This window comes from Thunnus maccoyii, chromosome 13 (genome assembly GCF_910596095.1).
Source record: "Thunnus maccoyii chromosome 13, fThuMac1.1, whole genome shotgun sequence".
NCBI lineage: Eukaryota > Metazoa > Chordata > Actinopteri > Scombriformes > Scombridae > Thunnus > Thunnus maccoyii.
Window position 1 is genome coordinate 17,798,079 of NC_056545.1, and position 56,897 is coordinate 17,854,975.

At 39.7% G+C, this 56,897-nt stretch overlaps 4 protein-coding genes across 4 annotated transcripts; 2 read left to right on the forward strand and 2 right to left on the reverse strand.

The window, feature by feature from the left end:
- The first annotated feature begins 358 nt into the window (after positions 1–358).
- On the forward strand, positions 359–13,880 carry map3k7cl (map3k7 C-terminal like). Its single transcript, XM_042431427.1, has 5 exons — positions 359–924; positions 2,289–2,370; positions 6,167–6,225; positions 8,815–8,930; positions 12,962–13,880. The coding sequence occupies exons 2-5, from the start codon at positions 2,295–2,297 to the stop codon at positions 13,140–13,142; spliced, it is 432 nt and encodes a 143-aa protein (XP_042287361.1). The 5' UTR covers positions 359–924; positions 2,289–2,294; the 3' UTR covers positions 13,143–13,880.
- A 1,225-nt stretch (positions 13,881–15,105) lies between these two features.
- Positions 15,106–19,949, forward strand: bach1b (BTB and CNC homology 1, basic leucine zipper transcription factor 1 b). Its single transcript, XM_042431296.1, has 5 exons — positions 15,106–15,279; positions 15,419–15,667; positions 16,474–17,949; positions 19,114–19,320; positions 19,418–19,949. Exons 2-5 carry the CDS (start codon positions 15,419–15,421, stop codon positions 19,748–19,750), a joined length of 2,265 nt encoding a protein of 754 aa, XP_042287230.1. The 5' UTR covers positions 15,106–15,279; the 3' UTR covers positions 19,751–19,949.
- A 3,962-nt stretch (positions 19,950–23,911) lies between these two features.
- rab38b (RAB38b, member of RAS oncogene family) lies at positions 23,912–30,719 on the reverse strand. The gene is made up of 3 exons (XM_042431354.1): positions 30,293–30,719; positions 28,311–28,588; positions 23,912–26,404 (listed from the first exon to the last, which is right to left on the reverse strand). The coding sequence occupies exons 1-3, from the start codon at positions 30,519–30,521 to the stop codon at positions 26,255–26,257; spliced, it is 657 nt and encodes a 218-aa protein (XP_042287288.1). The 5' UTR covers positions 30,522–30,719; the 3' UTR covers positions 23,912–26,254.
- Positions 30,720–34,647: 3,928 nt separating this feature from the next.
- grm5a (glutamate receptor, metabotropic 5a) lies at positions 34,648–56,527 on the reverse strand. Its single transcript, XM_042431356.1, has 18 exons — positions 55,899–56,527; positions 55,207–55,515; positions 54,984–55,117; positions 53,212–53,473; positions 52,534–52,648; positions 49,752–50,001; positions 44,904–45,139; positions 44,626–44,747; positions 44,420–44,544; positions 44,134–44,302; positions 42,935–43,061; positions 42,149–42,266; positions 41,018–41,204; positions 39,961–40,119; positions 39,702–39,827; positions 39,341–39,523; positions 39,076–39,245; positions 34,648–37,741 (listed from the first exon to the last, which is right to left on the reverse strand). The coding sequence occupies exons 2-18, from the start codon at positions 55,429–55,431 to the stop codon at positions 36,829–36,831; spliced, it is 3,621 nt and encodes a 1,206-aa protein (XP_042287290.1). The 5' UTR covers positions 55,432–55,515; positions 55,899–56,527; the 3' UTR covers positions 34,648–36,828.
- Between the last annotated feature and the right edge of the window lie 370 nt (positions 56,528–56,897).

The window sequence follows — 56,897 nt, forward strand, 5'->3', positions numbered from 1 at the left end:
ACTGCACACTCCTACATTTCCCATAATGCAACTCCATTGTGTGTTTTCATTACTCCCTGCTGATAATTTTAAAGAAAGCTCAGAAATCATAGTTTTCACAGGCTCAGTAGCACTCCCCCTAAATGTGTAATCTGACCCTCATACGTAAAATCGGTGTTTTTAAAAATCCACCTTTAAGTGCCCCTGTCACACTATTTACCATTACTTAGATATACGACCATACTCTTCCAAGCATAAAAAGTTTACCATCTGAAATAGGTGGCATTGCCCACTACATCCCCCAAACTACCCCCAGAGAGATAAACAGACATGGGGATGCTCTATTTTCTTCCGCAAGAGCTATTATAGCACGAGATATTCATTCTGAGCAACTGCCTCATTGCACAGCTATTGCAAAGCCAAAGACCATCCCAGCGGCATGACCATGTCACTCAAAACAGTGCTGCAGCTATGGGCATTTTTGCGGGCTAAAGTCATGTCATCTGAGACATTTAATTGGGCCCGGGCCGCCACAGGGGGACAGCGGACGGCATTCCTCTACAGCCTGCGCCCTGTTGTGTTGCTCTTTGCCGCGTGGCTACAGTACGTGGATAACATGCCCATGCCCACGCAAACTTGAGCTGCCGGAGACCCCTCTGACTGTAGTGAGAGAGTGTAGTGGACGCCTCGGGTAAATGGTGGAAAACGTCTGAATACAAAATCATACAGCTGGGAGTCTCAAGAGGGAAAACGGAGGTCAACTCTTTGGAGAGGTAGTTGTGCCATCTTTGCTGGATCGCGCAGGAGCGCAACGGCTGAAACGACATCAACAGTGGTCCGGCAGGGGAACAGAAAACAATCAGCATTGAGGACGTACACTGCTACCTGATTTTAAACTTTATTATAGCCTACGGCATTTCCTGGGTCGGGTTCGTGCTGCTTCAGGTAACGATGAGCTGTTGGATCCTTTTCAGCTACCCAGTGCATGCTGGAAGTTGTCCATATGTTTATGGCATATAGTCAGTATCATAATGTGGTTTAAATACATTATGCGCAAGGGACAATTGAGCTGTCATATTTCACTTACAGATACAGTCATATTGTCAATGTTTTCATCACTGATTGCAACCTCAAACTTTGAATATTTGAACTTTCAACCTTTTTTTCCAACAATTTGGAGAGACATTACTTTTATTATTCAAAGAAGTGTAGAAGGTCATTAGCTGTGTGAGACAGAGGGTTTACCAGGGTTAAAGCAGGCAAATGCCCTGATATAAAAAGCCTGTATCTTCACTGGCAGGGGGGCATGTGAAATCCAGACCTCAGAGCTAGTCTGTCAAACCTCCCTAATTATTTAATCCCACTGCAACTCTAAATGCATGATGAAACTGGTGGCTGTGTTTGTGTGTTCACAAGGCTCCATACTTTCCTAGTTGTGGTTTAATCATGGTCTTAATCAAAGGGTCTGCAGGCGATAATTCCAATTGAACACTGCACCTGCTGAGTCCAGTGTTTAGTTTCTCTGTCTGGTTAAAATTGCAGTCAGAGCTGCAACTAACGATTATTTTCCCAATCGATTATTCTGTCGATTATTTTCTTGATTAATTGATTAATTGTTTAGTTAATGAAATGTAAAAAAAAAGTGATAAAATTACATGCATTCTGAGAATTTTTCTTAGAATCCACAGTGATGCCTTCAATCTGCCTGTTTTGTCCGACAAACAGTCTAAAACCTTAAGATATTCAATTTATTGTCATACATGATAAAGAAAAACAGCAAATCATCACATCTGAGAAGCTGGAACCAGAGCATGGTTGGCATTTTTACTTGAAAAATGACTGAAATGATCAAATAATCAATTGTTGCAGTATTGTATTTCAAACCTGTAATTTTTGCCCTCCATGTCAGATTGGACACCACATACACATCGAATTAGGGTTTTTACTAGTCTGCTGATTATTTTTTTATTAATTGATGGATTGTTTGTCCATAAAATGTCATAAAATAATGAAAAATGCCTTTCACAGAGTCCTAGATCCATCCTCAATTTGCTGTCTGCCAACAGTTCAAAACCCAAAGATGTTAAATTTAGTCAATAAGCATAGAAAGAACCACAAGACATCAAATTTAAGAAGCTGGAAACAGTTAATATTTGACATTTTCTTGATAAATTACATAAAGTATTAATTGATTATTTTAATAAATTCTCACTTGTTCAAATCATTTCAGTATCACATCATCGTTCATCTTTCGTGAGATTCTTTTGATTGTGTTAACGGCTCTGTTTTGTACCTGTTGCCTCATGAAGGGATAAATGATCACCTCAACCAGAAGAGTGTCTCCTGATAAATCTGAAGTTAGAATCGCCTTCAGCCTCGACAACACATCAGGTAAACACAGACGCTACACAGTACACACACACACACACACACACACACACACACAGCCATCTACACACACCTGTCTTCCTGTGTCTCAAAATCATGGTAACAACTTATTTTGAGTTTAGTTACACCAATTACTCAATTTATCATTTAACACCAGATGAAGCCTCGAGCTCTACTCTCACTACATTTCCAGTATGCGTGGAACACATGCGCGACATTCCTCCCACCAAAACAGACCAGGCACAATCTGCCCCGAGCAGCCCGCCATCCCCCACCCCCCTCCACCTCCCTCACACCCTATCACTTTAACTGTGTTCATTCTTCTACTCTGTAGCTGGGACAGGTGTTCCATCTATTTCTGTAGGACCACAGCATATTAAAAACTGCACTTACAAAATGCACCCTCTCAAACAATTGCACCACCTGAATTGTGACTATCACAATACAAACATGCATACTTCTCTTCATCTCTCCCAAACTGTCCCCCTCACTCCCTCCCTCCCTCCTCTCTCTCTCTCTCTCTCTCTCTCTCTCTCTCTCTCTCTCTCTCACACACACACACACACACTCTCAAAGGTTTATCCTACCTATGGTTCTAGGTGCTGTCTGTCAGGATGTTTTACTGCAGTGGGGCCAGGCACTGGGACAGCAGCTGCAGCTATGCAATGGCAGAGTCAGGTTTCCAATCTAATACTAACAGTGTCCTGTTGCCTGATTCACTGTTCAGCTTTTAGAACACTGGCCTATATTTATAAGCAGTTAACACTTCCAGTCCTACTCCACCCATCTCTGATCCTCCTTGTCTTACTCTCAGGAAGTGAGATGAAGGGCTACAGTAGGAGCCACACACTCAAAGCCGACTCTGAGCAGTGATACATTCAACTCCACGACATCCTGCTTGTGCCATTTTTCATTTAGCTTTGTTCTTTAGCTTTTTGCTTGCTTTTTCTACCCTTCTTAACAGCTTCATTCACACAATTTATATGTATTTCTAATGAGTTTTTGTGTAGTTATGGGCTATCTGTACAGGGCCTGTTTTTCTTCTAGATGGTAGTATGCCCTCTTTTAGTTTTAGTTGTGGCTCCAGAGCTGTTAAGGCACAATCTGACCCAAACCTCCAAAATCAAACTCCGGATATTCCCCAGACGCTGATGTTGTTTTCTCTTTGAACTCGTGTTTCTCAGCAGGGGGGACTGAGAACTGTGCTCCATCTGTGGATCATCCTCTAGGCCCTTCGTGACTTCATGCCAGGCATAGTTATAACCCCACACTGTGTCAATCCTAAGCATGAGAACTGTATTTATTCCACATCATAATTGGCCCCATGGCTGCTGACTGGCCTGCTAATACTCCTGCTTTTAGAAGGTTGCATCATCCCAGGATTCTCCACATGTGTTCCACAACTCCAGGGGGACATTACTGGCGAGGCAGAGGCTGGTGCAGACAACCTGTCTGTTTTTGTCTGGCCTGTCTGTCTGGCTGGCTGCTTGTCTGTCTGAATCCCTATCTGTCCATACATCTGGCCTGTCTGTCCTGCAGTATCTGCTCACTGTGTTTGTCTGCTCACACGGTTGTCCCTTTGTATTCTTATCTTGCACGTCTTTCAGTCTGACAGCTCATTACTGCTGTTCAGTAAGAGGACGTGGCTCATTTATAAGTGTAGCACTGTGTTGCTATGTTGTGGTGTCATGTAAGAGGCTGCTATAGTGTTTCATTCTGGGCCATTTCATGAGACGGAGAAAGGCATTAAAGCAACTGCCTGTAGGACAAGTCACCTGGCTGTACGTGAAGAGCATACAGCAAACAATATTAATTGTGAAAATATTCTAATTCAGAATACATTATACACTATATGTTGATTTGTCAAATGAAGTTGAGATCATCCAGAAGGGTTAAATCAAGAGTAAAAGTGACTCTTTAGGTGTAAATGACCCTCCAGCGGTTAAATACCTGGGGCTGCCCACCAGTCAGTCAGACCTGAAGAAGCCTTTTGGATGAGGGGTGAAATGTCTAAGAATCTAAACCAAGTCCAGCTGACTTACACTTCCGGATATACAATGACCTGGATGACTGAGAATCTTTACTTTTTAAATGCACAACGTGTAATTTCTGCTGCTAGGGGTCTCTCAATCAAAACAATAACAAAAGACAGAGTGTGATGATGGTGTAAAGTAGCGTGGGATCATGGGAGTTGTTGTCTTCATTGTTAAACAACCAGCTTCTCCGGGTTAGGATTTCTTCAGTGTTCATCATTCAGGATGTTTTTACTGGGAGCCGAATTATTCGTAGAGGTCTCCTCTTCTCAAAATAAACAGATCCAGTGATTAAAACAAGTAAAAACACTGAATAAAGCAGTTTCACGTTATAAATCAGTGTTTCTCCGACGCTGTTCGGTGGACACAGGACCTCCGGAATGTGAGCCGAGCCGCTGTTAATAGTTGCTTAGCTTGTTTCTCTGATAACTTAAGATACAGAAGTTCAGCAGGTTTTTACCGGGAGCTGAATTACCCTCCTCCTCTCCAAAACAAACGTACATGGGGAATAAAACAGGTAAAAACACTGAATAAAGCAGTTTCACGTTAAAAGCCAATGTTTCTCCGACACTTTGGTGGAAAGAGGACATCCAGGAGGGGCTGCTAGCCGAGTTGATGCTAATGTTTGCTCAGCTTGCTTCTCTGATAACTTACGATCCAGACGTTCAGTGACTAAAATCCTGCATTCAGTTAAAAAAATACAATTAAAAACAACCAAGATCTAAAAAAAGTTATCATAAAAATATGGCTTTAAACTGAATAAAAGTCGATTCATGACAGTTTCTGTTAGGCAACCACAACACCTAGGTATTATTTTGTATGTATGTACTCTTTGGTAGAAGGCTTTGTAGCAGACAACCACAATGCTGATGCATGTATCTTGTGTGCGTATACTCTTTGGTAAAGGGAGTATGACGCCATTGACAGGCGACCAAATGAAACGGACCATTACCTTGATTAAGATGACTGATTTCTCTGGGTTTTAAAATTGTTGGAAACATTTGGGATAATGTAAGTGCAAAATATATAACATAGGTCTACTTGTTTTTAGACATTTTGATGCAGAATAGTTACATGATATAGCTTTAAATGGTATAGTAATGGTTTCCTACATTTTAGGCAGAGATTCATTCAGCATGTAATGAAAATCTTTTTTGAGAGTTAAAGCTTGTTGGTAATCCATCACAATACAAGTTTTGATGTTTTTAATGCTGAAGGGCAATCTTATTAAATAAAGAAACCACAGAATTCACATTGTCCTTCAACAGAAGCAGTTAAATAATAAATTGTTGCTTGTTCATTCTCCTAGTTTAATTTTTTTAAACAAGGTCAACAAACAAGAAACTTTTTGCATTCAATTCCCAAATGCTTTCTGCAATGTCTCTAATATGTCTAAAGCAATCCCTGTCTGCAACGTGATCTCCATGTGATTATAACCTAAGTTTGACAAAGAAAAATTCACAGTGATCGATTACCTGTCTAATGCAGGTTTTAAATTTGCCGGAGGATTGTCATAGAGCTCTAAAATGAATGGAAATTATGACTTTATGGAAGGCAGGAATCCAATCTAAAAACACATGATATGCAATTAGTCGTAATACAAAACTATCAGAATAGTAAGTTAAACTGTTGTATCATTAACCAATAAACAATATTATGTTTTAATATGTCATAATTGTATTGATTCATTTGTAGCTCAGCATTTAATGTTATCATTTTTATAATTGTCAGTTGTGTTAACTGTATGATGTGTCCTGGTTTGATAGATGTAAAAGATGTGGAGGACCTCTCTCAGACTTTCCCGGATCTTGAACAGCGATTACAGGTATGCACACTGTAGCATCACATTACATTAAATAGACACCTTGTATCATTGGCAGAGCAGCAGAAGGGAGGAGAGACAGAATATAGAGGAGAGGAGAAGGCAATGACGTTCAATTCACAGAGTTTTGCATTTCATGTCTGGTTTCATGTGTCTGTTTTTCTCTGATGTCAACAGATAGTCAGACAAGGCAATATCAAATTAATTCCACCTTTTTTAAAATATTTTGAAATATTTTTGTCCTTACTATTGCTGTCACTATTGAGCTTTCCATCTTCTGTATAACTAAATCACCGATGAATTCCAGACCAGTTCTCTCAGAGAAATCATTCTGGGAATCATTAACTGTAAAAAAAAACAAGACTGGGTCATAACCCACTATATGGCTGGACCGTGTATAAAATGTTTGAAGATGTATGCTTAGATCTGTTTGTTTAAAGATGGTAACTTATTTCATTTTATTAATGTAAAATTTTGCTAAAAAATAAAGAGGAAATTAATGACATATTGCTCATTGCTCCAACTGAAAATCAGCCCAAAACACTGTCACATGTACACACCGAATAAACACATGTTCTAGCTTTTCCACCATATAGTTACAAAAAAGGTCTTCTATATTAGGAATACACGTGATAAGCAATGTGATAAGCATATAATGCCAGTTGACAGTGCATTGATTACAGTACTATGCTCACTTTGGGAGACAGGAACACTATATTTCTCTATAAAACCGTTCGTATGAATACAGAAGCCCTTCACGGTTAAATAGCTGTTTTACAAGTAAAATGTTGTTAAACCAATTTTCAAAAAATAATGATTTGTTTCTGTGCGTGATATTGTCATTATTCCATAAGAAACATTTGTGAGGAGAATAGTTGTGCTTATATAGAAAGGACCAACACATAAAAGCTTATGAAAGTTGGAGAGTTTGATAGGAAGTTTACAGACAGCATAAATGCACATTATTAGGGCACATTAGGCACAGTAACTTTGATAATATGGTTGAATGAGGAAAAATCCAAAACGTTAAGACCTCTTTTTGTTAAAGACATAGACATTTTCTTCTTGCTCCTTGTGTGGCTTATTTTTCCAAATAAATCTAAAGCCTGTTTAAACAAGAGCTTTTATGTTTGGTGACTTCAAGGGAGGAAAAGACATAAGAGACTCTTGTTTTTGTGTAATGAGCTTCTCAAGCGGCCCACATAGCCATCAGCCCACTGGGATTTCTCCTGTACTCCTGATGGCCAGTCCAACTCTGCCCCAGGATGACGACGGATGCTGACCGGCCGGTCATCTCAGGAGTTGGCAGCTGGCTGCTAGCAGCTGAGATGACCAGCTGGCACCCGACCAGTGGCTCCTCACATCTCTGAAAATGTTAGAGTAAATTTCCGAATAAGCATTATTCGGATAAACTGACCACATTTTGGGAATCTAAATGGTTACTTTCTTGCTGAAAAAATATTAAAACTTAAAGTGACATAACAGTCCTACAGCAAAATTTACAACAGCTTTTGGCCTGGCTCATAATCTCCACCATCACCGCCATTTGGTGCAAAATGTATTCTGGGATACTTGGCTGTGCCAAGCTTTGGCGGCCTTCGGCCAACCAATGGTGTAGCTTCATTACTCAGTCAGTCAGTCAGTCAGTCAGTGAGGGACAGACATTTGGGTTGGTAAGGCTGGCCCCACTGTTGTGGTCCAGCCAAAAAATAGCTGGGCAAATTGAGAGAAAAAGGAGATCAAAAATTAACCTCAATATAAAATAAACCTATTTTTCTTTAAAGCTCCATTATATTTTGGGTGGAAGCTGAATCTCAAGATTCAAGATTCAAAGCTTAGTTTTAGTTTATCAATTTAGTGTTTTTACTCATTGTGTGCTCACTCTGCTATTAGTGTTGTCATTGAATTATCCTTCAGTGTGTGCCAGTTCCAGGGTTATGTAAACCACATGTTGTTTTAGAGTATCACATGAAAATAGTAGTAGCAGGCCAATGAATGAACAAGCATACACTGTACTATTATATTATATAAAAAGAAAAAGCTAACAGGTTTAGTCCAGCAGGTTATTGTGATATGATTTGATTTGATTCAACCTCCTGATCTGGAGTCATACGTGCTATCATTGCACCACAAGGATTCCTACTTTGTGAAATAAAGCATTTATAGTTGTAGAGTAATATGGAGATAAGTCACTTAAGGTCTCACTTGCCATCCTTAAGCACAGTGATGTCATGGTGTACTATTAGTAATATTTGCAGCACATTTCATGGACATTCAGACATTACTTTAGGAGATACTTTGTCATGGATCAAAGCACCTGGCAATGTTGGTGCACTATGAGCAAAGTCAGAGGGTTACCAAAGTCATCAGGGATTAGCCTTTTTCCAGTCTTTTAGCACAAGCTGTGATTAGAAAAATTATCAGGGAAAGGGGAATTTACTGATTACTAATTTTTTTTAGATTGCCATTCCAAACAACTGGTCCAGGTGTGCACATAGATATAGCTTGTGTGATATAACCCTCTTATTGTTTTGCTTAATATCTTCTATCTATCTATCCTCATCTAATACAGCATCTCTCTGACCTTTCCAGCCTGTGCCCCCCTGTGTGTCTCTGAGGGAGAGCGTTCAGGTGTACAAGGATCACTGCAGGATGGCGAGAGAGTTCCACCAAGTCAAACATGAGATTGCTGTGCTTGAGGACCGCAAGTGAGGCCCAAATAAATTATCTCCATATTATTAATACTTGCACTATAAATTGTTTTGTTAAAAAAACACATGGAAGATGTTGTGGTGCAATGGTCTGACTCCAGATCAAGAGGTTGCATGTTTAAATGACATCAGGATTACATGCTGAAAGCATGTTTTAACTTATGCACTGGCAGCTTTGTCTGTAGTCTTTTTTCCAGAGGTGGCATAGAAGGCAAAAGGAAAAAGGCTTTTTGACACTATCAGTAAAATAGCCTTTTAGATATGAAATTACTTTCTAGATGGAATACTATTAAATAATACTAATTCAAGAAAAAAACAAATTAACAAATTATAATGAAAATAGATTTTTTTTTTTTACATTCACTAGGTGTGTTTAACATGTAAACTTAAGAGGTTTAAGGCCACCCTTGCTAAAAATTTAAGCACTTATAGGACTGCAAGGCATTTTGGTTCAAAACGTCCACTAGATGGCACATGTTAAAAGCTTCCATACAGCATTTAGCGCATATTCCAGTGAGAGGATTACCCCAAAGATAATATTTGAACAGCTGGTGTGACATTGATTTCAGATCAGTTTTTTATTGTTATTGTTTTTAAATTAGAGACAAGATCAAGCATGTGTGACAAGTCAATGTAAACAGGGATGAGTGTGTTTATGAAGGCCGGATGTACTGTACACTGGGTTTCTCTGGTTGATTCTGGATCATATCAGGAGAAAGTAGCACCACTGCTAAGATGAAAATTACACCAACTGCAACCCTAATTAATAGAGTGACACCTGCTGTATGCTTTAATGCGCATATGTACTGTATAAGCTTGCACATAAGCAGGGGTGTATAACACACACACTGTCCCCTGTGTCCTCAGCAGCTGTGGGTAGTCTTAGCAGAGGGATTTTCAAGGCCCTCACTGTTACCCCACCACCACACCTACGCACACAAACAGACACGCACACACACAACCCACACCACTTGGCAGTTCCTAAATAGAGAACAGGAGGCAGACTCTGGTGGGATGAGTGCAGCTTTGAGTTTCGATAAGGAACGTGATGAGTCAGTACTGTAGAAACTCTTAGTTCTCTCTCTTTACGCTTTCGCTGATGCCCCCATCCAATGACACATACACACAGTAAATCGGACACACGCATTTACAGTAAATTGGTGATGGGCAAAACCATACAGGCTTTTACCCCGATACTAGAAATATATTGTAAGGTATTGATACAGATAAATATATTTCCATGGAAGAGAAGATGTTTTCATATTTTATGCCTTTTGTCACCGTTCTTTAACAGACGGGCATTACGCAATCAAATTTTTGTTACTTCCCATATGGGGAGGATTACACAGAGAGAGAGAGTGTTGTGTTTTGCCTCATACAGTGAAGTGTTGACAACAGGAACAACAGATTGAGTAGGGATTTTCCAAAATGCACTCAGTCTTCTTTTGGCCAGAAAAAAACAAGCTCATAGCTCTCATCTGTATCATGAATATGAACTCATATAACTATCTATTGGAGTTTTTACAAACTCCAATAAGTCCTCTAGTGCTCATGACCTGAATTTTATGCCATAACATAACATTAACAAAAATGTTGATTTTCTCAAATTAAATAAGTGAGTTCAAAAAAGTCTTACTCAGACACTGAAATTACTCTGAAAACACTTGATGGAGTCAACCCTATGACTGCTTCCATCATGATACAAAGAGATTGCGCAATAAATACTCCCATTGTGACATCACTTTCTTTTAAATCATTAACTTCCCTAGTGGAAGCTATTTGAGATGGTTTCAAATCTTTTGAGTTGTGGTCTCACAGGTGGTGTGAGAAATGTAGAATTAAAATGTATAATTTTTTTTGGGATTCTCAGGTTTCTGGATGGATTCCTTTGAACTGAAAAAGCTCTCTTCCCCTTTTCCGTTCTCTTTCTGTCACACAAACATACATGCTTCAACTTGCATCTAACAAAGGAAAAAAAAAATCTGTGCAAAAGTAATGCATCAGCACTAGTAAGCTTTTACTGTAAATCTGCCATCAAATTGTGAGAAGCTGTGCTCTGAATGCAGACTAATTACGTAACACCACAAAACACTTAAATCATGACTGGGAAATTGTAGATACAATAACTATACTCCCATCCCTTTGTGTTTGAATATGTGTGTGTGTTGTTAATTACTAAATTCATGACTAAAGTTAGATTTATTGTGTCAGTTCAGATGCAATTACCATTCCTGGAATAGTAGGGAAATGTGTGAGAACTGGAAATGGATTGAGATACACATATCGTAGTTTCTAGTTCAAGTTTTTTTTAAAGATCATTTCAAATGAATAGTCCATTGTGACCAACAGTTTGATTACACAGAAAAGACCAAAAGTTCATGACATGTCAATCTGAACTCAACAAGTTGATCCTTTCCATATGAATATAAGATTGTGGTTACTGTATTAAATGAGAAATGTGATTTTTACTAAAAGTTCATTCATTAACTACTATATTAAAACATGAGAAAATGAAATCTTGTCAGAAATTTGATTTCATAAATGAACACTTATTCACCATCAAACAGAATGACTTCTATGGTCATTTTTCTTAATATATGATTTTTATCTTTTAGTCAAGAATTAAAGGTACAACCCAAGATCCAAATCTAAACAAAAGATAAGCTCCATTACCAAAATTTAAAACACTTGCAACCTGTTATCACTGGCATCGTATTACAAACTACAGAATAGTATAGAGCCAGTATAGTCATCGTCTTTCATAGTTATGTCATTAAAGCTTCACACAGCCTTTATTGTAGAATAGAGACTCAATTTCATGTTTGTTGATGCTGCTGTTATGTGACTTGGCACTTACCAGCTGTAATACAACACTGACATTCACACACTCTCGAGCATGAGGACATGACACACACGTTGTACACATACATGTGCTTACGCTGCTTTCCAAAGTCCAAAGGCTGATATCTACCCAGAGTGCAAACTCATTGTTAGGGGAAGCCAGGTCATACCAGCCTGGTCTACTTGCCAGCCAGGTCATACCAGCCAGGAGAAGGATGGGACGGTAAAAGTTATAGTTAGTTATTTCATACACAGATAAACGCCCAACCCACATTGGACTTACAAGAACCCAAAGTTGCAGTGGTGAAACATGTACAGGACACCCAACACTTAAATCATCATATAATGAGAAATAAAACATGAAATGGACTTTATCCTCAGTCTCACCTACATCAAAAAATAACAAACAAAGCCATTCCTCTTCATGTAGACCAGTAAACCTGCTTCTTTAGATAGCTAATGGTCATGTATCTGAGCACTGTACTTACAAAGATCTTTGAGATTTGGTTAAATTCGGCTTCAAATAAGGTTCTACACTGTAAAAAGGTTCTACACTGTAATAGTTATTCATGAGGGTTCATGTATACTACATTATGGTAGTAATTTAGGTTTTAGGATCAAACTTTCCTTATACACAAGGTACATTTTTGTGCTGTAATATTCATGATGCTGGCCCCAAAATGTCATTACCTACTTATTTCAGAGCTTTGTTGCTTTGTTTCTCATCAGCTAATAGTATTAAGTAGCAGTAGTAGTAGTAGTACTACTGCTATTAAGTAGGAGTTTCTGTTTTTCCCTGGTCAGCCACTCCTGTAAGTTTACATTGTTTCAATGCTTGGTTTCTCTGCTTTCTTCCCAAATTCCAGAGACAGCTGGAGATTCTAAATTGCTCATAGTACTCATGTATGTGAAAGATTGCCTGGAAAAACACCGGTGAACTGGGAAGCTGTTAGGGGTGTTTCCCCTCCTCCAGTCAAGTGTATGCTGGGATGGTGTCCAGCTTTTTACAACATCTGAAAAGGATTAAACAGGAAGAGATGACAAAATAATCAATGCCACAGTCAATTAGTTGTAGATTTTGGAGAAGTACTATAATGTTTTATGCATTCTCCTGTGAAATTTATTTGAAGATAAATTTAAAGGTTTGGCCCTGCTGCTAAAATCTTGATCTCACTTGTTCCTTGCAGACGTAAACTGCTGGCAGAGCTGGTGGAGGATGAAAAGGTGGCTGTGGAGATCGCCCGTCTAGAAGAGGAGTTCCGGCGTCTCACAGAGGAGAACCGCAACTTGGTGACTGTCCACAACGAGCGTGCTCAGCAGCTGGAGAGGCTCTGCCTGACCAATCAAACGAGGCAGGACTCCTCGTGACCTCTGACCTCCGCAGAACCTGAGACCTCCAGACATCCAGCTGACATCAGGCCAGAAAACCAACCGGAAATCAAGTCTCAGCTAGAGCTCATTCTACACAACTACAGTCTGTGAATCAGTTAGTTACACAGAAAGGCGCTATGTTTTTTTCATATGTCACTTGTATGAACCACAGACATAATGTCATCATCAGTGTGAAGCTGTTATAGACCACCTTTCTGGGTACTGTTATGTTATTATGTGATGTTGCAGAACTTTCCTGGTCGCTACTGCAATACCTCACAGTATATATTCATACAAATGTCAGCTGCTGTGAATGTGACCAGATATTCTGATATCTGTCTCAGGTCCTGTGGAGACTCAGATTTTTTACCTGAGGTCTGTGGAGGGAGCCAAAGGTGGTATGATGTGGTCCAAATGTTGTATTTTAAGGAGTGTTTCCCCTCCCTCTCCCTCTCAGCCGTGCACCCAACAACACACTTGCCCGTCAAGTTCCTGTTATGGTAAAAAAGGAAATGAGATGAGTGTTTGACACAGTGTCAGGGATTGGTAAATTGTAGCCATTTGTGAGGAACAGCATTTCGCAATAAGTATCTGCTGCGACACAACACTGTAAGAGTTGTACATTTTTTTGATGTAGCATGTCTCACACACCTGTAGAAGGAGAAGTATACAACAAGATAAACTGTTGCTTACAGCGTCCGCGTCTATTAATAAAATGCGTTTTATTTAACACCAGCTTCAGTTCCTTAGTTTCATTTCTCCAAGATGGTGCTCATGTATTTGTTGTGTGTTTTATGATCATGTTGCAGCACTTACGTGGAAAAGGGAAGTAGATTGTTTTTTTTGTTTGTTTTTTTCCATGAACAGATTAGCTCACTCTGGAATTATGAAACAGTCATCTGATTGGCCGGTTCAACTCTGGCAGGCTTCCCTCTTCCTTCTCAAATCATGTGACATTGGCAACAGTGCTCTGTAATGATGATCATTCCACAGTTGTACAGTGCTTACAACCCGGTAACTCCATTTTGAACACGTGATTTTTCTTCATACACAACTTTAAAGTTCAAAGTTTCATTTCACTGTTTTTCTAGTTGTATTAATGTACCTCTATAGCCATCCTATCACAGTTATTTTATACATATTTAGACTGCCAATATAACAGTTGGTGGTACCTCAAAAGCCTAAAAAAAATCTAAAATTTAAAGATCACTTGAGGACAAATGTTGAATTATATTAGTCGTGTTGGTACTCCTTTTCAGCTGTTGACTTACTGTACCTCTGTGAGCAAGATATGCTCTCTCTCTCTCTCTCTCTCTCTCTCTCTCTCTCTCTCTCTATCTCTCTCTCTCTCTCTGACACATTAACAAACAACACACAACAAAGACTTAGACTTGAACAGAGTTCACAGAAAGATTTGCTGATACCTGGAAAAACAACAAGAAGATATGTGACAACAAGGGCTGATTCACAAATATTCATCATTAGAAAAAAACACAATAGTCTCTTTCTTCTTTTAGGCAGTTTCATTTGTCTTAATGCTCAACTTCTTGTGAAAATTCTGTGTCTAACTTTAGTCAAGTAAATCCAAAAGACAAAAGACAATATCCTGTTTAAACACTGGGCTTATATACCCAACCTTCACCTTAATCTCTGAACTGCGTTCAGGGTAATTCTATAAAGAGATTTCCTGGGAAAAGCTTGTTAGTTTACCAGACACATCCAAGGGTGGGATTGGTATGGACGGGAAAACTGCTTGCTCATCCTTTATCAGCAAGAGTGCATGAGTCAGCGCTTGCTCTGTTACACCCAGAGTTGTTGCAACACACACACACCCACACACAGACACACACACACACACACTCACACACACACACTCCCTCTCTCTCTCTCTCTCTCTCTCACTCAGTCTCTCTCTCTCTCTGTTTCTCTCTCTCTCCCTCCCTCTTACATACTCACACACAGGCCATATGACTGAGTCAAGTTCAGTTTTTAGTTTGTAGCCGAGTTGAGATAAGGCTTTCTGGGAAGTGTAGCCTGGTTGGACAGCATTCCATTTAGAAATAACCATGTGTGAACAGCTGGGACTCTCTTTAACACTGTAAGAAACCTGGATATATAAAGTCAGCTTTGTAAGGTAGGCAACTTTTCTGTTGTTATTTAAATGTATATCTAATAAAAGTGATGTTACTTTTTTGGAACTGTCAAAGTCTGTCTAAGTGTGTATCCTGGTAGAGGAAAAGAAGTTGATTATTTGTGTTTATGTGTACATACAGATGTCCCTGATGGCCATGTCTGCCCCCCGGTCATCTGTGTTTACATTTGAGTCTACAGCACATTCCTCCCATGTGCTGCGTTGCCTGGACGAGCAGCGTTGCCGGGACACGCTGTGTGATATTACAGTAGTGGTGGAGGGTCAGAGTTTCAGAGCCCACCGCTCAGTGCTCGCTTCCTGTAGTGAGTACTTCACGCACAGGATCTCCTCCCAGACACAACATGGAGCAGTGATCACTCTGCCACAAGAGGTGAGATGTCACCTCATGATGCCATAAAAGTAGTCACACATAAGACTCACATGAATAGTGTGAGCAGTGTGTGAAAGTAAAGTGAGAAAAGTCACCAGAAGGATTATTTCCTCATGGTTGTACTCTTGACTGCATAAAATGTATTTCATTAATTTGTTTATTTTTATGCTATTTAATCTAATATTTAGTAAAGACACAATTACTGACTACAGTTTGCAGAGTCGAAAAACCTTAAAGCGTAATGCTTATCCACATTAAAATCTCAGTGTTTCTGATTGGTTTCTAGTCCACAGAAAAACAAAACAAAACATTATTCTGAAAGGGGACTCCAGTGGGGATTAGGTATAAAAATTAAAAGGTCATGCAGTTTAGCCTTTTTTATGGGGGAAATGTATTTCCTGTTATTTTAGCAATGCTAATTGGGCTTTTAAAATGACCAAATGGACCCCAATTTTAAAACTTAGTTTTCCTATTATTCCACAAGTACTGTATTTCTTTTACAAAACTCATTTGCCACTTAATCAAATGACATATTCATGTATTTCCTCCATTTTCTATGAAACTGCAAAAGCCACAGAAACTAGATTTTCATGGTTACATGTACTGGTTTCTGAGCCAGAACTTTATTTCCTTAAACATTTGTAGTCAAAGCAGATTTATTTTCACATCTGGGCCTTTAGTATTTTATGCATGCTTATGATATATTAAATTTAATGAAGATCAATCCTATTACCATTGCTATCCCTGAGTACATACAAGAAGATATGAAGTGTTCATGTATGTCATTTGTCCTCTTTGCCTCACAGGTGACAGTTGCTGGATTTGAACCTTTGCTGAAGTTTGCCTACACTTCCAAACTACTCTTTGGGAAAGACAATGTCTTAGAAATACAGAACTCAGCCTCTATTCTTGGTTTCAGAGACCTAGACGAGGCGTGCTTTGATTTCCTCCTCCCTAAATTCTTCTCTGCTAGCCAGGGCTCTGCCCCTTTTCCAAGAAAGACCTGCTGTAAGAAGAAATGCAAGAGGCGATTATCAAAGGAATACTGTGCTATAAACTCTGATGATGTGCTGTTGGATGAGAAAGAAGTAAAACCAGTTGCTGACTCATCATCTCAGCAGGAAGTGGCCGGGCTCGGTAACAAATCAGTGAACAGAAAAATGGGAAGTCAGAACAGTACGGGCACTCCTACACCTGTAGCTGAAGGGACAAAGGATTTTATGCAGTGCCCAAAGTATCGCAAGTTCCAGCTAGCTTGTGGGAAGGAAACCTTTGTCACAGAGAAAAGCCTGAGCAATCCAGTAACAGTAACCAAGAATGACTGTGACCTACCTTGCTCAACCTACTGCAGCACGGCAAACAGTAAGAATGAAACAGAAAGGAATGAGGTAGAATTCCCTAGAGAGAGTCTCTCAAATCCGTCCAGGGAGAGCAAAGGGGAGGGCAATGGGTCATGGAAAGCTGAAATACATGACATGAGCACAGAGGGACACAGGGGCAGATGGGCGGTTGTGGTTAAGAAAGACACACATGAAAGAGTGGAAAAGGAGGAAAGAGAGGTGGATATTGTGAAGATGGAGAAGGAGATGGAGCATACCACTGCACTCACCTTTTCAGAAAGATCCAATGGCAAGGCAGTCTCCTCAGGGCCAAGCACAGTGCCAGGTGAGAGGTCACCAGGGTTAATATTACACCATTGCCCCCTGGAGGCCACTGGTGAGGACCCTGCAATCAGTGGGTCACTGGGGGAAAAGAGGCTTGCCATAGACATTGCAGAGGGAAAGAAAACAAGGGATTCTGTTGTACTAGAGCCAGTATCCATTCATCGACAGGCAGAGCAACAGGTAGAAACTGAGGGGAAAAGGGCAGATGATGAGATAGAGACTGCCTGGCAAGAAAAAGGACAAGGCAGCATGGAGCGAGCGGCCCTGAAAGTGAATAATGGCAGAAAGGTGGCTGAGCACCTGGCTCAGTGGCTGGGGTCCAATCCGCCCTCTTCTCATCTGAACTTCCAGGACCCTGATGCAAGAAGTTCCTCTGATACAGGGTGCAGACAGTTGCAGAGCACATCTTTAGAATGGCTGCAGATGAATCTCAGCTCCACAAGCACCGGTTGCCCATTTCTCCAGGATTTGGACCAAAGCAAATGTTTATGGAAGGGAGCTGGGTCTGAGTGCGAGGTGGCATCTCAGTCAGGTGTGTCATCCCTCAACTCAGGGGAGGATGGAGACTCAGAGACAGAGGGAGACAGTGAGTCCTACACAAGGGAGAGGGCCAGGCAGGTGAGCACCATGACTCAGTATAAAATCTGCTGAGACTCTGCAGCTCTGCTCTGTCCTACTAAATATCAGCCCTGCTGCCACGTAACTGTGAAGTTCACATTGTGCTGTATCAATAAGCACCATTGAGCTCACCCTTCCTGTAGATTAAATTGCTATGTTTGTTTTAGATAAGAGTTTAAGTACATTGTATCAAATGAGCGCTTGCAATCGTGCAACAGAAAGCAGAATCGTTATGGTGATAAAGTTAATTATTCACCCAAGTAGAGATGATGTGTGCATATGTGTGTTTTGTGCCAATGTGTATGCATCTTGCTAATTGGCTCAGAGTCCAACTCAGCAGAACTTGGCAGCTCAGCCTGTTGAGTTAGCAACACAAACAACAGGTTGTTTGTACCACCAGTAGTCATTGTGGAATCTCTCATGTTACTGTACAAATTTCTCACTTGGATTTGACTGAAAGTATGAACAGAGCAGTGAGTGTCCAGACAAAGCTAAGGTCATCTCAGAGCTTTTATTTACTCTAGATAAAACTCTTCCAGATTTATACTGCTCCAATAAACTAGTGAGTGTACATTTCCTGTCACACATTAGCAGCTGCAATAACCCACTGCCTGACCTCTGCTTTTGAATGTTAACTCCTCATTTTTAAAGTTAATAATTGATAGCTTAGTAAAAACGCAACTTACTATCTGAACTCCATATCCATTTTTACTTTTGCCTCACTTTACTTTCTTTTTCCTTATACAGAGCAAGCTATATATATGTATATATGTATGTATATATACTTTTGAATTCCATTCATTCTGTTATGATCTATTAAATTATGTCCAAAGATAAGTTTACATTTCTTCAGATTAACCAAATAAAACCTGCCTCCACAAGACTGCTGCTTTAAAGCAGGTGTATGAGCATTATACTACAGGTTATCTGAGTGCCTTCAAACTAATTTATGTAATTCAACAAAACATTTTCACTTTTCAAATTCTGTCACAAACAATTTAGCTTTTAATGCATTTTAATTCATCTAGACTAGTCACGTACAGCATTATGTTACAGAAAAAAAGCAGTGGTTTTGGCTCCCGTCTGTCCTTCCTTGATGTAGAGACTCTCAGCTGTGATGTAATGTGTTTGTGCAAACTTTATTCCCTTTTCGGGTGTCTTCAGGTTCAATTACCCTTCTCTGTGGACTGGATTGTGGATCTGAGTAGAAATGACTTCCAACAGTTGCTGAAACAACAGGTCTTTACACGTGAACAGCTGGAGTTTGTCCATGATATGAGACGGCGCAGCAAAAACCGCCTTGCAGCCCAGCGCTGCCGCAAGAGGAAATTAGACTGCATATACAATCTACAGTGTGAAATCAACAAACTGGTAAAAAACCCCATGTAAATCAGAACATTTTCATGAATTCACCTCTTGTTTACAGACATGTTAATCTGATTGTGTGTATTGCATGTGTATGTCACAGAAGACGGAGAGGGAGAAACTGATGACGGAGAAGAGCAATCTGAGCCAGATGAAGTTGAGAGCACGTCACAGTGTTTCTGACTTGTGCCAGAGGGTCTGCAGTGAAGCCAACCTGCAGCCCGAGCAGCTCCAGGTGTTGGCCAAATACACATCTCCAGACTGCCCTTTGTCCTCTTTCTTTCCTCACATAGACTCTCTCCTTTTACGTCACCCCCAGGCTGCATTCTCAGCTTCTGCCATGGGTCATGACAAATATATGGCATCTGAGGAGGCTTCGTCCAGCTCGAGCAGGGACACAGGCACAGGGGATAGTCAAGACTCAGGGGCAAATTAGATACACATCCAAGGACACCCACTGTACATCAACTTTGTATGAAACCCATAGGATAGTGAAAGTTTGGTTATTAAACCAAAGGTTCCCACCCTGTGTCATTTAAAGACGTTACCATGGACAGGCTGCAAGATAAAGCAGTGCATCACTTATGTCATCCTAATAGGACGATGCAATTATAATAAAAAGGCCATAATTACAACATGTTTTAATTAACTCATGCTACCTTATTGATTTAAAAGACTTATTGCAAGGTCACTAAAGCATTCCACATATCCAAACCCATCGGACCATGTCCTTCAGTAGCAATTTGTGTCCAGCTTTGCAAATTGCTTATTAGTGTTTGTGTACTGGTTAGAGGCAGAAAGTAACTGTCTACAAATCAACACGGCCAGGGTGCATGTTGAGATTTTAGCAGAGACAATCACTACTTTAATCATGAATCAAATGGAACAATGATATATAAATTTGTAATGTGCTTTACTGCTTGATTACCTCAGGATGATTAACAGTAAATTAGCTGCATTTTGATACGGTTAGATAGAAGAAGATTCTCAGGCATTAATGAGAAAATTCGGCAAATACCTCCTGGTAACAGTATTGCTTCTGCCTTCTCTATGTAGAGAACAACGTGCCATAACATTTTGCATCAAACTGGACAACTTACCAAATAGACTTGACATAGTGTGCCATGTTTACCTTGTGGCTGTAAGTCTGGCTTTTGTATTTCAGGCTGTCATTGTGGTTGCCACTCCTCAGCTGACCACGGTGACACAGCTGTTCTAGGTTGCACACACCTCTCAGATCTTTGTTTTCCCTCACGAAGACAGACCTCACAAACGTGCCTAAATATGTTTAAAGTGCAGTCTAAAAAAAAACTGCACCTTATACATGAGCACAGTACACTTTTAGGAGAGAAACTGCCTCACACTGTATAATGAAAAATCAAGTTCTACATTATGTGTCTGTCCTGTAATGGGTGCAGGCTTTATAACTTAATAATCTTTGGTACTTTGTGATAGTCAAAAGGGTGTAAGAAGTATTAATCGAAATTACTGTCAAGGGTCAAGTGAACAATGCAGCAGTAACTCATTGATAGGTGCAGTGTAAGTATGTCTCCTATCAACAGTATCACTGTATTACTATTTCTATTTGTTTTGTACATCACATTCATTACACCCTTTTTTGTGGCTTTTCTGTAGTCCCTCACCTATGAACTTTAGTAGATCTTTTACACTCAGGATTCTTCACAGAAAAGCTGCTTTGCAACTTCATCATGATTAGGTTTCTCTGTATATATATGTGCAAATATTTATAGATTTATTTTTACTCACGATGGTTGTCACAGTGCAGCTGTTATGACAATGATTTGTGTAAAATACTAAATTAATCACATAGTAAATCCAGGAATCAGGTATGCATTGATTTTATGAGGAAATGCTGAGTAACCACATTGTGTTTTTTGAGGACAGGTGATGGTTAATGACATGAGAATTGTTTCCTTTCTCGCAACCAGCCAACTGCAGGCACACACAGCCAAAGAAAGGGATGATACCACTGGTGCTTATTGCCCCCTAGTGGCAGTGTATTCACAGTCAATAGACTCAGAGCTGTATAGATGTTTACTACTGTACAGTATATGCTACACAAATGGCTTTTCTACTGTGTTCCTTTATTTTCATCACACACAAAAAATGACATTATCTTTCTATGACGATGTCCAAATGAATTCCTGCATTTTTTTTTAGCAAAAGTGGAACAAAACAAATAAACATTAAAACAGAAAAAATGCTTCAAACTGTAAAAATATGTCTGCTTTAATCACCTGCACTTGAACTATGATTGTTAGTGTAACGCAGTGTTATTGGAAAACCATCAGTAAGGCTAATGAGATGTAAAGTCTATCAGTGTATCTATGAGAGTGATGAATGGCCAGGTTCATGAGGTCTCACTTCTTCTTTCAGCCTTAACAGATACATAAATGACTGAATACTGCACTTAGTCCTTAATGTTTCTCCCTCCCCTGAATCTCCCTGGTCACTTAGTCTCCCTTCTGTTACTTTTAAATTAATATGAGTTTCTCTTTCTCTTCACTCTTTCTTCTCTCCTCCCCTTTGATCTATCTCCCTCTTTTCTTTCTGAAGGCTATTTTAATTTGCAGAGACTCTGATTTCATCTCTTAATTTTCTTTTATGTGAGCAAATGTAGCGTAATACTCAGATTATTACAAAACTGTACTAAAATCTGTAAATCGCATCTCGCTGGCTATACATGCTCTTATCATAAAGCATTAAAGGAAGTTCTAGGGGAGCAAAGGTCAAGCAGGTTAATGTGGCCTAGATTTTGGCACCAAGGGGTGGGAACTGAGATTCGCTGAGGTCCAAGGGATCAAAGATGAGAGAGTCGCCCTAATAGAGTCCTAATTTGCCTGGGAAAGCATGTGTTGGTGTTCACACGCTGTGATTAAGTTACAAATCCTGTCATTCTCAAGTGGCTGCACTTCTCTGTAACATCTGTGTGTGTGTGTGTGTACATCCAACATACAAACATTTTTTGCCTTTTTATTAGACAGTATAAAGTATAAAGGAGAGAAGAATAAGGAATTAAACAGGATGCTGCAGTCATATCGCAGGTAGCCTAACCATTCGGCTGTCAGGACATCCAACAATGTTTTACGTTTGTCATTTTTCTTTAGAAATGAGACATGTTCCCATCTGGGGAAACATTATATGAGTCAGTCCCAGTAATGTCTCTTCATTAGGCCATAAAAGTTTAGTTCGTATATTTCGAAATTTAGGATTGTTTAGCAAATTAACACCAACATAAATGAAAAAAAGTGGGTTGTTTCCAATCAATCAGTTTACCTGATAGTGGATAAAATGCCTGCAGTGTGACTAATTTGACAACAGATGGCACCACATGATCAATTACTGTTGGAGAGAGCAGTAAGAAATAGATCAAATCAGATCAAGTGTCCTCTATCATCTGAGCTCTTGTGGCTGAATTATGTAACTTGCCAAAAGACTCTGTTGATCTGTTGACCATGTGATTAAACTGGCCGACTACATTCTGATTGAATAGACAGTTATCACTCATAATCTGTGTGAATTCTGTCTGAAAAAAAGGTTTCAGAGGCAGTCGAATCCTGGATGTTACCTTTTTAATGGCTTTCTGTTTACCTGCATGCACTGTTGACGAGCTGTCTATAACATTTTCTTGCTATCAGATTTAAATATTACTTCTTCCCCATCTGATTTTCTTCTCTTACTATCTGCTCCTCTTCTCTCTCTCTTTCGCTCTCTCTCTTTCGCTCCGAAAGAATATGTGGGTGTTTTGTGTAGGTGGTTCTCTGGCAGAGCCTGAGAACTATAGAGAACACAATACATTGAGCTCATAATTCCAGTAATGAATGGTTAAATCTGTGCCAGGTGTTGTCATTGGAAGAGTTCACTTCCAAAACTAAATGAAAGTTGAATATTTTTGTTTTATTTTTAATTACATTTTTTGAAATATAATTAAGACACCCACTCTCACAACTTTTTCAACATTAAGGAGATTACCGAAGTTCAGCGTGAGCGTCTGTTTTCAACCATGTGCTTCATTTTTGTTTTGAACCATTTGCTTCATTTTTTGACAACAAGTCATTTATGTCTGTCATATATTACTTGATCAACTTCAGATGACAAAATTCCTCCAAAGTGGTTATATTTAGTGTTTTTGGATCATTTGATGGGTTGTTGGTGGTGATATCTTAACGTGAGCCAAGAGCAGACGACCAAATCTAATCCCTCAGGCAGAGAATAATCCACTCAGTCATGCGACTTTCTAATGAGAACCTGAGAGTCCTGGATCAGCCTAAGGACACACACACACACACACACACACACACACGCACAGACACACATACATCTCTCAGTCCAGTCTAAACTACTAACATTTGGAAGCACTGACTCTTACAGTGATTTGTGAAGCTCTATAAAGAACGGCTGTGATCACGAGGCTGTAAAATGGTTTGTCCCAGGTTAAAGGTGAAATGGCATGAGTGAACTTCAGTATCACATTATGCTAATGTGTTACAAAAACAGCATGACACATGCTGTGTGTGAAATTAGTTCATTTATTTGCATTACTTTACAATAAATAATGAACAAGAACAATCCACAGATGAATAGTCTTGTTTCACCAAGACCAAACATTAAAACATTCTCACAACATATTGTCCTACACAGACAGTCGTGTGTGTACGTGAGCATGCAGTTCTTTCTCAGCCCTAATCAGCTTAAAAATCTGTAGTGTGACACCATGGTGAAATCACATGATGCACGATGCATGCATTGCCTCATGATGAGCAAAAATGAGAAACTGCAGTCCTGTGGAGAAGGCATTGTTTTAAGTCTATTATGCCCTAATATTCATGCTGTAAATCCACAACAAGAACTCACACAATAACATATGACGCCGTTGTTATCAGGCTTGTAAACACTGCTGACAACCATCAGCTGAAGGAAACAATGTCACATGTGTCATTATACACTTATAATATACATTTGCGTAAATGTCAACAAAAAACATAATGCACTTGATTTTATCCATTTTCAGCACATTTGACACTCCAGCTACTGATCTGGAGTTTATATAAGGTCATAAATCTTCTCTGTCTTAAGATACAGTTAGAAAAAAGGCACAGCATTGACAATGGTGGGTTCAAATGCCTTGGCTTTGAAGATATACTACTGTTTTACCAAATAATACAGGGGTGCAGAGTCACCAAAAAGAAGAAAACAACTTCATGCAACCAGAGTCTACTTGTTGGAACGTCAATAAAGGCACTGTATCTCCCGGTGTACAATAAAGACTGTGCAGCTTTATATACAGTAGTGTGCTGTACAGACTGTATGTGAAACAGAGAATTAGAGAAAGTAGGGAAAAGAGGGGCAGAGGAGGTTTAAAAGAAAGACACTGTGAGCAACCACCCTGCAAGGACAGAGAGTTTTTTTCAGGAGAAGAAAAATAATGGAGGATGGAGTGGGTGAGGAGAGGAGAAAAGCAGATAAAAATCTGTGTGTCTATGTGTGTGTGCATACATTTGTGTCTATATGGTTGTGTGTACAGTGAGAATTAGCTTCACACAGATGTTAGAAGATACCCATGAAAAAGGACTTGATTTAGTTGCCATGGATACAGAGGGTTAGGCTTTGGCAAGTGAACTCATGAGAATGTCCAGTTTACAAGCAGACGGTCAACATGCATAAATATATTAATTCTGAGAAAAAAAAGAAAAAAAAAGCAGACATCAGTCTGGTCAGATGTTGTAGCCAAATAGTTCTAAAAGCAAAATTTAGACAGATGACAAGTTCTCTCTTCCATAAACAAACAAACATGTTGGACAAGTCTTTAATTCACTTAAACCTGAACTGCTCCCGTGAAACTGCCCACTGGCTATAAAAGAGCTCCCGGATGTTTGTGTGTCCAAGTGTTTAACTTTCCCTTTCTCTGCAGCAGTTCGCCCCAACCAAGTTTTTGCTATAAATAGGAATGTGTTGTTATTTAAATTGCCTGATCAAATAATGCTTACACAATAGTCAGTTGAAGGAAGGATTTTAAGCAGAATAATATAATACATCAACCAGCATTACACTCATAAAAGCATACATATAAATAACTTAAAATCATAATAAAAAAACATGTGTGTGCAAAATTCACAGAATTACATAATAGCAAATCTGAGATCCACTGAAAGTGGTTGATACTACTTTCTTTGGCTCTGCCAGTATAAAAAAAAATATATAGGAAGCCTGCATGTCTCCCACAATGTTTTTTTTTTCACCAGCGTCATGTGGAGGGAAGGTAAATGGAGGGAGAACAGCAATACAATCGTATTTGCTTGACACAGTTAAGAACAGATGTAAGTTGAACAGCATTTTCATACTTTTGATGATCAGTTACACAGGTAGGTCTCCTTGTTATATGACGGATGTCTTGCATCATGCATGTTAGGGGCATTTACTCCTTTTGTTCAGTTTGGTCAGGTAGGTGAGGATCCTTTTCCGAGTGAACGTGTTATTAGAAGTGACAATGTAATGTTCACCAGTTAAAAGGGACTACCCCAAAAATAACAAGGTTGACAGTTCGATACTTTAAATCAACTATCACCTCACGGAAAAGAGCATAGCGTGTTATGCCCACCTGAAGTTATACTCGTCTTTCTGTCAAAAGCTTTAAACTCAAGGCACGATGAGTTACCGAAAATACTATTAAGTTAATGTGCAACCTCTGAGTCCATGTGACTTTAGTTTGCAAGCTCTGGTTTGCTTGTAACTATACACTGAACACAAACATACTACAAACATGCAGCAAACTAACATTTTCAACTGTGGTTTGGACCAAAGAAGCCAAATTGTACCGTAGGTACGTAAGATTTCCTTGGAGGGCCGTGTGGTGAACCTGTCCCTCTTGGTCCTACTGTGTCTTCACTCTGTTCTGTCCTGCCATTGCTCCCCCCTTTCATTATTTGAAGCAGCCGGAGCAGCTCATCTGCCTGCTGGAGTCGAGCTGCGGTGAGATGGTGTCTGGTACCACGGATTTTAGGATGTCATTTTCCGTGGCCATGATGTGCTTGACCAGGAAGTTTGCAGCTTCACTGATGTTGAGATTGTCCTAAAGAAGAGAGATAAACCAAAATTAGGTATACCTCAATAATTTGTTTTTACTTGTCTTTTTTTTCAATTTGTACTGTATAATAATTAATAATAATTAATAATAATTAATAAAAACAGCATATAACCTCCAAGAAAAGATGTGAAATGTGTGAAATGAAGTAAACTATGTGTGGACCAATTGAGAAGCTCTTATAACACAGACAATGAGATGTTTTATTGATTCGCTGAGGTATAGTTTACTCATTGAAAACTGTTATCTCAACTAAGCCTGTAAAGCACAGAATGTCCCAGCTTCATTTTCCCTGCTGTCATGCTGTACTTTGACAGTAGTTGACCTACAGCATGTACAGTACAAGATGTGGATAACTAGCATGCTGTCACCTTTGTGTTAACAACACCATGCGTGCACTTTATATATCTGAAACTAATTCAAATGAATGCTGTAGACATTTTTTTAATTGCAACAGAAGAAGGATGTGCATGGTTGTTTGTACAGTCCACCTCTATCACTACTGGCTGAACCTGCGCCTTATAACCTTTGACTTTTCAGAATGTTGAGTCTTGATGTCAAGAATTGCAGCACATTAGTGTAAAGAGAGGATGTGTAGAACTTAAAGCTATGTGCAAGTACTGCGGAGTGTTTGAAATAGTATGTGATAATTCAAATTGTTATGCATTACATAATTTCTATGGCAGGTCAATCTTGTTCATAAATATTTCAAATTCTAGTCAATATCTCAGGGTTTCTGAACACACCGTCAAAGTCATAACTAGGTATGCAATGTAATGCTACTGCCATATGAAAAGATAACATCTTGGATTTTAATATTTCAATCAATAAAAGTGTTGTAGTCATATAGTTTTGTATAACTTTTCATCTATTTAAGGGAAGAATTGAGAACATTTTGGTTCAAATGATTAATCTTATTTTCTTTGATTAGAAGCAGAACTCTGCACAGGTCCAACCCTGAAAGATTGAGTTTTTGAACACCAAGGAGAACAGTTAACAATCCTCCAATACTTTAAACTTTTCACTTCAGTAACCTGACCCTGCTTTGTACATTTATCTCACGGAGCCACTTTCCAAGAGGATATGAAATTCCAGTTGGCTCTGTGGGGATGTTTTTCACTGACTGAAGTGACCTGAGTGGGAGAGGGTTTCCACTGAGCGAGTCGGATCCTCACTGTAAAGGCCTACAATCTGGCCCATTCATTGTATTGTTGATGATTAAAACAATACTTATAATGCTTTCAAGGGGACATATGCTTTTTGTGATTTTCTGTTATTTTTATACTGTTACAATGTCAAATGTCTTTGTCAAACGTGGTCAAAGTTCCAAAACTTGAGGTGAACGCATGTAAAAATGCTCCCACCAAGCCAGAGGCCCGGGCTTCAACCTGCCCTGAATGCTTAGTTTGGAATGTTACCTCTACTTCCTTTTCAAGATGACATCAGATTGTTCACGCATACCCATAAACGGCCATCTGTTCAGTAGCCTTTGTTGCTAGGTTGTAACTAAGGTTGTTCCATGGGTTGTTCACATTGTCCACTCACATACTTCGGATCGGATTCAGGCTCAAACATGTGTGGATGTATTTGAGAAATTTATATTTCGAGTAAAGAATGAGAAAAGCTGGCCAATCAGAACAGAGTGGGCTCATCAGAGACTGAACTGAGGGGCTGCATAAAGAGCCAGTATAAATTGAATAAGGAGTTGTTATTAACTGTAAATCATGGAAAGATATTCCAGTAGAGCTTCAGAATAAAAATATAGACCTAGAAATGTGCGTGATACCTGCCCTGTAATAACAAATATGCCATCAAATGCAGGAATAATAAATTTCACTTCACACATAGAAAATGATTGCTAAGTAAGAAAACTTTTACTATACTCTGGTCTCACCTTAGCAGAGGTCTCAAACCACCCAACAAAGCCATGGTCCTTGCAGAACTGGTCCATTTTGATGCCGTTGTTGGTCAACTCCCTGCCCTGGTCACACTTGTTAGCTAGCAGCACAGTGGCAATGCTCTGTCCATTAGCCAGCATTAGTTTGGAGTCCAGGTCTTCTTTCCACTTGATAACAGCCTCAAAGGTTGTGGGCCGTGTCACATCGAATACTATGAAGGCTCCCATGGCTTCACGGTAGTACACTCGTGTCATGTTACCAAAACGTTCCTGTCCTGTGATGAAAACACACACACACACACACACATAGAGGAAGATTCATTCGCTTGCATGGCAACATTGTTGTTCCTAGCATGAGTGATTCCTGTTGTTTTCCTGCATTTTTGCAGCAAAACAACAAATGCAGCTGGGATTAAGAATGCAGTTAGCAGTGCCTGTATTTTCATGAAACAGCACATTCCTCTGGATTTACTGTCGCGTTGCACTTAACCAGACAGTCACTGCTTGTTCCTGTTGACAATAGGCCTACTTAAATTAAACCTGTATTTTGCCCGACCTGCAATGCAAGTAAACTTTGACCTAGACTATAATGGTATTTGTACAATGACAGATAATATAACCATTTAAATGTCTGTAAGCAAATATGCATGTATTTGTGTTCATCCATGCATTGTGTATTGAGCGGGGAATGGAAATTAGGTGCTTGAGGAGCCGGTTAGAACGGCTGTCAACGTGACATTTCCCGGGGGTGTGTGTTCTGCTATCCAGTGTGAGTACTTGTTAGTCCAAAACTGAGTTCGTAGGTGTGTGCATCCTGCTTATTTTACATGCCATGCCCTGTCAGCAGAAAAGTTTATATGCTTAATTAATACATGAGAGTCCACCTTTGGCTTGGCTACAGTATAAATACTCTGAGAAGGACAGATTACTGCTGTTTGCTCCTTGTTTAAATTGAGGAAATGGAAAATTGGACGGGATATGGATTGAGAACTTCCTCATTTTGCGGAAGAGAATGTATGAATGATTTTCATTACTCACAAGGAACCCTCATATGCAGAGGAAGTGTGACAGGAGTCTCAGGCGGACACCCACGTCACACATCACTTGACACGCTGTCATTCATTCAGATGATGGCGCAATTTACATGAGTTCAAAGCACAGTACTGTATGTGTGATTTACCACTCCATAAATTATATATATATATATATATATATATATATAAAAAATGAATTTCTCAATCATCACTTAGTCTGTTCCTGCTCCCCAGGATGAATGTCAAGCAGGCATATAAAATAAATCAGAGAGTGACTTATAATTTCATTGAATCGTTCCAAATTAACCATTTAAGGCATGTGCCTGCACGTGTGAGTGATGAGTGAGTCATGATGTTTTGTTTTTTCATTTAGGCTACAATGACACTCCTGTGACTGGCCTTTAAATCTCCCTCACATGGGCCTAATCACATAATGTAGCACCATACCTTGAGTGAATGACTGAATGACAGTGCGCTGGTCTTCCCTAAGCAACAATTGTAGTGTAAGTGTGTCTGAGTGTGTGTGTGCTTGTGCGTGCGTAAGAGAGAATACTGTTTGTGCTAGATACCACATCTCCACAATGACACTGCATCTTTGTGTTTGAGTGTATAATTTCACAACACTCATGCCTCACTGTTTATTTGAAGATAAGTCTTATCTGCCCAAATTACAAACTTATCAGGAACTATGACAAACAGCATTGCTACACAACATTTTGACTTTTTTCAGAGAGTTTGAAAAGGTTCCTTAGTTCTTGCACATGTTTAACAATAAATTTAAGCTATGGGTGTGCTATACACAGCCTACATACTTCTCCACATAATCGATGAGTTGTATTGGACCCTGCAAGACGTCAGGAGACTACTTTAACGTTTACAGCAGAGGATGATAGATGCCGAGCAGATAAAAGACATTAAATATATTCAACTTATTCACTGTCTCACCTGCAATGTCCCACAGCTGGAGCCGGACAGTCTCAGAGTCCCAGTTCAACACCTTCAGGGCGAAATCCACCCCGATAGTGGCCCGATAGTTGGTGGAGTAGGTCTGGTGGACGTACCGCCTAATGATGGAAGTCTTCCCGACCCCCAGGTCTCCGATGACCAGCACCTTGTACAGGTGCTCCGTTCGGTGGCTCTGCATACCGTTAGAGTGTGGTGGATGGTTGGTCATGCCACCTGTTGGATCTCAGACCCACCAGCTCGGTAACTTTGACTCGGTATGAGTGCGCTTTGAGACTCCCCCTGTCCCCGTGTGTTTTTTTCTGCGTACGGGTTTAGGAACCGCCTTGCCCGTGGGGAAGTGTCTGTATGATCTGCTCAGGGGTTGTGCTTGGGAACTTGTGACCTAGCCTCGCCACCCAGTGCGCACGGTAAGCGCTTACAGTTCCTGTTAGAAGACTTAGTGTGAGTCTCTAGTGCAACATACTGTCATTTTTTAACCCCCTGTGTGCTCGGTCGCCTTGCTTTTGTGAAGCGAAAAAAAGAAACTAAAAGTGTTCAGGAGAGGGTGGTACTGCCCCTATATATTGTGCTGTAAAAAGTGCTCCATTCAAATACTAAATTTCAACTACTCTGGTTGCCTGCATCATCAGACAAAAGGGGGAATGTCCCTTAAATGGCTGTTTACATGCAGCTCAATAATGCTGTAAAAATATAATTAAGACAGTAATGTTAGTAAGTAAAGTACATATAAAAACTATATTCTTTTAATAAATATGCAGTAATTGTAGTAAGATCGACTGATCCCATTTTAGGTTATTACTGAAAGGTATTTTAGTTATGTAAGTCTTGATCCAATATATGTTTACACCACATTTTGCAACACAAAACAAAATAACAACAGCAACAACAACAAAAACTCAAACTATCAGTGCTTCAAGTACAGGTCTTCATTTACAGATTGGTGTGCCTTTCTCTAGTAACGTATCATTGCACAGGCTCTACAATGTTAGGCCACAAGGCTTAAAACGCAGTAGCATTTACAAAAACAGGAAGACAGAGTAGCTATTATTCAGCTTTATGCTTCATATTAAAGGGAACTTCAGCCTTACTCTGGCTGTTGGCCATAATTGGATTATTATGTGTATGTACACATATTAAATTAAACCAATATTACCAAAAAAACACATACAGATGACAGTTTCTGTATGATGCTGTTTGTATACCTTAGCTATGGGAGTCTAAATAAGCCCAGATGCCTGTTCCAAGAAGCACCTTTGTAGCTCTCTCTGTAGCTTCAAGTACATGAGGTGGACACAGCTTTTGTTTTCCTATCCTGCCTCTGAGGATGATGTGTGTGTGCATATAGAGGACAGTAGTAGAGGAAATATTGATGAATATATGCACCGATCAGCCAAAACATTAAAACACTGACAGGCGAAGTGAATAACATTGATTATCTCTTTAAAATGGCACCTGTCAAGGGGTGGGATATATTAGGCAGCAAGTGACAGTCAGTTATTGAAGTTGATGTGTTGGAAGCAGGAAAAATGGGCAAGCGTAAAGATCTGAACGTCTCTGACAAGGGCCAAATTATGATGGCTAGATGACTGGGTCAGAGCATCTCCAAAACGGCAGGTCTTTTGGTGTCTTCAGTGTATACAGTGGTCAGTACCTACCAAAAGTGGTCCAAGGAAAGGCAACTGGTGAACCAGTTACAGGGTCATGGGTGCCCACGGCTCACTGATGCACATGGGAAGCAAAGGCTAGCCCTTCTGGTCCGATCCCTCAGAAGAGCTACTGTAACACGAATTGCTGAAAAAATTAATGCTGGCTATGATAGACAGGTGTCAGAACACAGTGCATCACAGCTTGCTGCGTATGGGGCTGCATAGCTGCAGACCAGTCAGAGTGCCTGTGCTGACTACTGTCCACCACTAAAAGCGCCTACATTGGGCATGTGAGTGTCAGAACTGAACGATGGACTAATGAAAGAAGGTGGCCTGATCTGATGAATCATGTTTTCCTTTACATCATATGGACATCTGGGTGTGTGTGCATCATTTACCTGGGGAGGAGATGGCACCAGGATGCACTATGGGAAGAAGGCAAGCCGGCGGAGGCAGTGTGATGCTCTGAGAAATGTTCTTCTGGGTAACCTTGGGTCTTGGCATTCATGTGGATGTTACTTAGACATGTACCACGTACTTAAACATTGTTGAAGACCAAGTACACCCCTTCATGGCAACAGTATTCCCTGATGGCAGTGGCCTCTTTCAGCAGGATAATGCACCCTGCCACAATGCAAAAAAATGTTCAGGAATGGTTTGAGGAACATGACAAAGAGTTCAAGGTGTTGCCTTGGCCCCAAATTCCCCAGATCTCAATCAGAGCAGACAGATCCATGGAGGTCCGACCTCACAACTTACAGGACGTAAAGGATCCACTGCTAATGTCTTGGTGCCAGATACCAGAGGACACTTTCAGAAGTCTTTTGGAGTCCATGTGTCGACAGGTCAGAGCTGTTTGGGTGGCATGAGGGGGACCTACACAATATTAGGCAGGTGGTTTTAATGTTATGGCTGATTGGTGTATAAATATATAGAGTTTATCTATATACATACTATGATCTGTAGTGATCTGTAAAGAAGGATTTACACTCACTTACCACTTTATTACAATATTATCCAGCTAAACCTAATGTAATCTATACATAAACCATGCAATTACAGAGGTTGTAATGTTCCGTTTCATGGTAGTTTTGAGGCTGTAGTTTGTGGTGCTTTTGAATAGTTTGACATTTGAAATATTATTAATCTATTTGTTATTTAGTCAGTGAGGATAGACTATGTAACAGCATGTATCACCATCTGAGTTCAAGGATAAACAATGAGTTGGTCCATCGAGGCATTGCTCCCTCCCTAAGCTCATCAAAGCTATTATGTTCTAACTATGAATAAACTTTGCCCACCATCTTGTGAATATTAATTTTGCTGAAATAGAATTTTGGCTCTACATTTTATGGCATGTAGGAAATTATATCACATCTTATTTAATAAAGACTGCCCTAGAAACCCTATTTCCAGTTAGGTTTATTAATTATTGCGCGGTGATTTGACACAGTTATCTTCTTATTTAGAAAAGGTCCATAGGTAACATCAATTTAGGAAGTGCTGAAATAACACTGCACACGATCCAGATCTTACATAGCATTAAAAGGACCCATGACTCTTTAAAACATAATAAACATTTTGATAAGGACATTGGACTTTGAAAACAGAACAGATCTAAATGTATTCTATATGGTAGTGTGGTTGTCGTGATGTCATTTCACAGTCTGGCTCTGTGTTCCTCGGTTGCCATTATCCACCAGTCCACCAGATGCCCTCAGACTATTTCCGTGTTTGGTGAACTGGACTTAGTAGGAGAAAGCCTTTGTACAGAAAATTGAAGTTTGCTTTCACACTAGTTGTTTTCTTAAGGAAATGTGACTGAGGACTGTTTGCTTGCTACACACTGACCCTTGTATAAACTAAGAGCAAAAGTGAACTGAAACGCAGAGCAACAGTTGTCTTTCAGTCCTATATTTGTTGTTACATGCAGGCCAGTCCACTTGACAAACTTATTGTTAAGTATTATTGTTTATGTCAACAGCAATGTATGTTTGAGTTCTGTAAAGACCCTAAGGTTGTCAATGTTATGTTGAGGTGTGTTTGCTGTTCCTGATCAGTGTGACTTGTGTATTTTAGTAATATTCATGTGTATGCTGGGTTTTTGGTTTTCAGTTTGCCCTGTTTTTCCCCCTGTGTTCCCAGCCGGCTTTCCCCTCCACTCTTCCCTCCACACTGCTCTGCGTCAGTCTCGTTAGCCCTGCCCTGCTCCCTGTGTCTTCCCCAGGCAATTAGCTCCCATCCTGCCCTTGTGTCTTGCCACCTGTGCCTTGTTGTTTCATCAGTTCAGTTTGTATTTAAGTCCTCGTTTTCAGTTCTGTCTTGTTGGATCCTTTGTTCTGTGTTGTTCAGTATTGTTTAGTTCAGTTTTGCTTTGCCTGCACTCCTAAGCTCTGTTCCCAAATTGAGTAAATATATATTGATTCTTCACTTCCAACTGCCGGCTGTCTCCTGCATTTGGGTCCACCTGCTCCGCTCCACCGAACAATGGTAAGTAAGGTAAGTGTGGTATACCACTACAATTACGATTAATTCTGAGACCTTTTCTTCCAGTTACAGTTCTAATTTTGAATGGGTTGAACTGCATTTTGTTTTTTTAAATATTGTGATGAAGTATTCCAATAATTGCAATGAAAGGAGCATTTACAATAAATTACCAGTGTAAAGGGTATAGCATTTTGGGTGGAAACCTTTAATGTAGTACATGTCTAAATTGTAAATTCAGGCTTTTTGAAAGGCAGAGTAAGAGATAAGACCAAGACAAAAGTCTTCCAAAGATTATATCCATGAATTACTGGCATAAAGTGTAGTACAGTATGCGCCTGCAAACTTTCAATTGGCACACACCTGCATGCAAATATGGCAACTATCTATTGATTGATTTTTACACTGTACACCAGTAAAAATGTTGCACAGTTCAACAAACATTAACACATTCCTGTCCGTGTAAACATACTGAAAAAAATAAGGGCTGAAGGACCGAAGTCAGACTCAAAACCCAACTGATAAACAGACATAAGTTACTTCACACATGATCATCATCAATTAGAAATCGAAAAGCTGCTAGCCTGTGAGTCACAGACAGGCCAAAATGCAGGTACAAATGAAAAGAATTGAATAAATAATCTAATAATGTCCAAGCATAAGGAATAACACAGTCAACATGTTATAAAACATTATAGAAAATAATATCATCCTTCTAAAGGCTAGAAAGATTAGAATCTTAATGGGCTCACAGTAGGATTTCCAATGTGAGCCCATTTAGAAACACAATCTAATTCACTTCAGGGAGATATTGGCACATATCTAAGGTAAAATCCAGGCTGTAAACAAGCTGTTTTGCAATAGATGTCTAAAAAATCTGGCACATTTTCAGTTCACTTCTCTCTTCTCCTTAGTAACATTTGTTGTTAAACTTCAATTAATCTTAAAAACACATCAATATCACTAATAGTATCATTACTTTGCTACGGTAGCTATTTATCTTAACTAGTTTGTACAATATTAAATGAGTATAAAAGTAATTATAAATATAACTCAAAGAGTGAAAACAAATCCTGACATCATGCAAACTGGAAACATTTTGAGCCAACAGATGACAGCACTCATTCAACAGGTAGGAGTTGAAGTCTTTTGGTTCGGACACATCCTGAGGTGGAAGATCATTTTGGTCCACTTCAAAATGATAACTGGTTATTTTACATTCAACTGAGTCACTTCTAGAGAAGAATTAATGAAGATTAGTAGTCTTCATAAGCTCTTTGTGGGGTAGACACTTGATAATGCTGCATCCATGGAGACAATGTCTTACATTCCCTTGACACATAAAAAGCTCCTGTCCTCTCTCAGTTGGAGGGTTTTTATTCTCTATAAATGTTTTCTTTCCAAGAAAAGGCAAGGTCAATGAGAACTCCCCACACAGAAAATCCTGCTTCCTGATTTACAAAAATGCAGCATCTGTACACTTTCTCCTTTTTAGAGTCGGGATACAAAATGCCAGCAGTGCATGCTTGACATCCTCCTGGATTGACAACAAATTAGAAAACGGGAACAGTGTATCACGTTTGACCTTTTTAGATTTCAATTATTTGAGCTATTTTCTTTTGGACAGATGCCTCCATGCTGATACAAACGGCATCCAACTAAGTCTGAAAATACTAAACATTAGGACATTTTGTCAGTAAGAAAAACATCACTTGTACAGAATGTCAACAGCAATAGTATAAGCAAATATACATATATACTTGAAAAAAACAATTAAGATTTTTTTAATACCTGTGCTTACCTAAAATAATCAAATGTCGTTTTGAGATTTAATACATAAGTCTAAAAAAAAAGAGAAATAAAGAGAGAAAAAAAACACAGAACATAAATATTTGGTCATTTCCCCCCACTTATGACTGATAACTATTTTATAATGAAATAAAAATGTATTGGCAATTTTTCATTTGTTTTCTGAGCTTATCAATATTTTCTTTGGAATTTCTTAGTCAGTAAGAAACTGGTGTCAATGTAGCATCAAAAATTATTTTAAAATGCCCGTATTTTGGTTCCAGTTTTTCAAGTTTTTTTTTTTTTTTTTACTCACTTGGTGACCAAAAATGTAGCACTGACATTGCTCAGCTTAATTTCTGCATTTAGTATTTGCAGTCTTGCCACAGGTTAATAAATCCTCTGGCTGGTATTCTTCTCCTCTCAATGGAGGTATATGTGGGTGCATTCAATCCTATCAGAAAATTAAAACATATCTTAAAAAAAAACTGCTTAAACATTCATAATATCCACATGTTGAAAGGCATCAAAGAGTTTGGTCCAGTCTGAAGTCTTTTGGATTTTAAACAAGGAGCAAATGTATAGACAGAGCAATTTTTAGAGAGAGGAGGAGCTCTGGCTGTAGTGTCTCAGCAGCAGCTGGTCGTACTCGGCCTCAGAGGCCGGGGACAGTGAGGCAGGTGAGCTGCTGTTGGAGCTCAGAGATGAGTCTCTAAATGGGGAAGGAGGCGTCAGAGCCACCAGCTCCTCCATATCCTTTGCTCGTCTGCTACTCACGCAAGTCCCCGCCAGGTGCTCATAAATCTTACCTGCTGGACGATTCTCGCAGAAGTTGGAGACGGCTGCTACCTCAGCATATGTGGTAACAGTGGAGGGAGCCTGTCTGCCCCTGGATGTAAGGTACTGCGGTGGGCAGGCGGCGGCATCTACGGCTGCAGGCAGGGCAGTGGTGGAGGTGGGGCTGATGGTGGCTCCTCCTGGCAGCATCATGGTGTTAAGCTCACTGATGTTGGCAGTGAAACGGTTCACCACACAGCTGATTTGGTCCATAATGGTGGTGCCCTGAGCTTGGCCGCCAATCATCCCCATGCCGATGTCACCCACACTTATGACACTAATGTCCCCACCATCCACTAGACCAACACCTGGGCTGTTGTCCCCACCTCTCCTTCTGACCCCAGCAGGGTGATCAGGTATGTAGGTGGGTACCTCCTCTCCATCTTCTCCTCCCTGGAAACCCATTGCCTTCACTGCATGCTGGCTGATGGTGGGCAGGGGTGATTGAGAGGGGGAGCAAGTAAAGGGCTGAGCCACCGGTGGCTCTTCATACTGCTCTTTGACACCAGTGTCCACAGGTGTGTCTCCTCCTTTAGAGAAAGGCTTGATGATGGCTGTCTGGTTCACTTCTACTGGTTCCTTTTTTTTCTTGACATGGAATGACATCCTCTTCCATAGGTTTGGTCTGTAGGCGCGCTCATTCTGCGCCCATGTGACTGATTTCCCATTGGAGCTGTAAAACATATGACAGTCACAAGTAAGTTGTTCTCAGTTGACTTAAATGTAAGGGATTAAAAATGATAATGAATATGACAAATCCACAGTGCAAGTACTGCATGTCTTATATATATATGTACTGTATATACATTTGATCGCTGCCAAACAATGACAGATATCAGGATCATATTAAGATAAGAACATCATCCATCTACCCCATGGTCCATGTTCTGTTTCTTCATGCCAGTATTCTACCATCCCCCGCTGTATCTTTTGCTTTCTGTGTAATTTTACATCTCCCTCCATTTTCCTTTTTCTTCCCTAGAAAGAGAAATCCTTAAAGGCGGGGGGTCTCCCCTGGGAGTACTTAACCCAAATGAGGTAGCCTTTTCTCAGCTCAGGGAGCAGTTTTTCTTGGCTTCTTATCCAGCCTGTTGCAGTGGATTCAGCTCTGATTTTCCAAGGACAGTTTAAGAAGGGACAGGGATAGTTGTGTTCCTGGATGTATCTCAGCAGCTTTCATCTCTATACATGGACTTGTGGACAGAAACGACTAAAATGTGAGGCTGTAAGGAAAGTAGCTTAGATTACATAATAATAATAATAATAATAATAATAATAATAATAATAATAATAACCCCAGCAGGTAGTTGCTCTTCTGTTAGACTTAACCATATCTGCTATTTGCCTCTCAGTCACTTCTTGGACTTTATCCTTTTGTCTCCAACACCATTTCTAATATGGTCCGACGGTAAAATACAGAGTGATTGCAGCACAAACCATGATTTTATTGGTAAAAAGAAGGAAAAGAGGTGTGTGCAGTCTCTACCATAAACACATTGTTTATTTTTTCTGATTACATGATTATGCAGGTATTTTTATAGAGTGATTTATTAACCTTATCTAACAAAAATCAACAAAATGAGGGGGAGAAGTTTGTGTTGTTAGATGAGTTTGCCAAAAAAGAACATACTCGCTACAAAGTAAACATGATCTGAATGGATCATCCAATCTGAAGGAATTAATATTGTAAGAACTACTGAGATAAAGTCTCCACTGGGTTTTGACTGTCTCAAAACACTCAATGGATGTTTGGCATTTTCAGGCTGACATTATGGCACCTTAAGTATCTTCCCTTACTGTTAATGTGTAGGAGAAAACATAATTTAAGAGTTTCCAAATGCAGTTATTTAAAAAATATCTTTTGAATTAAGTGAATTAAATGTGTGCTTTTTCCTATAGAAACTTAACGAGAGCTACACTAAAACTAAATGTTTTCTTAAGCAGCTCACAGGTGTTTAGATACTGAGGAGTTAATTCATTTATTACCCACTTAGGTTGTCCATGTACCTGATGGTGTCCTGCGCAGAGCCACGACGTCGAAACAAGTTGGCCATGCTGCTAGAGGGTTTTCCAGAGGTGGCAGCTTTCTTGGCATCACCTACATGCATACGCACCACTGTGGATGTTGTGAAAGCACTGCGGACATTTTTTTCAGGCTTGGCGAGCATGATGTACACCTGATCATGTAAATGAACAACAAAATTGCACTTAGCAAAAAAGTGCAGGAATACCCTGCGAAAATGCTGCCAATGATTGCATTTACGATTCTTACCTTTGGGACAAACATGCAGCAAAGAGCCACTGTAGCACTGAGGCTGACACTAAAGCACATGGTTATAATCTTGTAATTGGATCCAAAGTAAATAGGAACAAAGGCCAACCAGATAATACAGGTGGTATACATGGTAAAGGCAATATACTTGGCCTCATTAAAATTGGCAGGAACATTACGAGTCTGGAAGAGAAAAGGAAGAATACAATTTTAAATTGGTACATGTTGAAGTAAAAAAGAGAGGATATGAGGGGAAGAAAAATGAGCAAGTTCTTGTTGCAAAAAAAGAAAAATATGAACCTGATGCAGAAAGTAACATGAAACACTCTGTGTATTATTAACTACTGTTATGCTGAAGTACCTTGAAGGCGTAGAAAGTGCAGCTGAGGATAAGAAGGCCATTGTAGCCCAGCGGCGCCACCACCCCCAGAGTGGTCAAGTTACAGATCAAGTGTACCTCACGGATACTGGGGTAGTCATAGATCACCTAAGAGGGGAGAAGGAGAGGCTACTCTGGTTGTATAAATACATGTAAACGAACATCACCCACATTGTAAAGCACACACACACACACACAGACACACACACACACACACACACACACAGACACACACACACACCTGTGGTGGCTCAATGATAAGAAGTGCCACAATAATCCCCAGCTGCAGCAGTATGAGTAGGAAGGCGATGACCAATTGTGCGCAGGCGGACATAAAGCGTGGTTTCTTGGTGCAGATCTTCTTCTTGCTGCCTGCCAGGATCCGTGCTATACGGTTGGTCTGGATCAAAAATAGATCAAATGGTTACATCGACTGTGGATAATATTGCTTGCACTGATTCATAACAACAATCCCCTTTTCAGTTCCCAGATCTCAAACATCAAACTCAGCCCACATATAGAACCTCAACTTCTAACATACCTCCCTTACAATTGGCCATCATCCAATCCCTGCAGGTTGATTTTTTTTTTTACTTCTGCCCTTATCCTCAGATGCCCTTCTGTTTATGCTAAAATACCCCCAAACATAGGAATGTGATAGTGGACAAATTGATTAAATGCGGTTGTATAGGTGAATTAGACAGGTGTGATTAAATTAAAAATGCCCTCTGCTGTGTCAAAATATTAAAATCTTTTCAGCACTCAGATATGATTCCACACTGCAAAAACACCTGTCTGAAACAATTTATATGCAGCATGTCTACCAGACATCCTCGGCAACTCTCTCCTCTGCTTAAGGCTCAAACATAGATAGTATAGGATACTGTATACTGTATGTTCTTCCTTTAATTCCTCCACCTCCTCTGTAAGTGTGTGTGATTAAAGAGTGATCTCTAACAGACACTGTCAGTGTACATCTAGAAGTTTTTGTTCTGCTGACTTCTGAAACTTCCATTCAAGTGCATGTCGGCCCCAACAGCCTATTTGTGTAGAAATAGAAAATGTTAAATCTCAAGGCCATTTTATTAGACTTTTGATGAAAGGCTGTAAAGATGACTTTTAAATTGTGCACCACGGTGACACTACAGAGATTAGATTTCAAATGAAGCTGATGATTAATACATATGGCTTTAACTCATAAAGTTTCAAAGGAAGTGAAACGCGACAGTAAACAATACTTCTTGAAATGTAGATATTTGTTCCTCTTCCTCCTGGCAACAAAACTGAAAAGAAAGTACCTTGGTGACCAGAGCCGAGTAGCTCATGGCAGGGGACAGGCCTATTCCCAGCCGCTGGAGGTAGCAGTAGACTATGTGGGGCTTGGCAATAAGACTGAAGGTGCACAAGTAGCCCAGACAGATTCCAGCCAGGATGATGTAGCATAGCTCACGACTGGATGACTTGACCACAGGGGTGTCCCAAAATCTACAGATAAATCAAATGGCACATTAATTTTAGCATATCAATAATCTGCACTTAAAGAATAAGTCTATTTTCTATATTTTTTTTTTATTGTCAACAAATCTCGTGCACAGCCAAGCTGACAATGAACTGATCCTACTTATACAAGTATTGTGTGTGTGTATCCAAAGCCTGATATATCATATTCTTCTGTGCCTAACTATTAAAACTATTAAAAACACATCAAGGAGCCTCACTGCTGCACTGGGTGACACTTTCCTTCACCCCAAAAGCAATGGTTAGTGTAGTTTGTTAGAAACAGCTCACATTTTCACTCTCAGGAGAGAAGTTGCTCATATGGCAGATGCCACTTTGCTAGCTTGTTGTGCTATAGGGGATCACAACATCTTGACTTTGTGCTACATTGTAAATTTATCAAAGAATTTCAGTACAAAGGCAAGAGGTTGTGATATGTAGCACAAGAAGCTACCAAAGCACTGTAAATGGAACTGCATTTTTGGACAACAATGGAGGTCTATGGCACAAAGGAATAAGTTATATCAGGCTTTGGATACACACATAATATTTGTGAGAAGAATCAATTCATTGTTGGTTTGGCTCTGCACATGAGATTTGTTGACAATACGAAAAATATAGAAAATTGCCAGCCAAATCCTTTAACTGGCCACAAGCTCATTGGTTTCAGCCAGGATCATCTATAATTATACCAAGCCATTTTTGGTTCATTGTAGAGAAAGTATTATTAGTGATGATTATATTGTATTTCTATATTTAAATTTACATATATGTAGTGTAAATTACATTTGCACCAGGAACACTTCTACCACACAAGAAAAAATAATGCATTTAACAGAATCATGTCGGAATCTTATTCTTCACATAATATCATACTGATAATTTATGTTTAGCAACACATATATGTACATGTCTGGTAAAGGTAAATTTACTTGATGAAGACAGATGTAACAAAAAGTGTAGCCATGAGGCCCAGACAGGAGAAGACCACTGCAGCGATGGGCTCTGGATCCCCCCAACGAACATACTGCACCGGGATTGGCTCACAACCTGAGGGGTGCAGAAAGTTCCATCAGTATTTTGATTTGTCTGCAAGAGTGTCAGTGTGATAGCCTCATAGCTTGATGTGGACGCAGCAGAAGGTAATTCACTCATACTAAACCATTACTGTGAACAACAGATTTATTTGTTCTGTATAAAATCTTCACTCTATGATACACTGGAGTCATGAGAGGTGGGTGAAACATTAAAGGGATCTGTAAGGGAGAAAAAGGGGATCAGAGAATGATTGAAAGTGAGATAAGAGAACAAACACACTGCTGTTCTCCTACAGAGGATACACATGAAAAACCTTATGTGTTTTTTTCAAACCAGAGGAACAGAGATATTGTAGGAGACAATAAGTGTATACAAAAGGGCAGGGAGGTTGTTTCAAACAGCTTTTACAGACTCTGGAGTGAGGAAATCTAAGCTTTAGCCAAATCCTTTATTCTGGCAAGGATCTAAAGTCTCTTGGAGTGTGTACAGTACATGAGTATTTATGTTGCTTTGCGTTTCTGTGTGCAGTAGTGAGGGAGAAGTTTGTCAGTTTATCGTATGTGTGGTGCGTAAGATGTGAGGGGATTTGTGTGTACTCCGTGAGTGTGTGACCCAGATTCAAGACTTTTCTGGCCTGTGTGGAAATCTTGTATTTGCAAGTAGACATAAAGTGTGTTTACCACGCAGATCATCTGTAGGCCAGGAGCCCAGGACACAGGCTCGACAAGTGTACTCATCAAACACAAACTCATTATCCTTGCATGGAGTACAGGTCCAACAGCAGCTCACCTCCCCTTTACGGATCACCTGGAGACATACACAGTATGTGAAAGGGCGCAAAGGTCTCAAAGCTCCAATGGCACTTTTCTGTAGTTAATCTTACACTCTGAGTGGCCTGTGTGGCAGGGAAATGAGGATTTCTGCATCAGGGGATCAAAAGAAAAAAAAAAAAGACAGATGTATAGAACACCATTGAGCCTCAGTCTTTTAAAAAGTTCTTTTCAGTGCAGAAATACAATAGAAAAGAAGCGAAGGAAAGTGGAGGCACATCACAACATTAGCCAGTGCTTGCACTTCACATGAAGAAGGTTCTGGGTTCAAGTCTTGACTTTTCTGTGTGGCATGTTTGCCTGGGATTCCCATGTGTGCTCCCTTTTCCTCTCACAGCTCAAAGACATGCTAGTCAGGAGATTTAGAAAAAATATGTTGGTTTTGTGTCTGGACATAATTGCCAGTCTGCATGTAAGGATTTACAGAGTGACTCTTATCTGTTCTGACTGAGAAGAGGAAACAGGGTGGAGGCATCAACAAGGTCAGCACAGATCAGAGAGAGCCAAACAGCTGGTAGAGGAGATGTGGGCAGGAGTACAAGGCCTGGAGGTATGGACATAAAAAATCTTCTCAAAATCTTATGCATGAGAGCGAGTTTTGAATTCCCCACAAGCTAGCCACATTACAGTGCAGTCAGTATAGAGTGTGTAGGAAGTTTAATGTTAGAGACTTTTGGGATGAGAAAGAGGAGGCAGACTGCAGTGTTCTCCATGATTTGGAAGGGCTGGGGGAGTTACAGAAGCCCAGATGGGAGATGATTAAAGCATGAACAAAGAGCTTTACGCAGTCCCCGCTGGGGCACTCAAGGATCTGATGAGACAGATTTGGTAGATTGCAAACATGTGAGATCAAGTGAAGGCTGTTGTGTGGGTCTTGCTTGACAGTTTTATATTGAAGTTTATAGATAAGTATTAATGTATGAAAAAGTTAGGTACAGTTATCACTTTTACAGTTACTTAAATGATAAAAATGTGTTGAAATTTTAAGGAATTCAAAAAGCTTTTCATTCAAATCTATCTCAACAATGTACAATTTTGTCTGTGCCTACCTTGATCTGTGCCTTCTGGCAGGGCTCAGAGCAGACTGACTGGATGATGTCACTGTTGTTACTCCAGATTTCCTCATCGTTCATCTTCAGGCCACCTTGATCCCAGCTTCCCACATGAATGTAAGCGTACTCATCCTCGCCTATGTGCTTGAAGTTCATGATTTCATACCTGAGACACATAGAACATTCAACTGTTCTTTCTACTTCTTCTTTTCCATTTCAACCCACCCCTCTCTTCCTTCCTTCCTTCCTCCCTTCCTTCTTCCCCATCGATCATAATCCTTACCTGCCAGGTGAGTCACCATTCTCGTCAAAAAGGATGGTCTCCCCAGACACACCGGTAAAGTTAGTTTTCATCAAAAATTCCAGCAGCTTGCGGCCATCAATAGGCCGCATGTTCTCGCACAAACCCTGGCACCGGCAGGAAGAGCAAACTATCAATACTGTTACACAATGTGAAAGCGTATGTGTGCACATCATTCAGAACTGTACCTTATATCCCGGACAGAGGGCTTGCTGCATGGCATGCAAGCCGTGAGCCATGGAATAGATGGCATTTATGACAAAGCCCATCTTGGTGTCTTGGGCATATTGATGGCGCAGAGACTCTCTCCCTGTGGAGAACAGAGACCTACTCATAAAGAGAAACCAATCAGTAACGGCTCTATTCTAAAACTCACTATGGAGAAAATAAGGATCTGAATAATACAGACTAGATGACCGGTGGAAAGTGTGTGAGGAGGTGTGGAACATAATCTCTGTGTACTAACAGGTGCAGGTGCGGTTGTACATGCTGTTCTCCTGTGGGTGTCCCCTCAACCTGCACTGGAAGCGGTGCTGCCAGAATTCAGGGAACCAGGGGTTCCTCAAGTTGGCATCAGGCGTCAGGTTCAGGTAATAATCATCGAACCAGGTCACATATGCTGACTTTAGCTTTATGGTGATTCCACCAGCTGCCTCCCTCTGGTAGCCATCAGTCACATCATATCTGTCTGCCCAGCCATCACTGAACAGGAAAAGGAGAAAGGGAGAGACAAACGGAGATTCTTTTTTTGTTTTGTTTGTTTTCTCCAAAGCTAGTATTGATCCAATTAGCATTTTAAATTCAATTGCTGCCAAAAGTAAAGGTATACACACAAATAAAAGTAGGGCAGACACGTACACCTTTCCACTTCTTATACAGAAACCTTTCATTAAATACAGTACATTCTATACCAGTTTAGCATCAACATGCTTCTCAGTATTGCAACCAACACCAGGATTTGACTGTTTAGACAGCACTGTCAACTCAGCAAGATTTCTGGAAACCTCTTATTGTGAGGAACAACCTGTCAATCTCACACAATGGCAGGGAAACAAATGATTGAATATACTGTACATACAACACTTAACTTATTTGGGCTATGACAAGGGAAACCTTTCTTTGACATCAGTCCTCATATTTAATACTAAAGAGCACTGAAACATTTGGAACACTAACAAGTATGCTAAGTGTAAGCTAGTGCTGAACAAAATTCTTGGAAACTAATTTGCAGATTTTTGATTTTTATATACCTCATTACTATATCCTGGTATTTACTGCTGTGATGTTCTCAATCACTGGATGCAATGAAATCTGAAATACATGTAGGCCTAAAGTTTTATGTTACTAAAACATGCAAGTAAACCTAGAAATCCAGCATGGATGTCAACACTAACCAACGCTGTGCTTTTGCACTGGGGTTACACTCAGCTTTGAACCTGGTTCACACGTCCAATTACACCCAATGAAACAGGTTTCACCAACAAAAGGATAACAGGCAACTAGAAATAGTCCAGCTCGCTCAGCAGTTGAGGAAGCAAATGTTAGCAATTATAATTTATATTAAATAACACTTTGAGGAAATATATTTCAGAAATTAAGGTTTTAACTATAAAGGGTTATACATGGGTTACTATATATACAGTAGTTTCTACATGATAATAGTTTTATATAGATAAATAACACCCAGATCTTGATGCCAGTGAATCTTATTGTGGCCTGCTGTAATAAGCTCTAGTTAGTGGGAATATATTTTGGACCACAGTTGCACAGATTGAAAGAAACAGGTGGTGCCTAGAAAAATGAACCTAATGACTGCTCTGCGGAGAGTAAAAGTAGAATAAAAACATTTATTATGATATGACTCATATCTACCAACACAAGACTCACTGGGAGATAAAAATAAAAAGTATTTGCTCACATATCCAAGTTGTCTTGATATTTTAAATTATGTACATGTGCAAAGATAACTTGTAATAAACCTCCAAGGATCAAAGATTGATGGTGCTGGGAGGATTTGGCTAGTTAGGATAGAGAAGCTTGTTATGCTTTTTCATTCCAACGCATAATTTTGTGTCGTGTGCTTTGTTTTTTTATGTACGATTTCCATGGTCATATTACATTGCTTGCATAATCTGTGTCTGACTGCTGATTAATTAGATCTCTGTGGGCTCATTATCTATAAAGTCCATTGAGATACACTTGTGATGAAGACCTACAGCATATTAATTGTCTTGACTTTAACAACTTAAGGACCAAATATCCCATTGCACATACAAGCCCTGCAACATGCTGTGCTTGTGAAGCAATCTGTTTATGTATCTTAATTTAAAATCAGAGCGCAAAAAAAGATACCTGAGGCTCAACAGACATGGAAACACCAGAAGAAAAACACCACCAGACTGTAGCATCTGCAGACACATCTGATCTGATATTTATTTAAAAACACTGTGGGCTTGGACTCATCAGTTAACAGTTTGAAAAGGTTTCTACTCCGTCTATTATTATCTCTCCCTCTGGACACTTGTCTACAATCAACACAGACAGAAGCTTGATTACACCTCCACACATGTGCATACATGTAAACACACCTTACTGACACAAAGAAACGCACCCTTCTCTTTCTAACTGATAAAAAAAGCAAAAGAAACCTTAGTTAACAGAGCTGGAGTTACACAACCATAGTGTGGGTGTTTTTTTTATGATGCTTGGTTCTCTGGGTGAGGTAGGAGATCATTTCATAACACATCCTTAGAGAAGCGAGCACAGAAATGGAACACTGGTATTAAAAAGGCAGGGATAGATATGAAAAGCATGGAGGGCTTTGACTCTGGATAGTTTGAATCACTCTTGAACAAGAGCTCTGAAACCCACACATTGACCTGGGAGGGTAGTATGCTGTATGCAGCGTGTTGCTACACCACCTACAAGCCTGAAGACACACACACACACACACACACACACACACACATATATACACACACACATCATGCTCTTATTTCACCGCATACAGCACAATACTGGTCAACTTTCCAACAAGATCTTGTGGACAAGTGGACACTGTGTACATTTCTAAAATGAAACTCAACAGGACATGAGGAAAAAAAAATTGAAACAGCTGTCTGAATTGAACAGAGGAAAGACACTTGCCCATGACCTGAGCAACTTGTTGTGGTGTTGTGTTTCTGAGCTTACGTGGGTGCTCTAATGAGCATAAATGGCCAGTGGGGGATCACATTGATTTACTAGCACTGGCAACTTAGAAGTGATGAGGAGTGTGGGAGAACGGGCCACTGCAAAGCTGATCTAAACTAACCTGATAATCTTAACTGTGACCTTAGGAATAGTGGAAAATATTTATTATATCTCTTTCTGCTTTGAGATGGAAGACCCGAACGGTAATGTTGTTTAAACATTTGTGCTGATGTGCAGAGTGTTTTGTACAGTAGTGGCATAAACTAGGTTTCATGTAGTAGTAGTAGTAGTAGTACTGTAGTACTGTAGTAGTCTGTATGACTCTTTGCCTTCTAAAGAACAAAATGCCTTTTGGGACAGCTTAATTCTAACATATGCCAGAATTTTACCATTGATTTCTATATAAATACACTGAAGGCTGACAGTCAGCATGGATACAACAGTTCAAAATAGGCTTAAGCAATGCTGGCAACAAAACAAACAACCAAAAAAAACCATCATCTGCCCTCAGTCTCGCTCTTTCAATAAATGGGACGTAAGAATGAACTGCACACACTTAAACCTGTTAACAAATCCTCCAAGCTGACATGAAAAGGATGGTTTTTATAGTTAACTAACTAGAAAGGAAGATATAAGGCTGGAGTCTTTATAAAGCTAAGATCAAAAGGCCATGTGACAAGAGGGGTGATGAAACTGACAAAGTTAGGTCCAAAACATCGAAGAAGAACAGAATTGGTAATTTACCACACAAAACATCATGCTATTGTGCATGCTAATGAATGGTGGCATCAATCTCCCACCTCAATAGTACATCTTACATTTAATTAGCCTTAAAAGAGAACAGAAAGGAGAAACATCTTAACAAATGAACAATAGCAAGCGGACCACAACACCAAACCAACTGTCTGGATAGCTCTGTGTGGTAATATGGATTATAGAGCATAGTGTTTTGCAATATGTAGTTCAAGGTTATCTTATGCTTCCTGCTGTCAGATTTGAGCGACAGCCCACATGTGTGGCTCCTAATGAGGAAAGGCATTTATAGAACTCCAGGGACGAGAGTGAGCCAGAGAACTAAACCTTAAAATAAAACATGTTATTCTCGGAGAGAGTGAATCCTCCTGCTAAATCAACCCCCTCTTTCCTGCTTATTTTTTTTGTCCCTCATGTTTTTAATTGCATACTTTCTCTCCTGCACCCTGCACCTCATCTTTATCATCTTCTCAAAATTAACCTATGAATGGGCCAATGAATGGTTTGAGACAGTAACAATTCCCTAAAGCAAAATCCAGAAAATGTCCTTTTTTGCAGGTCAAAAGAAAAATGTGATTTTTCACAGTGTTATATTTTCATAGATCAGGATTCGGCATATTTAATTATATTGGAAAACCATCACTTCTTTATCTATTCATTTGTCAATTTAGGTGGCCGTTAATGACAAATAGAGATACTCATATGCTGACTTTATATGGCAACCAGTTATACATTTGAGTCCCTGTCTGCTGTTGTGAAGAAATATTACAATCTTTACTATTGATTTAGGATTTATTTACTGGATTTCCCTATTTGGATCTTTGCAGCTTGTAGGGATTAAGACCAAGATCAAGGATGTTTTTGCAGGGTAAGTATACTTCCCCATTTGAAAATAAAAATATAAAGATATAAATACATCGAAGTTGAAGATGAACAAAAATCTGCAACTTGTTAATCTCAAGTCTCTTGCAGTGTGTCACTGTCATGTATATTCAAAAAAAAGTTTATCAAAAAGTACCTCAAGTTTCCCAGACCACCATGAAGTTAATGGATGCGATGAAGATGACGATGAAGATGATGATGATGATGACGATGATGATGATGATGATGAGAGGATAAAGGTGGCTGCAATGACAACAAACACATCATCTCTGATGCTATCAGACATCTGAAGAGCGTCTAGATAGGACAAACACAACACAAAGAAACCTGATGAACAAATATTGTATCTTTTAGCTTCTACTCAAATTTGTAAATAACCTTGGAAATTTAGATCAGAACCAAGACAAGAAAGCAAAAAGCCCATGGGTAATAAATACAATCTGAAATTCAAAAGTGGAAAGCAGACGTACAATAATCCACCACTTACCTTCCAACCAGCAGAAATTCTCCCACCAGGCGTTGTCGACGCATGGCCATCAATATTCCTCGGACCGTCATGCCCTCGCAGAAGCAGGCCACCACCCTCGCTTTAGGCAAGTGGACTCGTAGTTTCTGCAACAGTTTGTCAAAGCCCTGCTCCCCTGCGTTGCTGTATATCTTGTCAGAATGGGCGATGCAGATCCCCTCCTTCGCTGCCATGTCTTTAAATGCCTCCATACCACTCTCACCATAATTACCTATGGAGGTAACCACATGAATGGAACAGTGTTCACACAGTACTGTACAGCACATAAGACTTTTCTTACATATTTAAAGCCAACATACCAAACAGATTAGACTGTGACAAAATTCTTTAACACACCAGTTGTTGTGCAAACATTAACATATTTATTTATTTATTTATTTGTTTCTCCTTACACTCTTAGTTCTCTGGCACAAATCTTCCCATGTGCTGATAAATTTACAGACACATACACACACACACGCAGGGTGTAGATGATCAAATACACTGGTAAAATGCCAGCACAACGCTTGAGAATCTGCCACGTTTTCTCCCCATTATGGGTTAGACTTCCCTGTTTTTGCTGGAAATGAGGTCACCTAGTTTCTGTTGCTTTGAAAATGTAATCTCACTCTGGGTATGACACTTTGAGGCATCCTTTCCCTTACTACGTGTGAGTTTTACTCCCATATGTGGCATGCCTCCTTGTGTGGTAATGTTGTCTTTAAATTTTTTGAAACTGCACTTTAACTTCAGTTCAACTCCCTGTTAATTGTTGCTGATAATACTGTCATTTCTGTTTGCATTATAATTATTGTATTTTCCTCTTAAATATGTTTCACACTTTCTATCTCTCAAAGAGGCCTCTTTACCTGCTATATAGGGCCCACACTGCAAATGAGAACTAGTTTGCTGTCTGCAAGAGCAGTATACGGTTTCATAACCACATCCATAACCTCTGTGCTTACAGTACATATGGAATATTTGCATATTTACTTATTTGTCTGTGTTTCAGTGCAGTGTCTTTAAAGGACTATGTCAGTTCTGTCAGTACTGACCATTTTTTAAACATAAACTTTTTCAATAGTTTATGCAAATGTCATGCAGAGTAGCAAGCAAGGTTCACCTGCATTTGACAGATTTGTGGTGTTGGAGGACCTACGATGTACAATATAATTCTAACCATTCATGCAGATTAGAAACCTTAAAACAGGGCTTTGTATAAAATCTTGAGATTGTTAAATGTAGGGTCACTTGTTTGCCTTGTTTGTTTGTCCTGTAAATAGACAGCAAACTTGTACAAAATTGCCTGGCTAATCTCTGATTGGTAAAATTAACTGAATTGAGCGTATGTGTATAATAATTCCATATATAAATGAACAATTTTGCAGTCATTATGGCAACCTCTCACTGCCTACGGGATTAAAAATACTAACAAGATTGTCTGCAAAATAGAAAAAATATGCAAGTGCTTTTCTTACCCATGACAAAGGGTTTTATCCTGGGAAAGAACATTTGGCATACAAAAGACTTTTTTTTTAATCCTCTTCTACAACAGTTTGGTATTTTTATGGAATAGACTGGAATGATCCAGTCAGGATTCAGCACTTGTTGTTATCAAGAGGGATTTAAACATATACAGCCAGCAAGGGGTTAAAGAACAGGCAGTGGAATATTTAGGCTGATGTTGAGAATGATGCCAACGCCATTTATTTTGTTTCTGAATATGTGGGTTTAGTGATTCACTGGTTATTCTATCAAAGTTGTGATAACCCTGTGTGTTGATATTGTTGAGATGTGCTTGAAGGAAAGAGTTGGAGATCAGCCTTATGTCTGCATTGCCAAATATGATAATTTCATGAGTATTGTGAAATGATATGAAATATAAAATAGAGCAATTGTGCACTCTTGTATTGCCTCTTTTCATAATATGATGGGTCATTTGACATAAGTCCCTTAAAGCACCTCAAATGGTTTTCAGTTCAGAATCAGTTTTAACTTGACATATAGATAACATAGATAGGACAGTAGAAATAAAGCAATAAAATGCACATCTGATAATGAGCACCTGCTGTGAGAATGTGATCAGGGGCCAAAATATCACTGCAATCTGTGGACAGAGAGCCATGATATAAAGAGAGTTCAAAGCCATCAGCAGATGTTCCCTGGGAAGCTTTGCCAATGATGAACAGGATTACAGAGAATATATAATCAGAGGTACCTTGCAATTTCATCTCAATCTCATATTTGTGCCATAAATATAATGTCCTCCACTGTATTGCAACAACAAGAATCAGAGGTTTAACAAAGTCACTCCCCCGTAACTTTATGTGCGTGACATTTACATTTTGTATTACAGCTAAAACGAGAGAGCAGAGGGGAAAAAGAAAAAGTGCATTTGTATGTGTTTATGTGGATCTGTGTAAAGAGCTTTTTGACTCCAGTGTGCTTGCTGCAGAGGTTTTTCACACTTTACCCCCTTGAACTAGATGGGTAGCTCAGATCAGAATATAAGTAAGTAATAGTATAATGCTTATCTTCTGCCCTTGTTGATGGAAAGCTCAATAATAGAACTGAAACTAAGAACTGAGTCAGGCCATGCCCATGCCAATACATGTGCTCCTGTGGTTCTGACCCAGGGTCAACAAAAATGGAAGAGTTTCATGAAGACAGGATTTGCTGTAGGACTACTGTATAAGATTATAACAGAATATACAGATGCACCTAATAAAGTAGTTACTTAGGAGACAGGAGACATACTGCTTACCCTCTGTGTGTATTGCAGACACATAGCTCCAGTTGTACCTCTTGACAATGTCCACCATGGCTCTGGCCTGTTGCATATCTGACGGCACCACCCTCATGAAATATTTATACAAGCTCTGTTGGAAGGAATTTTCATGTTCACAAGTCTGGCAGTACACTTGACATGCTTTCATGTGACAGCCTGTCTAGACAGTTACACTTTCATCCATTATAACCTCTATTATAAACCCCATTCCATGTGAACTCACTGTGCATTGACTTACAGGGTTTTTTGCTAAAACGATACTGGTGTTTTAGCAGGTTTTATGCAATTTACCACAAATTATGCTTTCCAAGCTGCAGCATTTTATATTCTTAATGTGTCTCACCTGGCCTCTAATCACCAATGTTCCATCTTTTTTTTCTTGCTATGAAAATTGTCTTTGAGATAGGTAATCCCAATTATCATAGCTGCATTATCATCAAAAGATAATACATTTACAATCAGGTTACTTTGTAAAGTCAACACTGCAATACAATGCAACATATATAAGGAAAAAGCAGACAGGAAGTCTCAAACCCCAAACCAGTAACCAGCTTTGGTTTTCTGCCATGTTGCATTTCCTACCTCCATTTGTGAAGGTTCGAAGTTTGAAATTTTCCAAACTTTTTTGTTATTGTTGTCATTAATTGGTCTTACCTTGTCACTGAGATCCATGCTGGTGGCTGAGTAGGCTATCTGTGGGATGTTGAAGAGCTGTAGGAGATTTTGCACCTGGATGGCCACTGAGCTGGATCCTGGTCCAATCAGTCCGACAATGGGCTTCTTCCCCTGAACCAGCAAGCTCCCCGCCTCTGCAGTGCATCTGCCCTGGCTCTCTTCCTCTTCACTGGACACCAGTGTGTCCCGAATAAACTCGATACTCTGCTCCAGTGCCACTGCAGAGTGCCAGCATGAGTCCCTAGTGTAAAAAGAGTTCAAATTGTTGTTTTGGCAAGCAGGATGGGAACAAGCATTGGTCCTGAGTTGAGGATAGTTTCGAGTAGCCAAATGGATGCTTTTTAAGTACTCTATGTAGTTTGTGCTTCATGCTTTTGAAATAACGTGACTAACACGATTTTCAGAACAGTGAGAAGACTGCAATCTAAAGTTCAGCCAAAGCTAATATGAGGTTTCAGCAGTCTGAGTCAGTCTTTTTAGTACAAAATTCCCTCTTTATGTTTCCCTGGACAGCGTTTTCTTGCTGAACTGCTGTAGAGGGATACTTCCAGGTTTGTTGCCGGGGAAAAACACCAGCAATATACCAGCCTCATATTAACTTCAGCTGAACTTTAGAATGATATTAGCACAAAACAAAGACTGTGGATTTTGTCCCTCATTTCTTACAGTGTAGTCGGAAGCTTGGAGGGGATCACTTCACAGCCCTTATGGAAAGGGGGACTGATTGCAGTGACCAGTAAGTTGAAATTCTTTGAAAACTGCCCACCTCTGACTGCTTCATTTATCCCATACCTTTGTCAGCATACTTTAGGTCCCCCATTCCCAGCCTACACTCTTCAGTTACCTGTCAGTCCTCTCCTGTGGCCTTAATTCTTCCAGCAACTGTTCACCTGTCTGTGCCCACTCCACTTCAGTTACCTACCTCCCTGGATGTTTCTCTAATCCTTCAAGTCTCCAATTTGTCCTCCTGTGATGCCTAATGGCTCTGTGCTTATTTAAAGAGACTCTCCATTAAAGCTTCTATAAACATACCGTCTGTCTCTGCCTTGTTGTGCCTCATTTCAGTCCAAATCATGAAGGTCCTTCTCCTTATTGGATATTGGACCCAAATTAAGAATTAACTTAATTTGCTTACTGTGTATTATATATTTTTTTTTAAAAAGATCCAGAAGTAAAGGTAATCACTGTCTTTATAATGTTTTTAGAAAACCCTGTTCTTATCGAAGGAAATTAAATAAAAATGCATAAAAGTGCACTGTAATTACTATAATGGACCTTCCCTTAGTTTACAAACAAAACATGTTGTAAAAAGCTGACTTCAAAAATATTTTTTCATAATTTGTGATGCTTGTCCAGTAATCTAACATCTCTGTTAAATTCGGGCATTTGTTCTGGTTGTTGCTGAGAATGCTAGCTGATTTGATACTCTCTGAGGTTCATACATACAGTATATTAAAGGAATAACAGCTTTATGTCAAACCTCTAGGTATTATTCCACCCTGTGTGATAGAGAAAACTTAAGTATTACAAAAACTAGCAACAATAATCTACTGATTATTGATTTTTCTGTGTAAGATGCACTTTATTGTCTTTCCCAATTCTCTGACCAGACAAACCAATGAGCCCCGATTGATTATAAAATCAAAATCAGATTGTGTGCTCTTCAGCCCACTCATAATCCAACAATCAACATAACAACCAATTTATAGCTATTATTCAAGGAACAACATAAGAATTGTCATGGTTATTACCTGATCTCACAGCCCAGGGTGATATTTGGCAGGATAGTGGGGTCTGCATTAATTCGATCCAGAGTATGCATCATGGCCTCCACTCTCTGGATCCCATACTGCTCACGCACCGCACCGCACTTTCGCTCATGGACCTGAGCAAAGTGTAACACAAAGATTTGGCTCATATCACACACAGTACATACATGGAGACAATGAGCACATGCACAAATGCAACATGTACCTTGTCTGCAGGTGGTTGGTGGTGAACAGAGAACAGTGCTCCCATGATGATGTCACCAGGGAAATGTGCCAATACCCTTCTCTCATTGTTCTGGGCGTTGACCCCAACCCGTGATTTCAGGCCCAGCCAGCTCAGATCAGCTCCTAGTATTATACTCACTGCCAACAGCCTCACATATAACCCAAATCTCCCCATCACTGTGTTCCTCCTCACACCTCCTGCCATCTTCTCTCCCCTTAAAGCTGAGGTTCAGATGAACGTGTTGTCTTGGGCATAGTGCTTGTAGTGCCAGAGGTAAGGGTTAGAATCCTGGAACACATGATAGGCATAAAAAGTAATTCAGCTCAGTGTATAAGCAAGTGCAGATATCTGTTTAACAATACTTTTCTGAATAAGATTTTCGCAGTCAAGTCAGCAAAGGATAAAATCTTTTTGCATAATGTGAAATACAGAAACTATAAATCTATTCACACATACTAATAAAACAGTTTATTTAAATATCTATCTTTTCAGTGTTTCAGTTTTCACTCTATAAAAATGACAGCAAGTTGCTGTCCATGGTGCTGAAATGATGTTGATCGGTCATCTTGCAACATCTACTCTGGTGATCAAATAAAGTAATAACAACCTATGTAAAACTCAATAATCTCTGCTCAGCGCTCTGCATACCAAAACTAACAACTTCAACCTACCTCTTTTCTGCCAGCTGTCTTGCAGATGCCATTCCATATGAGACCGTTTCCATCACAGCGGAGCAATAAAAAAAAAAAAAAGCGCTGCAGGTTTTTTGCTTAAGCTCAGTCTGGCGCCTGGCTACAGCAAACTGCAAATAGCAGCAGATAATATAGCCCGTTATTGGAACATGTTTGTCTTACTGACGCACACGGCTCCCCCCACCCCCCATCTTCTTCTCCACCTCTTTTTCCTCCTACTCCAAATCAGCGGGAAGCATGGAGCATCAACAGTGACTAAATCGGTAAACTCTAGAAAGCTCCGGGAGGCGAGCCACACAGACGCATGTTTAACATGGAAAAAGAAAGAAGTAAACAAATAAAAGATAAAGTGTAATAATCCTCAACAACTAATAGTTAAAGCACTAACAGTGGCATTTATTATGGAAAGTGATCTGTGGGCGATTGGCTAACAGTCAATTTAAAATATGAGGATCTTTTGAAGTTGCTACTGACCCCAATTCTTGCTCTCTGTCACCCTTTTAATGTGACTATGGTAACAGACTCGATATTATCAATTAATTATTAATCAGATGCCTTTCATTGAACGTTAGACAATATAACACACCCAGTTTTTTTGAGAGTAACACTCAACGTCCAGTTTCATTTTGTCAGTGAAACAAACCAGCTCTGTCACTTTCGAATATCATTGATAAAGACGAAACAGTGACCAAAATCTTATGTTCGTTGGTGTGGTCTTTGTTTTGTTGTTGACCTTTCTGTGCTATATATATATAAATATTTTTAAAAAACACAATAACAAAAAATCTATGTACTTGGCTTGATGCTCTTCGGGTTTCCAATAAATGTGTCATTACAGTCTGTGATTGGGGTTCTATGCTGGTTGGAAAATGGAAGTGTCAAGGAAAGAAATGAGACAGAATTATCCTTCCACTACAGCTCTTTCCCTCTCTCTTGCCTGAGGTCAGAATGACTCCAAATGTAATTAAAGGTCCGTTT

Bases quoted from the DNA above. Each gene is read 5' to 3' on its own strand.
- map3k7cl (XM_042431427.1), top strand. From the start codon at position 2,295: ATGATCACCTCAACCAGAAGAGTGTCTCCTGATAAATCTGAAGTTAGA. The intron at 6,226-8,814 runs GTATGCACACTG...TGACCTTTCCAG, and splicing joins ATCTTGAACAGCGATTACAG to CCTGTGCCCCCCTGTGTGTC. The intron at 8,931-12,961 runs GTGAGGCCCAAA...TGTTCCTTGCAG, and splicing joins GCTGTGCTTGAGGACCGCAA to ACGTAAACTGCTGGCAGAGC.
- bach1b (XM_042431296.1), top strand. From the start codon at position 15,419: ATGTCCCTGATGGCCATGTCTGCCCCCCGGTCATCTGTGTTTACATTT. The intron at 15,668-16,473 runs GTGAGATGTCAC...TTTGCCTCACAG, and splicing joins TGATCACTCTGCCACAAGAG to GTGACAGTTGCTGGATTTGA. The intron at 17,950-19,113 runs GTGAGCACCATG...GGGTGTCTTCAG, and splicing joins CAAGGGAGAGGGCCAGGCAG to GTTCAATTACCCTTCTCTGT.
- rab38b (XM_042431354.1), bottom strand. From the start codon at position 30,521: ATGACCAACCATCCACCACACTCTAACGGTATGCAGAGCCACCGAACG. The intron at 28,589-30,292 runs GTGAGACAGTGA...TTTTCATCACAG, and splicing joins CCAGCTGTGGGACATTGCAG to GACAGGAACGTTTTGGTAAC. The intron at 26,405-28,310 runs GTGAGACCAGAG...TCTCTTCTTTAG, and splicing joins GGTTTGAGACCTCTGCTAAG to GACAATCTCAACATCAGTGA.
- grm5a (XM_042431356.1), bottom strand. From the start codon at position 55,431: ATGGCAGGAGGTGTGAGGAGGAACACAGTGATGGGGAGATTTGGGTTA. The intron at 44,545-44,625 runs GTACAGTTCTGA...TGCCGGTGCCAG, and splicing joins CCCTCTGTCCGGGATATAAG to GGTTTGTGCGAGAACATGCG. The intron at 39,524-39,701 runs GTACTTCAGCAT...TTTCTCTTCCAG, and splicing joins GCACTTTCTACGCCTTCAAG to ACTCGTAATGTTCCTGCCAA.